This window comes from Sarcophilus harrisii, chromosome X (genome assembly GCF_902635505.1).
Source record: "Sarcophilus harrisii chromosome X, mSarHar1.11, whole genome shotgun sequence".
Lineage (NCBI taxonomy): Eukaryota > Metazoa > Chordata > Mammalia > Dasyuromorphia > Dasyuridae > Sarcophilus > Sarcophilus harrisii.
The window spans coordinates 5,318,710-5,380,928 of record NC_045432.1 but is presented as its reverse complement, the minus strand read 5'-3'; the positions used below and the strand labels follow the sequence as shown (position 1 = coordinate 5,380,928).

The 62,219-nt window shown below is 48.1% G+C and overlaps 3 protein-coding genes across 6 annotated transcripts; all 3 read right to left on the bottom strand.

Moving 5' to 3' along the window:
- Positions 1 to 10,859: 10,859 nt before the first annotated feature.
- On the bottom strand, positions 10,860 to 27,359 carry FAM50A (family with sequence similarity 50 member A). Of its 4 annotated transcripts, none has more exons than XM_031944734.1 (13): positions 27,189 to 27,358; positions 16,639 to 16,723; positions 16,381 to 16,480; positions 15,304 to 15,440; positions 14,565 to 14,641; positions 14,187 to 14,253; positions 13,819 to 13,880; positions 13,386 to 13,462; positions 12,966 to 13,020; positions 12,243 to 12,291; positions 11,991 to 12,079; positions 11,742 to 11,852; positions 10,860 to 11,249 (listed from the first exon to the last, which is right to left on the bottom strand). In XM_031944734.1, exons 1-13 carry the CDS (start codon positions 27,297 to 27,299, stop codon positions 11,241 to 11,243), a joined length of 1,029 nt encoding a protein of 342 aa, XP_031800594.1. In that variant the 5' UTR covers positions 27,300 to 27,358; the 3' UTR covers positions 10,860 to 11,240. The 4 variants fall into 4 exon arrangements, with proteins under 4 accessions (XP_031800594.1, XP_031800596.1, XP_031800593.1 ...); XM_031944736.1 differs by lacking the exons at positions 10,860 to 11,249; positions 27,189 to 27,358 and adding exons at positions 16,820 to 16,956; positions 17,858 to 17,960 and having other exon boundaries at positions 11,488 to 11,852; XM_031944733.1 differs by lacking the exon at positions 10,860 to 11,249 and having other exon boundaries at positions 11,488 to 11,852; positions 27,189 to 27,359.
- Positions 27,360 to 27,513: 154 nt separating this feature from the next.
- On the bottom strand, positions 27,514 to 36,268 carry GDI1 (GDP dissociation inhibitor 1). Its single transcript, XM_031944732.1, has 11 exons — positions 36,089 to 36,268; positions 34,615 to 34,722; positions 34,359 to 34,458; positions 34,082 to 34,216; positions 32,521 to 32,719; positions 32,233 to 32,364; positions 30,864 to 30,963; positions 29,975 to 30,146; positions 29,188 to 29,332; positions 28,919 to 28,973; positions 27,514 to 28,785 (listed from the first exon to the last, which is right to left on the bottom strand). Exons 1-11 carry the CDS (start codon positions 36,131 to 36,133, stop codon positions 28,633 to 28,635), a joined length of 1,344 nt encoding a protein of 447 aa, XP_031800592.1. The 5' UTR covers positions 36,134 to 36,268; the 3' UTR covers positions 27,514 to 28,632.
- Positions 36,269 to 38,747: 2,479 nt separating this feature from the next.
- On the bottom strand, positions 38,748 to 52,626 carry ATP6AP1 (ATPase H+ transporting accessory protein 1). The gene is made up of 10 exons (XM_003774653.4): positions 52,362 to 52,626; positions 51,898 to 52,024; positions 50,153 to 50,227; positions 49,338 to 49,531; positions 48,559 to 48,599; positions 47,923 to 48,008; positions 47,043 to 47,299; positions 41,149 to 41,196; positions 40,837 to 41,065; positions 38,748 to 39,651 (listed from the first exon to the last, which is right to left on the bottom strand). Exons 1-10 carry the CDS (start codon positions 52,526 to 52,528, stop codon positions 39,442 to 39,444), a joined length of 1,434 nt encoding a protein of 477 aa, XP_003774701.2. The 5' UTR covers positions 52,529 to 52,626; the 3' UTR covers positions 38,748 to 39,441.
- Between the last annotated feature and the right edge of the window lie 9,593 nt (positions 52,627 to 62,219).

The window sequence follows — 62,219 nt, the reverse complement described above, 5'->3', positions numbered from 1 at the left end:
CCACAAGGCTGGAGAGTCTGCAGATCCCTGCTCCCGGCCTGCCCCTGCCCCCCCAGCAGCCCCTGCTCCCGGCCTGCCCCTGCCCCCCCAGCAGCCCCTGCTCCCGGCCTGCCCCTGCCCCCCCAGCAGCCCCGGCCGCAAAGACCGGCTTTCTCCAAGCTGGCCCCCCCACTCTATGGAGGGAGTTGTAGCTCCGAGAATGCCTTGAAGGCCCAGCTGGAAAGGGAGGGAGACCATTGGGGGGAGGTTGGGACTTCGGGAAGGAGGGAGGGACCTTTATCTCTCCCCAACCCCCATGGCCCCGAGTTAGCCCTCGCTCCCTCCAGATTTCATAAACAGCTGAAACCCAACACCTCGGAGAGGCCTTTATGGGCTCCAGATGTGGCCCCGCTCCTGGCTCCGGCCCGGGAGGAGCCCAGCCATGTGCTGAGTGTGCAGAGAGGGGCAGGGCTCAGCCGAGGCCACAAGGGCATGAGGGAGGGAGCTGGGGCGGGGGCGCCGCAGACTGTGGTAAAGCTGGCAGCCTGGAAGGTGCCAGCGAGAAAGCGGGAGGACCTAGCAATCCAGGGAGGGGGAGGGATAAAGCAAGAGGGGGCGTTGCCCATGCTCCCGCCCGAGGGCGGCCAGGAAAGCCCAGCTGTTAGCAAGGCACTTCCCTTCTTCTTGCCTCAGTTTCCTCAACTGCCAAATGACCCTAATAGCCCCTGCTTCCCAGGTCACAGAGGATGAAAATGCTTGAATAAGCATCTGTTTTTTCTTCCCGTCCCCCACCATGTGACAAGATCAGCCAAGTTTTTCATCGGGGAAGGCCCGTGCCCTGCCACAACTCGCCCTGGCGCCCACAGAAGGCATCACTGCGTCCCTTCAGTAAGAGCAACTCTGAGTCCTCTGTAGGGATCCCAGGGCAGGGAAACCATCTCGACTTCGGCGTCTGACGGGGCTGTGTCAGGGAAGGAAGCGCCTACTATGTGCCAAGTGTTATGCTGAGCACCTTTAAGAAAACAAAGATTAGCTCATTAAATCCTCACAGCAACTCTGGGGGGTGGGTGCTATTTGACAGATGAGGAAACTGAGGCAAGCAGAGGTAAAGTGACTCGCTCAGGCTCACACAGCTAGTCGATGTCTGAGGCCACATTGGGGCAGGTCTGCCTCCATGGTAACTCCAGGCTCTTCCCTCTGTGCCGCCAGGCTGTGTCTTTGGGGGCAGAGAAGGGCCCAGAAGGAGCCCATGGGCAAGGAGGAGCTTGGTGGGAAGCTGCTCCTCGATTTCTTCTGGGGCCCGGCCTCTACCTGGCAGCTCCTTTCTGGGCTCCTCCTCCAAGATGGCTGTCAGAGTCCTCCTCAGGCGGCCGCCCGCCCAGCGGTTGAAGTCTCGGAAGGCTTGGGCAGGTCCTCTGAGCCAATGCAGAATCCCCAAGACGGGAAGAAGGCTGCCGCGGCCCTGTCTGGTCTCCCATTCTCCCTTCCCTGGGCCCCCCAGCTCCACGTGCTCCACCCGGCTCGCTCGCCTGACCCGGCGGGCCTCGGCCCTTGGTTTCTGGGGCTATGCCGGGGCCAGGGTTCGGCGGTGAGCCCCACGTGACTGAAATATGTGGCCCTTTCATTATAGGCTACGGCAGGGAGGGGTGACTGCGCGCAGCAAACGTGGCTGGAGAGGGAGGGAGAGTCAGGAAGCCGGCACCCACACGAGGGGAACCACCCTCCACACTCACCCCAAACCACCAGACTCGGGCCCTCCGATCCTGTAACTCCTCCCTGTCCCCCTTCCTCCCATCGACAGGCGGAAAAAACACTTGGAAGAGCTTTCAAATCCTCAAAAATCCATGCCGCCATTTCTGCGCACCCACCCTCGCCTGGAACTGCTCCCCGGCCTTGCCGGGGCGAGGGGCTGCCTGCCACATTTGGGGTCTGCCCAGAACTGATTCCTGCTGGGGGGACCCCTGCCCTGTCCGGCCGGGTGCTGGGGCCAGGGAGAGGGAGAGCCAGCACCCTCTGGACCAGTGGAGGAAGCGCGGGACAGCGCAGGAGGCCTTCCATCCCTCCCTCAGATCCCGGGTCATCCAAGAGAAGTCATTTATCCTCCCCAGCCTGTGTCTGCCAAAATGGGGATGACAACATCCTTTATCTGGGTCATCTTTGAGGTGTCAAGTACGCGCTGGAGCTTCGTGGCACCTGAGAAAAGCGGCTTCGAGGCGGGGAGAGGGCAAGGGCGGCTCTCTCCTGGAAGGGGCGAAGGTCATGTAGGGTGAGCTCTGTCCGTGCCCGGGGCCCAGGAGCCGCCCCAGAGGAAGCTGGCCAGCCGAGCTGGAAATAGCCTGAGGGAAGCAGTCCCAGCCTCCAATTTGGGGGCAGCCTGCGGTGGCTGGGGTGGGGGTGGGGGGCTGCAGCTGGGCAGCTGTTGGCAGGGCTTGGGGCCAAGGCTTCGAGCCCAGCCGCAGGCCTCCACACCCTCCCAGGCCTCCACACCCTCCCAGGCCTCCACACCCTCCGCTTCTCCCTCGTTGTGGCCGGCTTTCTGTTAGGAAAGGAGGAGGGAGTTCTCATGCTGAAGCCCCTTCCCCTCCTCTCGCCTTTGGACTCCACTCCCTCCCTAGACACACACAAACTAGAACTGGAGCTGCTGGGTCACGTGGTTTCCACTTAGAAACTCCATTTCCGGCCCCTTCCTGACTGGGAACGGGCCTTCCCAGAGCTCTGCGGTGCCCCCTGCCCAGATTTTCTCCCCAACTCTCCCCGATCTCAATGACATTTGTTCTGTTGCACCTCAAGGGAAAAGAGGGGCTCAGAAGGCCAGGGACTCACACCCTTTCTCCCTGAGACGGAGCTGGGCTAAAGGTCCCAGGTGTCCTGGCTAGAGGATTTCCACTACATCTTACTCATCTTACTGCCAGCCGTGCTCAGAGAGCTCCTCCCCCTCCCCCACCTTTTCCTCCTCTCCTTCCCCTCTCCCTTCTCCTCCTCCTCCCCCTTCTCCTCCCCTCCCCCACCTTCTCCTCCTCCCTCCCCCCCTTCCCTCTGTGCTTTCTCCTTCTCTCCCTGCCCCCTCCGCCTCCTCCTCCTTCCTTCTCCCCTCTTCCCTGCCACCTACAGCTTTCCCTCCCTCCCTCACATTTAGGGGCGGGGCCTGCACGTCCAATGGGAGAGCTCGCCAGGCACCTTTGGCGCTTGCCTGGCACCCAGTTCTCAGCTGCGGGTCCGAGAAGCTGGCACACGTCTGGCCAGTGCCCGTCTCTGCAGCTGAGCTGACCCGAGTTCCCGGGATGTCTGCCCCACCCCCCACTCAAAAGGTCAGGGGTGAAGTTTGTTCCTAAGAGCCTCGGAGGGGGCTGAAGCAGGTGCTTGGGGAAGGCTCGGAGCTGGGTCACACTGGGAGGAACCCAAAGGTGCCGGTACATCCTGGGCATCGCCGCTCTTGCTGCCGAGCTTCCGGACTCTGGAAGAGAGAGGCTGATGACTTGGGTCTCACAGAAATTTATTTCGGGTTCAAGACTAGATGTTGCCAGTGATGGCGCAACCCTCTGAACGGGAGGAACAACCTTTATTCGCCCTGTCCTAGCCAACTCCTCCGCTGGGCACCAGTGCAGTGGCCGGCTCCGGCCCGCCCTCTCTTGTTTCCGCACCGTCCTTCACGTCTGGCACGGGCTCGGCCCACTCACCTCCTGGAGGCCTTCCTTGGTTGTAGCATCCCAGGTGAGGTCTGCCCTTGAACTGCTGTAGAAGGGGGTTATGTACACTCACCTGCCCTTCCAGCTTAGCACACTGTGTCTGCTTTTGGAGCTGGGCTTCCCATCTTTCAGCCCCAGGGCCTAGTTTAAGGCCCACAGGTAAGCCTGCTGACCACTTAGCTCTTTGTGGCCAACTTTGTTTTTTCCTTTCTTTCTTTCATTTATTTGTTCGTTTATTTGTTCATTTATCAGGTTGACATATTTCCAAATGAGTCGTGTCGGGAGAGAAAGATCAGAACACAATGAAAAAACCACGAGACAAAAACACCAGAAGAAAACCCAAGTGAAGATAGTCAGCGTTGCTCCCCGGCAGTCTCCCCGGCTCTTTCTCCGGAGAGGACGGCCTTCTCCGTTTCAAGTCGTAGGCACTGGTGCGAATCCATCTTGAGATTGAAGATCTCAAGCAATGATCGCCCACCATCTTGCTGTTCTTGTGAACAGGCTTTCCTGATGTCGCCCGCTTCACCCGGCAGCACTTCCTGTTGGTCTTTCCAGTTTTTCTGAAATCAGCACGGTCATTTTTTTCTTGCAGTAAGCTTATTTTTAGTCCACATCGCTTTAAGAATTATGTGGGGACAGAAAAATCACAGCAAAAGGGGGAAACCCAAGGGTGAGATTAAAAAAACAAAAAAAGCAGAAAAAAGAAGTGAACCTAGCACGTGTTGATTTACATTCAATCCCTTATTCTTTTTCTGGCTGCAGCTGCATTTCTGTTCCAGTCTGTGGAGATGGCCTCGGATCCCCGAAGCTGAGAAGAGCCAAGCCTTTGGTGGCTGTCGGTCGCCCCTTTTGGCTGTCATCGTGCACGATGCGATCCCGGTTCTGCTCCTTTCGCTCAGCATCAGTTCGAGGAAATCTTTCCAGGCCTTTCCATAATAAGCTTGTTCATGGTTTTCACAGAGCACTCCTATTCCACGACCCGCATGTACGCGGCTTGTTCGGCCGGCCCCCAGCTGCCAGCCATCGGCTTTTTCCAGTTTCCTGCCGCCGCTAAGAGGCCTGTGGCTCTCAGTTTCTACGGGGCCCAGGTTGTGGGGCAGGAGCTGCTGCTGGAAAGGATGGATCCCACAGCCACTTGATAGGTTTTTGCCGACTCCAGCCACTACTTTAGAGAATTTCGGGGGGCCCTTTTCACGGTGCCCGGCTGCCCTCCCCCCAAACCTAGGAACTAGGCCAGCCTCGGCCTGCTGTCCCAGTTGAGGGGCCTTGGATTGCTCAAATGGCATTTTAGTGGTGGGGGGGTAGTATACACCCCCCCCTTCCCTGGGGGCTCTGAGGACAGACACAAAAGCCCCATTCAAGCCCTCAGCCTTGGGACTGGCGCTGTACATGCAGCCTCAGGGCTCTCGGGGCCTAAGGTCCTGCCGGGGACACTGCCCTGCACTTGGCTCTTTTCCCGCAGCAGCCCCTAAAGGCTCAAGCATCAGCAGGATATGGGGGGGGGGGCAGGTCTCAGCTTTTTCCCATCTCAGGCCTTTCTGAGCTCAATTTCCTGGCTCTGCTGTAAGTGGGGTGGCCTGAATCAAGGGGTCCGGGGTGCCAGGTCCCTGCCCGGAGGGGAGGGCAAGGGCAGCAGTGCCAACAGCGGCCACTTCAGCGTTCTGGAGACCGAAAGGCCCCCTTCTGCTGAGCCCATTACACAGAAAAGAGAAAAGCTCTCTGTCTTTTTGGCATATGTCACGGGACGGTGATGGGGGAGGAGGGGGTGACCCCGGGGGCCGGTGGGCACAGGCCCTCCTCCTCCCTCCTGCCCGAGCCCCTGCCCGCTGCTGCCCTTCTCTATCCAGGCTTGGGCTGCCTCTCCCCACCAACCCAGAGTGGGGGAATACAGGGCAAAGGGGCGAAGGGGGGATGGCAGAGGCAGGAACGCCGCCGCCAATAAGGTGGCAGAGACCAGGTCTCGGAGGCAGCCTCTGTCAGGGGCTGCTCCTGGGGCAGGGATCCCTGGCCCCCCGGGACACTGACATCATGGGACTCTTGGGCCAGCGGCCACTCCCCTCCCCCAGCCCAGGTCTGGCCCCAGCCCGCCTTATGGTCCTCAGGGGAAGAGGGGACTTCTCAGCCAGCTGGGGCTTCAGAAGAAAGGCTGGGAGCAGGAAGTGGGCCGCCCCCAGCCCCACCTCTCCCCCTCCGCCCACCCTCCCAAGGAGGCCGCTCTGGCCCCAGGCTCCTCATTTCACACACTTCTGGACTCTCACAAGCGACGGGCAGGTCAGACGGGAGACCCAGCCTGGGCCGGCCTGCTGGGGAGTGGCAGGGGCAGCCGGGGGCGGGGGGCTCTCTGAAGGCCCATTGTTCATGGGGGACCCCGGGGCCCTTGGGGCCAGCTCTGCGGAGAGGGGACAGCCTCGGGGCCCGGCCAGGGTGACAGAGGAGCCTTTTCCTGGCTGAGAAGGGTGATGGAGGGCCCCCCAAAGGGGGCAGCCTGGTCATTGGGGGGGGGGGAGTGTGTGTGTGTGTGTGTGTATGTGTGTGTGTGTGTGTGATGAGGAGACAGAGAGGCAGAGACACAGAGACACAAACAAGACAAAGACACAGACCACACATACACACAAAGATGAAGACAGAAAGAAGATAGACACACACTCAGAGACAGACACTCAAACCTCCAGAGAGACAGAGACTCACACTGAGAAACACAGAGAAAGACACAGACACATACTCAGAGACAGGTACAGACAGCCCCCAGAGACGGACAGAGACGTTATACACTGGAGAGAGAAAGAGACAGAGCCAGGCAGACTGAGAGCCGGACACAGAAAGAGAGGGCACGGAAACAAGTGGGCTGCCGAGCCCTTCTGTGACAGGCCCCCTTCCCAAGCTGTCTCCAAGGGGGTGAGTGGGAACGGAGGGAGAGAAAGCAGCTTTGCTCGTGTGTGGGCTGTGACAAACATGGAAGGGAAGGAAGGGCAAGGCCAGTCTCCAAGTGGCCCCATCAGCAGGCGGGCAGGCGGGCGGGTGTTCGGGAGTTAATGGCACAGGAGACTCGGGCCTCGGGACCGACAAGGCCGGGCAACACGGCTCCTCTCGGGCAGACTCCCGCCCCGGGCCAGCTGGGGCCCGGCCTTGTTCCGGTGTGGCCTCAGGGAGGAGGTGACTTTTGGGAAAGTGAGAAAGAACCACCTAGCACCACGGGGAGCCTTTTCTCACCTCCACCCTTTCCTTTCCCACTCCTTCTACCCTCAGACTCTGCAGGAACGCAGGTTCCTTCATGGTGATAATCACTCGCCATCCCCCCCCCCCCTTGTTCCTCCTCCTGCCCATGGCCATTTCCAGATTCTCCCTGCGTCCATCCCTCAGCCCCTGAAGAGGTCCATTGGAATCTCCCATTTTTCACCTTATCCTGCAAGACGCCCATTTCACATTCAGGAATGAATCTGTGTTTTCTCCTTTCGACTTTCCCTCTGCATCCTTCATCCTCCTGCCTCCCTTCGCTCTCTCCTCCTCTCCTCTTTCCCAAGTCATCGGACGGGCCCCGACTCCATCACAGCCCTCGTTCCCCAACTCAACCCCAACACCGTCCCTTTGGGGGCCCCAGCCTCCATCCTCTTGCTGATCGTAACTTGCCAAACCCTAACCTCGGATTATTCCCAGCACCTGCCACCCTAACTTATTTGTGGGCTGTTGGAAACAATGGTGACGGTGGCTCTTCTGAACCTTTCCATCCCTTCTCAAACCTCCCCAGTCCTCTGGGCTGAGTCTTGCCTCACTGCACACACACACACACACACACACACACACAGGCTAGTAGCAGCCAGCTCCCTCATCAGATGTCCCCCCCCCCATCTCTTCCTCGCCAAAGCAAGCAAGCCCAAGTGATCCCAGCCCATTCTCTCTTCTCAAGAAGTTAAGGGAATGAGCACTTACTATGTGCCAGGCACTGTGCTTGGCGCTTTTTACAAAGATTCCCTTATTCGATCCTCGCAACCATGGGAAGTGGGAACTATCGTTATTCCCATTTTACAGTGCAGAAAACTGGACCACGTTCTCCCCCTGGATCTTCCTCTTCAGAATTTGCTTCTCATCAGATCCCATGGGGTCAACGATCATCCTCACCAGATGATTTCCCAGCTCAGTCTCCTGAGCTCCAGTCTGGCATCACCAGTTACCTCGTGGGCATCTCCAAGCGCATTTCCCATTAGCATCTCCAAGTCAGCATATCCAAAACAGAGCTCGGTCTCTTTTTCCCCCAAACTGCGTCGTTTCCCAACTTTCCCATCTCTATTTAGGATACACCATCCTCCTCCTGGTCACCGTAATATTGAAATGGCATCAGTGACTCTATTTTACCTTTATCCACCACAAGATTACCCGCCCTCCCCAGTCACCCAACTTAAAGAATGCTAGAAAACAACTCTTCCTTTTCTCCGCCGTGTCTCCTAATCTCCTACTTCAGCAAGAAACCAGTTGTCTTCACCCCTTCATCTTGTTTTTCCTTCCTTGCAAACTGGATATTAATTTGGCCAATCCCATTCATGGGTCCTTGGCCGTGGAGAATCTCAGTTCGTTTGTTAGCAGTCGGCATGCACTGCTTAACTGCTGTCTGCATGATTCACGGTTCCTTTATTTCAATGTAATACCTAGACTTGCAAACTCAGCGGCATCCCGAGCTCTTCGCTGGGACTCATCCCACATGTCCAATCTGCCGCCATGTCTTGTCATTTCTGGGGCAGTCAGGCAGTTTTGCGCACAGAGGAGTGGGCTGGGAATCGGGAAGATTGTCTTCCTAACTTCCAATCCAACCTGAAACACTTCCTGGCCGTGTGGCCCATGGCAAGTCGTTTAACCCTGTTTGCTGGAATTTTTCATCTGTAAAGTGAAATGGAAATGGCACTCGAGCGTCTTTGTTAAGGAAATGCCAAATGGGGTCACAGAGTTGAACTTGACTGGACAACTCGTCATTTTGGCCTTCACCAAAGCTCTGAAGACATCTCCTCTCCTATGCCATCGCCACTATCCTGGTGTAGGCTGCCATCTGATCCCCAGCCTATCAATCTACTGCTCCAACTGTTGATTGTTTCTTTCCATTCCAGTCCAACATCCATTCAGCTGCCAAAGTGGTCCTCCTGAAGCGCAGGCCTGCTCCTCCCCCTCCCCTCAGTGGCTCCCCATCACGTCCAGGACCACTATAAACCCTCACCTCGGTTTTGCAAACACACAAACTAGTCCTCTGCTACCTTTCCAGTCTTTCGGCACTTGACCTCTGTCCCCAGGCTCCCAGCCAACTTCCTGCTCTCTCGCTAGCTGTAGCTTGGGCCTTCCCCAGCCTCCTTGAAGATAGCCCAGATCCTACCCTCCTGCAGTCCCCATCCCAACTGCTCAAGCCTTCCCCGAAGTTCCCTTTCTTACACAATCATCTACCTTGCTTGTACAGCGAGTTTGATGCTGTCTCCATTCAAACATGAGCTTTTGAGGGCAAGGACCGTGTTTTTGCTATTCTTCATATGGTATTTACAACACTGTACTTGAACAACACTTTCACTTGCTCAATGATGAAGAGAGCCATCCACACCCAGAGAGAGGACTGTGGGAACTGAGTGTGGAATGCAACAAAGCATTCTCGCTCTCTCTGTTGCTGCTTGCTTGCATTTTGGGTTTTTTTTAACTAGTTTGATTTTTCTTGTGTGACACAATAAACGCATAAATATGTATGCATATATTAGATTTAACATATATTTCTACCATGTTTGACATTAAAAAGCTTTGCTGATTGACTGTTTTAGGTACCCCGTGGTTTCCTTCCATCCAGTCATCTCATTTGTGTGTGTGTGTGTGTGTGTGTATCCCAAGGATGTTGAAGACAGAAAGGTCACATGGAATGGAAATATTATCATGCAGCAAGGAATGACAAATGTGAGGAATTTAGAGAATCATGAAAAGACTTGTGTTAACTGATGCAGTTAAGTATAAGCAGGAGAATGATCTACATAATGAACTACATGATGAAATCATTTGTCCTCGAAGAGGACCATGACATCAATGACATGCAAGTAAATGATTTAAGTGAGTGCCTCCCTTTCCCCTCCAGAGTCATCTGGCTCCAGTGGCTAGAGAGAGATCAGGATGACATTAAAGACCACCACAAAGAAGCTAACGCCAATCACTTTGGAACAAGGTCCGTCCTCTTTGACCTAATTGCCTCTTTAGATGCCCCAAGGAAGTCGAAGACAAACAAAGGTCCCACATTCACCAAAATCTCCACAGCAGCACTTTCTGTAGTAGCAAAGAACTGAATGGGAGTAGATACCCATTGACTGGGGAACAGTTGAACACAGTGCAGTGAATGAATGTGATGGAATATTATTATTGGACCATAAGAAAGGATGACGATGATTTCAAAGAAACACAAGAAAACTTACAAAGAGGCTGTAAACAGAACTGAAAAACCAATCAACAAAATATAACTGCAGAGAGCAAATGAAGCTGGATAGCCAAAGATTCCTCTTAGAATGAGCCAGCTGGGTTCCTAGGGAAGAGCTAAGAAGTGGGGAGCACTGCACTCTGACACAGCTGCTGATCTGGTCACTTGGACTAAACCTATGGGTTTCTGTTGGTTTTGTTTTCTTTTCTTTTTTAGAATATAAAGAATGGTTTTCTGGGTAAGAGAGGAAGGCTTATATAGTTAGAAATTAAGGAGTTTGACATACAAGACCTCCCATCTCTGGGCCTTTTCTCTGGCTGCCCATCTCTCCTGCTTCCTCATCCTCATCTCCTGTCTTCCTTCAAGTCCCATCTCCAATCCCACCTCCTCCAGGAAACTGTTCCTGCTCCCCCTTAATACTGACGCCTTCTGTCTGCTTGCCGATGTCCCATGTAGCCCATCTATGGCTAAAAAAAATCCTTATCTGCACGTTGTCTCTGCCATTAGGCTGTGGGCTCCTCAAGGGAGGCCACTGGTTTTTAACCCATCTTTGTATCCCAGTGCCTGGCACACAGTAGGGGCTTAATCAATGTTGGATTGAATGAATCTGTTACAAGGAAAAAATTAATGGCCAGTCCCAGTGGGATGATGGCAGAAGAATGAGCTGTATTCAGAAGTAACTAGAGTGAAAACACATTTTTTTAAATTAGAAAAAGCATTTGTGCTCCTTCTTTCCCTCAACTTTGTTCAACTCAGGGATCAGAATGTAAGAGTTCCAGTTCTCACACAAAAGTTTATTTACTCTGAAATAAGAAACGTACTAGTAACAAACAGTAAGTAACAGACTTAGAGAGTAGAAATTCAGGAATCAACTCTGTCACAGCTTCCCTAATCTGCGCCAGTTCCAGGATCTGCTTCCCAGATGGACCTAAAGGACCTGGAGACATTAGAAAACCAGTGGGGGGGGAAAAGAAACCAAACCGGTGGGAAGGGGGAAGTTCTATGAAAGGGAAAGGAGGGACAGGAAGAGCAGAGGGCAAGGAAAGCTGTGTAGAGACAGCTGTGAACATTCCGTGTCAGGCTTAACAAAGGAGGGTGAGTGGATGAGGATGGAGATGAGGTGACAGAGATTACGCACTATCTTTTACAGGTGCTCAAACGATCTTTGGGAGGTTTGTGGAGGGCAATGAAGCAGAGGGATGCGAGTCATAGGGGGGAGAGAGAGAGGGGAAAAAGGAGAAGGCGGGGGGGGGGGGGGAGAGAGAAAGAGAGACAGAAGAGACAGAGAATAAACGTATCATTAATATGGTTCAGACCTCAAGATTGTGACTTCTTTCCTTGTGAGGCTGTGGAGGATGAGTGCAGGGAGCTGGGAGCAATGTATAAGTATACATAGGGAAACAAGCCATCAGAAGGCTAGATGTAACTGTGGGTGGGGTTGAAAGGGTCCTGTGCTTAGTAGCTGCCCGGTGGACCGTGCCCAACACACCTCTCCCAGGTCCCCATATTACCCTTCAGGGTGGCAACAGCAGTCTGTTGAGTTCAGTTCAATGCTGAGCGGCCCACGGGGCGTCACCTGGCAGCTCCTACTTGCCCTCAAGGCCCAAATCTCCCCCCAACCCCTGCCCTCTTGCCCTAAACTTCTAGCTCCTCACCGTGTACTTGTTCCATTTCTTCTCTGGGTCATAGGGCTCCCAGCGGCTGGCTGGGAAAATATGTCTGTTCTTATCATACCAGCTTCTCAGCACCACCTTTCCTGCATGTGACTGAGGGGAAAAGGTGCCAGAGATCTCAAGCTGATTCCTCACTTAAGCCCCACCCTCTGCACAGTTCATCCATAGCTTTCAAGGAGATCTCCCACCCCACCCTCAAGTCCCAGCTACCAGACAACCCTGTCCACTCGCCTCATCCTTCTCCACTGTCCCATCATTGAGCAGCCGGACGTCATCATGCATATCAAAGTTAAAGAGTGGGCCTGATAGGGGACCAGCAGCTGGAAGTCAGATTTTTCCTGTATCAGTAAGGTGGCCAGTACCTACCACAGGCAGGAGCCATGGCTGTGGATGCAAAACTGACCCCCCCCCCCCCCCCCAGCAGCCTAGAGGCTCAGAGCGTCCAAAGGAGCCGGAGTTTACCACCCCTGTGGGCTCACTCACCACTCTTTCCTCTGGCTTTGGTGACAATGAAGTCATAGAAGCTGCGATGCTGGAGGTCAACAAGAAAACAGTGAGGGGTCATTGGAGCATCTGGCAGAGGTGGTGCCCGGAAACAGGTTCCAGCAGGATGCGAACGGTGACTGGTTCCTCATTACTTCCATGAATCAGTCCCATTATGCCCAGTCAGCATTCCCTACCCAGCATCCCCTGGTACATTCCCAAGGGAGGCAAGAGCTGCTAAGAAGCCATATGGTGTCAGGGCAAGGGCACTCAATTGGCTTTGGAAAACTCCTCCAGGGAAGGGGCCGTTCTTGTCTCTGCTGTATCCCCAGCCCAAAGCACGGGCCCGGCAGACAGCAGGGGCTTGATCGCTGTTTACCTACTGGTTGAGACCGGGCCCCCAGGCCTACTCCCGCTGCTAAGCTAGCTACGTGGCCTTGGACACACTACAAGCTTTCTATTTCTCATTTGTAAAGGACTGTGAGGATGCAGGGATACATTATTGAATAGAGAGAAAGTTGAGGAAAGTCAACCATGAAGGGCTAGACTGACGTGAGAGGCCATCAGGACCAATTTGGACATCCATCTAAGTCAAACCACAGCTTGCCTGGGACTGTCCCAGCCTGAGGCTCCCAGGCCCCCGGCCCCCCCCCCCCCCCCCCCCCCCGGCTATTTTCCATTTTTTGCCAAGGATCCCTTGGAGCCAGGAGAAGGAACACTAACGTGAGGAAGGATCAGATCCTCCTTGATGTACATGAGCTGCTCCACTCCTACTGACCTGGGGGGAAGTAGGGGAAGGAAGTTAGCAGCATGGCTGAGCCTTCCCCAGCCTCCTCCCTCCCCAAGTAGAGAAATCAGGCTAGCCAGAAAGTGGGGGCAGCCCCACCACATGTCCAGCTCCATCTCCCACCAGCCTTCCAGCCGACCCAGCCGGATCTGTCAAAAGTCGGTCACATCTTCCGGTTGGACAACAGAGGCAAGGCAGGGCCCTTGGCTCCAGAGGGCCCCTGCTAAAGCGCACACATTTCCTAGGAGAACAAGGGGAGCCAGGCTCTGGCCTGCTCTCGTGAGCGCATTAGCATCACTTAACAAGTAGGGAGACACAATCGGAGGTGCTGTCTCCTGGTCTGGGGCCCAACAGACCTCAGTTCACTAAAGTCTTTCCGCAGGATCACCAGAGCTTTCTGCAGGAATTGGTGTATCGAATTCCCCTTCTTCATCTACCAGAGGCAGCGCGGAGTCAAAACAATTGAGGAAGGAAAAAGGGACGCAGGAAGGAAGAGCTTGTCTGAGGGCGAGGGGGCAAAGGAGCGCGCGACGGTTCCCCCTTCTGCCCTGTGCTCTAGCTAGCGCCCAGGTGAGGGCCGGGCCCGCCCCTGGGCATCCCACGGGGCAGCCACCCATAGACAGCTTGGGCCTTTCCTAGCTCGAGCTGCATTTTACAACCCTCTCCTCTGCTCCTTGCTGAACACTAAGCAATCAGTCTCAAACCAGGGCCTTGCCTGAGGAACGGGACAGCTAAGGGCAGTAAATCTAAGCTCCCCCTTTGTTTCTCCCAGGTAGCAACCATCCCTACCATCACGGTTCTCCGGTGCCCAGAGCCATCCCAGTAACTAAACGTGATTTCAATTTCTTCACCTAGAAGTGGCAAAAATCATTCTTCTTGGCTCCAGACTTAGAAGTACCATGAAATATCTACATTTAGATATTTCGCACCCCCTCTAGTCACAACTGGAGAAAGGTGCCTTCCCATCTGGGCAGAATCCCCGAGGTTCTTTCAGGGAACCCAGACTACCACGTCGTACCCTCCGTGAAGACTAGGATGGCGACTCGCCCCCACCGCCCCCCCCCCCCCTCCCCACCCCCCCCCCCCTCCCTGAAGCTTAGTCCCACAGAGGCGGGCATGTATGGAATAATGTCTGTCTGGATAGTCTGACGCCTCACTCTTGATCTTCTCCTGCTTGGCCTCCCATTCCTGCCGAAGTTCCTCCCGGAGCCTGTTTTCCTCTTCCTGTGGGAGAAAATGGGAAAAGAGAACAGTGTATTAACAGATGTGGCCGCTATATGGCTTGCTTTAGCTAATTTTCATCACGAGGAAGGGTTCAATTAAGGGAGTGAGTGTGCAAGTGTGTGAGTGTAAAAATGGATGTAAAGACGGAAGTGATCAATAAAGTATACTTTAAAAAGAGGAAGAAAAGGGGGGCCTAGTGAGTAGCAATTCCTCCTACCTCAATATACCAAGGCTCTCCCACCACCAATACCCTAAAGCTAGGCAGGCTTCCCAACTCAAGAGGAACTCGGGCACAAAGGGGCTGGGTTTACCTCTCGGTCACGGTCCGGAAGAAAGCTTGTGTCCACGTCTGGGTTCTTCCCCAATTTTCTTTTCTTTAAAGGAATCGCTGTAGGGAAATAGATGTATATCACCAACATCTAGTGCCAGTCACTCCGATTCCCCCACCTGCCAGGACAATCTTTAAGCACCAACCAATATGCGTTGACAAAGACTCCGTGCTATTTATATAGATCTTCCTTACCATTTCGACTGTTACTCTTGGAAGGTAGGAACCACGTCTGCTCTCGTTCATACATACATTGCCTATGGCATACAATCACACAATAACAGCCATCCACCACCTAGGTCCAACATGATCTTCCAGCCTGACCTTCCCAGTGCTCTCCTATACATGTGGGTCAAACGGTTCACATCTTAAGCAGGTTCTGCCGTTTTTGCTCCTGGCCCCAGGAAAGCCCTCCCCACGTTTTCTGGCTAACTAAATCCTAGCACTCTTTTAAGATCCAGTTCAATGTCACTTCAACTGCAAAATCACACGCTATGTGTTTGGTGATTCGTCACACTGCTTTGTCTTAATCATTCCAACTTTTGCAAAGCTAGCTCATTTCTCACAGGGATGTCCGCTCAGACTCACGGCTCCAAGAGAGCAAGGTCTACGTTCGGAAATGGGCTTCGATCTGATCTGCTCGACTTTGGAGCCTGCTTCCCTTCCCTCTCTCAGCAAGTACTTACTCAGCCGTCCCTCTCTGGGCATTTCCCTGTTCTTACTTTCTTGTAGCGGGTCACCATCCTTATCGCCCTCTTCTTTCTGAAATTCCTCGTCGTCATCCAAGGAGAAGGACAGGCTAGAGATCTTCTGCTTGTCTTCCTTCTTGCATTTCTTTTCTCGCAGTTTCTCTAGCTTTCTAGAAGGGTATCCAATAAGCTTTAGCCAGTGGCCCCCGTGTTAGTCCTGCCCTCCGCCCACCTCTCCCAGGCCTGCTAGCAGCTCCTCTGTATGGTTCCACCCGTACCGCCAGCAACGTCTCCTAAGGGAGCTATCTGGGGTGGAGTCAGGGAATCCCTGGGCAGCTCTTCGCATTTCACTGTAATAAGGGATGCCGTGGGGGCCAGAGGGGCATAAGGAGCTAGCGTTGCAAATGTATGATCTGTTTACAACTCAAGGTAGAATGTACTCGTAAGAGAGAAGAATGGTTAACAGGTATACTATGAATATAAAGAAACTAAATATCAAAAAGTTGATTTTTCAAGGCCTACGGTATATAACTACAGCTTTATAAGCTTGTGCCAAAGGTAAAAATCTAATTTTTATCATATTGGCTCAGCCAACTCATGAGCAATGAATGTTTTCCCAACTATTTAGAGTTGACTTTACCTGTGGGAAATGTGTTTTGTAATTCTGTTCAAAGAGTTCCTAGCTTTGTCCTGGCAAGTGTTTTATATCGTCTCCACTTAGTTTAAATGGAATTTATCTTTCCATCTCTCGCTGCTGGTCTTTGCTGGGGATATCTAGAAATGCTAATGATTTGTGTGGGTTCATTTCCTATCTTGTAACTTTGTTTAAATTACTTTTTCAACTAATCTATTTTATTTGATTCTCCAGAGTTCTCCAAGTATGTCTTCATGTCATCTGCAAAGAATAATGGTTTGTTTTTCCTCATTGCCGACTCTAATTCTTTCCAAGGAAGGAAAACTGTCTCCCTTAGAGAGAAAGCTCACTGTCCCTCAGAATCCTGGGCAGCCCAATGCTGCCCCCATCCTGCCTCAGTGGGCATCTGGGGGAACTTTCTCTGCCTCCCTCTTACCTACTCCCCTAGCCCACATGAGGAAGACCAGGATACCCACAGGTAAAATTTTTTGGACTGTTCCTTTTTGACCAGCTGCTTTTCCCGCTCCTTCACCAGCTCTTCCTGCTTGGCCTTCATGTCATTCAGGGTTACAAGACCTGGCGGATGAAGGACACTGGTAAGGACAGAGCTGAGGCGATGGGCAATGGCCTTATGGTACATAAAATGAATAATTTTATGTTGTGAAAGCAAGTGAAAGCAAGATTAGAAAGACAGCAGAAAACCCATTAGGATTCCAGGCACATGTCCTACTCACCCACAGTGCTGGATCTGAGTTCAGCCTCTACTGCGTCATAATGGATTGAGAACTTCTTGTCAATGTTTGCCTTCATGATATTCTCCTGTAAGGAAAGCAGAGGCCGTCAGAAAGACGACCAAACTCACAAACTGGCAGAAGGACTAATGGAATCAAGACAGTGAAGGGCTCTCATTTCAACCTTGCCACTGGCTTGCTTGGGAATTCTGGACAAGTCCTTTTCCCTCTAAGGAGTTCAGTTTCTTGACTTGCAAAACGGGGCATCGGCCCCTCCGATTTCTTCCTGCCCCCGATTCCAGCCTCTGACTCTCCTTGTTCCTGCGTCGGGAAAATGTCCACCAGAACTTCCCACAGAACAAGAACCCCTTTCCTCCCTGTGAGGGATGGGTGGGATCTGCAGAGGCTCCAATCCCAATTGGAGCCTCTGACCTGCCCAACCTGTGCCCGACAGCCCCAAATGCCACCTCTCGAAGCCTTTTGTGTCCTTCCTCCTTCCTACATATGCATTCCAGTAAAGTCAAGTCAGGAAGAGGGAAGGGGTGGTAGAGATCAAAGGCAGCTGCCTAGTTCTGTCGATTCTATCTCCCAAATCCACCTTCTTCCCTCTCAGCCAGGCAATACTCCCGAGTTCAGGCCCTTGGCTTAATCTCAAAAGCCTTTTGTACATAGGTGTCCTTTTTCTTCTTATTTTACAAAAATCTTTTTGGGCTATGGACCTAGTAGTGATATTGCTGAGCCAAAAGGTATGCGATTTTATAACTCTTTGAGCAGAGTTTAAATTGCTCTCCGGAACGGATGGATCGGTTCACTGTTCCACCAACACTGCATTGATGTCCCAATTTTTACACAACCCCTCCAACATTTGCCATTTTCCTTTTCTAGTATATTGGCCAATCTGAGAGGTGTGGATACTTTAGAGTTGTCTTCATATGTTTTTTTCTAATAGGAATGATTTAGAGCATTTTTAACATATGCTAAAGCTTCTTCTAAAAAGTGCCTATTCATAACCTTTGCCCATTTATCAATTGGGGAATGACTTGAATTCTTATAAATTTGGCTCAGTTCTCAATATATTTGAGGGAAAAAGGCTTTTAACAGAAACTCGCTGTAAAATTGTTTTCCTCCAGTTTTCTGCTTTCTTTCTAATCTTGGTTTCACTGATTGAGCTTGTGCACAAACCTTTTAATTCAATGTAACCAAAATTATTCATTTTACGTACCATAATGCTCTTTATCTCGTTGAGTCATAAATTCTTCCCTTATGCCCATCAGTGTGGTATATGAATATTATGGAATATTATTGTTCGGTAAGAAATGATCAGCAGGATGATTTCAGAAAGGCCTGGAGAGACTTACAGGAACTGATGCTGAGTGAAATGAGCAAGACCAGGAGATCATTATATACTTCAACAACAATACTGTATGAGAATGTATTCTGATGGACGCGGCCCTCTTCAGCAATGAGATGAACCAAATCAGTTCCAATAGAGCTGTAATGAACTGAACCGGCTAACTCTGGAAAATGACTACAAACCACTACAGAGAATTCCCAATCCCTCTATTTTTATCCGCCTGCATTTTTGATTTCCTTCACAGGCTGATTGTACACTATTTCAAAGTCTGATTCTTTCCGTGCAGCAAAATAACCGTTTGGACATGTATACTTATTTCGTATTTAATTTATACTTTAACATATTTAACATGTATTGGTCAATCTGCCATCTGGGGGAGGGGGTGGGGAGGAAGGAGGGGAAAAAGTGGAACAAAAAGTTTGGCAATTGTCAATGCTGTAAAATTACCCATGCATATAACGTGTACATAAAAAGCTATTAAAAAAAATAAGATGATAAATTCTTCCCTTAACCATAGATCTGACAGGTAAACTATTCCTTGGCTCTCCCAATCTGCCTATGGTATCTTTGTCTAAATCATGTACCCGTTTTGACCTCATCTTAGTATACTATGTAAAACCTACTTTTGATCATACTGCTTTCTAGTTTTCCCAGTTTTTGTCAAATAGAGTTCTTGTCCCAGGAGCTGGGTTCTTTGGGTTTATCAAACACTAGATGACCATAATCAGTCACCACTGTGTATCTAATCTATCCCCATCTCTTGGCCAGCACCAGATTGTTTTGATGGTTATCAGTTTGAGATCTGGTATGACTAGGCCACCTTCCTTCACTTCCTCCCCCCACATTGCTTGCCTTGATATTCTTGACCTTATGTTGTTTTAGGTTAATTTTGGTATCATTCTTCTAGCTTTATAAAATCATTTTTTTGATAGTGTCATTGGTACGGCACTAAATAAGTAAAGTGATTTTGGTAAAAATGGAATTTTTATTATATTGGCTCAGCCGACCCATGAGCAATGAATGTTTTCCCAATTATTTAGAGTTGACTTTACCTGTGGGAAATGTGTTTTGAAATTCTGTTCAGAGAGTTCCTAGCTTGGGCCTGGCAAGTATTTTATACTGTCTCCACTTAGTTTAAATGGAATTTATCTTTCCATCTCTCGCTGCTGGTCTTTGCTGGGGATATCTAGAAATGCTAATGATTTGTGTGGGTTCATTTCCTATCTTGTAACTTTAAGTTAATTTTTCAACTAGTCTGTTTTACTTGATTCTCCAGAGTTCTCCAAGTATATCTTCATGTCATCTGCAAAGAGTAATAGTCTGTTTTTCCTCATTGCCTACTCTAATCCTTTCAGTTTCTTTTCCTTCTTTCACTGCTAAAGCAAGCATTTCTAGTAGTATGCTGTGGTGATAATGAGTCAACCTAGCTTCACCCCTGACAGAGGGTCCTATTTTAACCATTGTTTTTAATGGTATATAAACAGTGATGATCCAAAGGTGTGTCCATCATCTCTGCCTATTTTGATCTATCAAAAAGAAACCAAAGAACTTGTTGCCTTTCATCTGAAGATCTAGATCTCTGGGTAACACCATGGGTAAAGTTTAAGCCTTTAGCCTGTCTAAAAGATTCCTTAATCGGAATATGAGAGATGGACACATCAGCAGGAATCACAAAGCTTTCATGCCTACTGCACTGAGCATGACTTCTTACTGCAGTCAGCTTGGACAAAGCCAAACACAAAAGGAAAGGGTCTGGGGTGCCCTGACAATCTAGCCAATGGCATCAGCTTCATGCCATCCAACCCAAACAATGAGCCAGGATGCAGGAAGAGGTGATCAGCATTACACAAAGATTCTATTGGGTAAGTCAGCCTCTATCCATACCAGCAATGGCCCTAGCATGGGGGGCAATTCAGTCATAGAGCCCGACACCCTTGGCTCCCTGACTGAAATGCTGGATGACATAAATGAGGTTGCCACGTGGACACCATTTTACCGGGTCCAAATGTATATCCTTATTGCTTGATGGGGGGGGAGGGAGAAAAGAAGAAGAGGATACTCACCACAAAATCCCAAATGAAAATCAGGAGATTTCAGCAATGTCTGAGAAAAATACCTATTTTTACCTTGGAATCTCCATGGGGTTTCACACTGCAAATTCTGCCAAGGAGGTGGTTACTAACAGGGCCTTGTGGTCAAATCAAACTGGCTTCTTGGCAGAAAGTAGAAACAATAGCTACTTTCATGCTCCTTGTGTCTCATTTCATCTTAAGAATGGTATGGAGCCCAAGAATGAACTCAAACTTTTGGAGAGAAAAAATTTTTTTAATGACGAGAGCTAACTACACCTCCCCCAAAGAGTTAGTATTGATCCCTGTATCTCATCTATTAAATGGGGGGGGGAGGGGAATTAATCCGATATCACTAGTTGTAGCAGTGACATCAGTAAGCTTGGTCATGGAGTGAAGCTTCTGACATTAGGTGATCTGGGCCAATCGTCTCACTGTTCTCTAAGTGACATGGTTAAGGAACAGGATTCGGGTCTGATCCTTGACCAGGAGAGCTGGCCTTTCATATATATCATGTCCCCGTTTTGACTTTATCTTGGTATATTTCATATAAAATGGCTCTATGGAAAGAGGATTTGAACAGGAGAGGGCCTAGTGACATTCAACTGGTACCAGATTTCTGTTGATTATCAACTAAAATCTCAACTGAATAAAGAAATGGCTAACTGACTTGGAGAACAATCTGAAATATGCACTTTACTTCCAATAGCATCTAATCAGCAAGCCTGATCCCCTGATCAGGTGTATTCTATGACCTCAATGGCTATGGCCTCCAACTTTTTGGGGAGGGATCTTTTATCTTATTATCAAAGTGGCGATTCATTCACAGAGCCAGACTGAACTGTGTTTCATTGAATGGGTTAGGAGATTTGCTTTTGGTGTAGGACTCCTCCGTACACCCTCTAGCACCGTGGCCTTCAACTGAGGGGGTTATTACCTGGTGGCAAAATGCTACTCCAAATGACTCATCTAAGCTCTTGGAGTGCCAGAAAAAACTGAGACTTGGTTGGGGTCATTCAACAAGCTGTAGGATCGGGAGAGCTCTTAAGACCAGACTTAGACAATAAGAATGGTACCATCACTATCATCATTATCACATCCTTTGAAAATTGATCCTCTGTCTTTCAAATAGCCAGAGCTGGCAAGTCTGAGAAACATCATGAGTCTGTCAGCCTCTGGTTTAGGAAGGGGACCTGCCGGTGAGGGCCCTAGGATCCCATTAATGACATTGTAGTATTTAAATTAAAAAGTCATCCCAGGTAGGCTAGCCTGATGGGAGGGGAGCAAATGGGTCAGGGCCACAAACACTGAATAGAGAATAGGAATTAGGCAGTACTCCAAAATGAGCTCTGGGGAAGAATATTGGGAGAAGCAATGGAGTTATCAATTTGCATACAATGCATCATAATGTTTCTCTGTAATCTATTTTCAAATGGCATTGTACAGTATAATGTTCGCTTTGATAGCTTTTCGACAGCATTTTAAATATTACCAATAGGTAATAATTTATCCCTCTAAAAGGTAAGATGCGATCCAAAGTAGCCGCCAGTCTGTTCTGAACAAAAGAAAAATATCTGTTGCAGAATCTCACTGGTGGGCCACAGCAGCCCAAGGCCATCTAATCCGAGACTGATTTGATGACAGGCAAGCGTTATCCTGCCTTCACTTTTGAGATCCCTCAAATGCTGAAGTCAGAGGCAGAGAAATGGGACTGGGAAACATCACACACGAGAAGAAGTGTACTGGGAAAGTGTAGTTTTCAAAGCCAATCTGCAGTCAGGTTCAACAGCCCCAGCTCCATTTGAGGTAGGAATTTACCCCTTACATGAAGCCTAAATGCATCTCTTTACAAATCCCACCAAGTGCTCCCAATAGAACAAGTGGAATTCCTCTTACTTTGTGCACTCCATACCACTAGCCCCTCAAGTCTTTTCCAGGTTACACAGGTTCAGTTCTTTCAACAACCAGTACTTTCTCACCATCCTAACCCCCCGACAGTTTCTTAGCTATCAGCTTTGCCTCAAAGAAGGCCACGGTTTGGGAGTACTTAACAAGACACCCTGGGAGTCCATTAACCAGACAAGGGAGTGAGTGCAAATCCCCGTGATCCATCATGACTAGTCAGCTTAACAGTCCTCTCTGGCTATTTTCCTTGCCAAGTATAATACCTCCAATCCTGGGTACGCTTAGAACCTTTCTCCTTCCTACCTCTTCCTGTGGAAACTGGAATCAAATCAACATTTTCATTGCTATGAGAAAGGGCATATGAATCACCTCCCCTAGGCTTCCAATTACCTTCTTATGAGTCCCAAGTCAAAACAACCTTGCTTGGATGCATTGTTCTCTTGAGCCCTAGCTTCCTCTTTTTAAAAAAAAATAGTCACAAAAGACTTTATTAATGACAAAACAGATGGACCAAATTCTGAGAGAGTCTAGCAATTAGAAAAAGTTGGGGAGAGCTTTATGTATTGAAAATGTAGGGTTTCACTGCAGGCTAATAGTCTACAAGGTTGTAAAATGGAAGAGAGATAAGGAAGGACCCAGGGTATCTTATAGCAAGGTATGGTTATTTAAAAAAAAAAAAAAATACTCTAAGAAGTCAAGATGTAGCTTTTTTCAAAAAGGCAAATAAGTCAGGATGGGCCTTTTCAGGAGACAAACATGGAACAAATGAGTGCTTTAGCGTACAGCTTCCTGAACTGGTTTGCTAACCCAGTCTTATAAAACATAGGGGGGTTCCATGATTTATCATCAGTAAATCTTTGATTTGCATACTGATTTTATATACCGATATACCCAGAATCTGTAAAAACTACTTGGGCAAAAAAGGGTTACCAGGGGGAAAAAAAATTAAGAAGCCCTGCTATAGAAAGGAAGCTTCTTGAGGGTGGAGACTATCTGACTCTTTACTATCTACTCCCAAATTAATTCCTTAAGGGCAGGAACTGTTTCTCTTAGTCCTTACATTCCTAGACCAGCATGTTGCCCATACTTTTAAACCCTTTTGGGAAATAGATTGTGTGGGGGAATGCCTAGGGCACTGTTTTTGGACCTCATGGTCACCCACCGAGGATGTCTTGATTACATGTACATACACAATACTGATGGAACATAGCTTCTAGGGGAGGCAGCAGTGGGGAGGTCCCGCTGACCTGGGGGTGCTTTGGTTCTAACACTCTGTCAATGATTCTAAAGGCTTCTGGCCTTAGAATCAGTGATCCCAAGGTCCCCCCGACTTTAGAGTACTATTGTTCTGGCAATCTGTCTGTCAATGATTGCAAAAGTCTTCTGGCCTAGGAATAGAATAATATTTCTTCCCTTAGACTCTAGGGAATATATATTAGGTATACTGAGACTCTCTGACCCTAAAGTGCTGTTGTTCTGACAATCTGTCAATGATTTTTAAAGTCTTCTGGCCCCAGGATAGGTGGCAAAGGTTCTCCGGGGACTTTGCCGAAAATTGCAAGAATTTCCAAGTCTGGGCGTCCCCAGTCAAGGAAAACTTGCTGAACTTGGGGCTCAAGATGACTCAGACAAGCCTGCTCCCAGTTGCTTGGGATGTCCCAGCTATGGGGTTGAGGGAGGAAAAAAAATGGGCGGCTTACCTTGACTAGGAAGGAATCAAACTAGAGGAGGCCAGACTCTCCCTGACCCGGGTCATCAAATGTTGAGATTGAGAAGGGACCCCAAAAGGTTGGGGGGTCGCAGGCTGGTGTCAAAGTTTATTGTAATTGTAACTCCAAGTGAAGCGGGTTATGTTCCAAAAGGATTTAGCAAAGGGCCAGGAGCAAGAAGATACATTTATAGGAAAAAGACAGAAAGATGAAGTGTTTCACTGATGTGCTGATTTTATGAACTAGAGGTAGAACTGAGGAGGGGTTGCAGGAATTTGGTTGTCACGGACCAGCAGATCTAGGACTATCCTGGGGCCAGAGACTTTATGACTAGTAAGTTTGGCAATTAATCATTTTAAGATTGCAAGAAAAATTCCTGAAACATTAGGGATAATTCCAGAATTTCCCCCCATTCTGAAAAAAAAGAAAAAGAAAAAACAACCTAGGTAAATAGCAATTTTTTGCTAACCTTTCCTTGACTCCTATCTTGTGCAGAGTCCCTTTGGGACTCTGCTCCTTTGGAAAAGCACCCAGAAGGTATTAAGGGACCCTCTCCACTCCACTCCCCAGAGTCCTGATTCTGTCTCAGTTGGGGGCATTGCTACCAAGATCAATATAGCCCAAACCCCTCTGCTAACTCCTCTCATCTCAGCTGAGATTGAGAAAAGAGAATGTTAAAGAACTATCCCTAATGTTTCAGCATGGCAGTGTGAGGTGAGAAAGCCAGTCAGCCTCTATATTTGGCAAGCCCCCATTCTGTTTGAGTTGTGGATATGTATTAGCTCTGTAGTTTATGGCAAATTATTTTTAACTCGGCCCAGTTTTCTGATTTGTAAAGAGAAATAACGATTGTTGTTGTGAAGATGACATGACTGCAAAAGTGCTTAGCATAAAACATGCTATATGAAACTCATTTGCTTTATTGGATAGAATTGCTTCATATTTGTTAACTTTACAGGTTTTCTAGATGTGACCTACAATGTGAAGGATGAGGTAAATGATTTCTATGTGTGTTTAAAGTAATTTGGAAATGTTATTTGAGATGAGAGTAAAATCATTTTTAAGGGAGCTCTAATGGAAACCCACCAAAGAGACATGTCAATTGGAATCTATTTGCACTGCTAGCCTTACCAGAAAATTTAAGTCTGGGAACTTTAGGAAAACAGAAAAGCAGTTTGCTCCTACTTTAAAGACTGGCAACAAAGAGTCTGCTTTTGAGTTATCTAGAGTCAGACTTCTGAAGGCCAGGTCAGTAAAAACTGGCCCCTTAACCCTTTTCCTGGCCCACAAAACAGAAGTGGCTTGTGTGAATTAGGAAATAACCAAATGGCAGTTCAGTTTGTCTGGAACATTTCATTAGAATTTAGGGAACCTCATGAACTAAAGTTAAGTCCATTTTAAAATCGGTTCTATCTCAGTTTGAAGAATTGTTTTGTTTTCTCCCTAAAACAAAAGGGAAACTAATTTAAGAGACTTTTTAGCTATTAGGAAAATTCTAAAATTCCAAAAACTGTTATTTGGAGTTATTGTCACGTTCAGGCCAAAATTAGTAATTATGGCGTGTGGAACAAGTGAAAGCCTTATCAGTATGAGGTATGCAACACCTTCCCCCCTTCACAGAGTGGGGGGAGATCAAACAGCACAGTCCATGAAAATACCAAGAACAGTTGGGGTGGCCAACAGCAAGCTCAGCCTCTTCCCTGGGGTCTCTCTCAACTCCCCTTAATCTGTAAGCTTGCTGGGGTTTTTTTTGTTTGTTTGTTTGTTTGAAACCATCAGGATAAGCAAGGTTATCAGCTCTGAGAAATGAGCCTGTTCAGGATTTATGGTTCCTAAAAAAGGAATGTGTTTACTCAGAATCTATAAGCTTGTTTAATGATTTATCCTTGTACCAGGATAAGTTTAAACATATAAAACATGTTAAACAAAATCTGCTACGTGTGTGTGTGTCCTGGTAAACTTTTAAAAATAATGGCTCTAGCCCCAAACTGGGATTAGCAGAATTTGCTATTAGAGATAAAAATCTCTTGGGACTATAACTGATATACTTTTGAGTTTTGAATTTGATTGCCTAATGGATCATGAAGTTGGTAACCCACCCTTGGAGGGTTGCCTTCCTGAAATGTTTAGGCTGAGTTCTTATCTGAGCAAGAGCTGGGAGGCTCAGGACTCCTATGACAGAGCATATATCTACCACGCTGTATCGGATTTTCTCCTTTGCCAACTCCTTTTGGTACTCAGCTGCTTCGATTAACATTACAATAAACTTTGCCCCTTGACTTGGATTTGGGTTCAGGCTTGCAAATTCTTTTTTAAAAATTCTTTTTCCTGAGGCACTTGGAGTGAAGTGACTTGCCCAGGGTCACACACTAGGAAGTGTTAAGTGTCTGAGGCCAGATTTGGACTCGGGTTTCCTGAATTCGGGGTTGGTGCTCTAGCCACTGCGCCACCCAACTGCCCCACCTTCAAATTCTTTAGAGACACCTCAGGGTCAACAGAGGTCTGTGACCCCCCCCCCACCTTTGGGGTGTCTTCTGAACCTCAACAATACGATACAGCACGGGAGGTATATGCTCTACAAAGGATGTTTTCCTAGTTCTGGCATTAAGGGTATCTCCAAATACAGTAGAAATAGAATATTAGTCAAATCACGACACAAAGGGAGAGCGGGGAGAATGAAAACCAGCGCCCCAAAGCGCCAAGGGTTACTTCCAGACACCCAGACTCCGTTCCCTGGAGGGGACGCCTGAACATCCGGGAGCTTCTCCCGACTACCAGGAGAGGAAGGGCCCATACAGCCCCAGAAATGCAGCGCCCTAATCCCAGCCCAGTGGACAAGTCCTTGGACAACCAAGCAGAATAATCACGGGACCAGGGGGAAAAACTCCATGAGCCAAGGGAGAGGCTAAAAAGGACGGGCACTTTAGGTTTACAGCTATTCCAGAGGAGCCCGGCAGAGCTCTCTGCTGCCACCTGGCGGCCACGCGTGCCGGCTCAGGGCAATCAAAGGGCAAAGTGCAATCGAAGCCGGGGTGGGGTCGGGGTGGGTGGGGAGGGCCGGGGTGGGGTGGGGAGGGCCGGGGTGGGGTGGGGGGGAGGGGCCGGGGGGGGGTGGGGGGTGGGGCCGGGCCCTCTTCAGGCTTCCAACACCACGAGCCAACACGATCTCATCCCAAAGACCCTTTCACTTGGTTCGGCCCCACAAGCAGCGACGGTTCCAACTCTGGTTGGCGTTCGGCACTTGCCGTAGCACGGAAGAGAGCAGGGTTACGTTCGGCACTCATAACGCGTCCTTAAGCCCGGGCCCGGGCGCGCGACGGGAGAAGGGAGCCGCGAAGCGATGGCCGCACTCAGTCAACAGGTCTCCCTTCTCCAGAAGGTGGCTCACGTCACGCATGCGCAAACCCAGCGCTCCGCTGCGCTTCCGCCTCCGAAGGCTTCGCAGAGCGGCCAGCGCGCGTGCGCTGGGACTGGGCACCTCCCTTCCCCGTGTTTCCCTCCCCTCCTCCCCCTCACCTCAGCGATCCGTTTTTTCATCTGCTCAATTTGTTCCCGCAGCTTCTCCCGCTTCTTCAGTAGCTGCATGGCGCGGGCCGCCTCACTGGCAGTACCCTTGTAGTCGGCCATGCTAGCAGACGCTCTGCGGCCTTCTGGGCTGGGCAGCCAGCGGAAAGAGCCGATTCGATTTCCGTGGGCGGTGGCCTAAAGGCCCGCGATGACGTCACAAAGATGGCTGCCCCGCATCACGTGAACGGCGGGAGCGTAGGACGTGACGAAACTCGGGCGAGGCCCTCCCTTTCCGCCCTCCCTCCCTCCCACAATAACGGTAGCAAACCTCGGGAACTTTTCAACAGGCTTTATTGGGAACTTATTTCTCCTGTCCGATACACAGTAAGCGGGAGTCACACACAGTCACTTGTCGACATTTGGTCCCGCCCCCCACTGGCTGTGGGGGGTGGGGGGGAGGGCGGGGGAGGGGGCAGGCCGTGGCAGGAGTTTGGTCCCTTTCCCCACCTTTTTGTAAACTTTCCCTCAGAAAACCTCTCCGAAGTCCTGGCTGGCTGGCGGCCCCCCCCCGCGGCACGTGATCACGGCCGGGGCGGGGGCGGGGAAGGGGCTCCATCTCCCACCTACAAGGGGCAGAGTAATACAGCACGGACAGGACGGGGCGGGGCGGGGAACTACCTTTCTTCTTCCTTCTCCTGCACCCTGGGGCGGGGCGGGGCGGGGGTGAAGAGGGGGAATCACTACGGAAAGTAATTATTAATAAGTTAAAATAAATTAAGGGAGAAAGGGCTGGAAATACAGCAGCAACTTGATGTCCCATCCCTCCCAACCCCCTTGTATTCCAGCCCAGCACAGTCAAGACAAAGGATCACTGATTAGCTGTTAGAGGCGGCGAGTTTAGGCGTGTTCATGGGAGAAGAGAAGCACAAGGAAAGACACCTGAGACACGGGAGGGAAAAGTCTGCTTCCATCTTTCATTCTCTAACCCCCCCCCCCCCTCCTCCCCAAAGAAAAAGCACCATAGAGGCCAGGAGTTTGGGGAGGGGGGAGGGGGGGAGTGACCCTAGGGATAAAGCAGAGCACAGAAACCATGACACGTGAGAGGGGGGAGAGAGAGAGAGAAGCAACAAATCCTGGAGAAAACGGGAGAGATCTCCCAGACTCCCCAGGGTAGGGGCAGGGAGAAGAAAGGTACCCGGATCGCCAATCTTTCACTGCTAGACTAGGGTTTGGTCAACAAATGGAATGAATTCGAAGGGGTCCTAATAGGAAGGTGCAGAGGAGGGAGTAAGAGGGCAAGCAGGGGCATGTTGCTGACTTAGGTGGCCATCCAAACCTTCCCCTTGAGCCCCAAAGTAGAAAAAAAAATAGAAAGGGAGAAAAGGAAACTTGGTGCTGAGGGAGGCAGGAGAAGGTGGTGAGGGCCCTAAGGGGAGGGAATTACTTCCTGCCATCACTGCTCATCCTCTCCGAAGACATCATTCTGTTTGCGCTTCATGTTTTCAAAGTCAAAGTCTGTCCCAGCCATGCGCTTGTAAATATCTTTGATGTCATTGCAGGTTGTCTCAAAGTGAGTGGTGGCATCGTAAGAACAGGAACAGAATACCTAGAGGTAGCCATACTCAGAGGATAAGAGAAGCCCCATCATCCCAGCATTATACCCTCCCCACCTTGTCATCAGTCTGGGACTGGATAATCCCAACCTCCCTAAGGGGAGAAGCAATCTGGCAGGTGATTACCTGGCTTTCCAGTCCATTGTCGGTTGGTTCATACAAGTCACTGATGGCCACAAACCTAAGGAGCGGAGGAGGGAGGGTTCATCTGAGGGCTCCTTTTCTCCCCAGTCAAGGTATTTCTAGGACTCCTCACATTCTCCCCCCCCCCCAATCCTATTTCCCTGGTCCCTCACACTCTGACACAGTCTAGGTTACAAGAAAGGAGACAAAAGACTTGGTAAAACAGAGACCTGCTCCCTTGGTACCTCCCATCAGTCACCCCAGCCTCTCACTTTTGGTCGATGGGCTCCAACAGCTCCAGCGCTGGCTCGATCTCCTTCTCGGGCTCGCCCGTTTCCACCGTGGTGCTGACAATAGCAATGTACTTTCCCTGGGCGGCCACGTTATGGGCATAGGAGATCATGCACACATAGATGTCTTAGAGAAAAAAAGTGAGTCAATAGGAATCAGTCCTCTTACTCTCCATTGACAGTGACTTAGAATTTTACAACCCTTTCTGTAGGATACAATAAGGTAGAAGATTAGCTACAAGGGGAGTTAAGTCATGGATAACCCAGAAAGCAATCTTGAGTGATCGTGTCAGGCATTTTGGCCTGTAATCAGATGTATTATGTAAAACTCATATTTAGGGGGCAGCTAGGTGGTACAGTGAATAGAGCACCAGCCCTGAAGTCAGAGGACCTTAGTTCAAATCTGGCCTCAGACACTTAACACTTCCTAGCTGTGTGACCCTGGGCAAGGCACTTAACCCCAATTGCCTCAGGAAAAAAAACAAACACCAAACACCCCCCCCCCCTCATTTAAACATATATTCCCTGGCAGCCAGAGTTCCAACTGTTGGGATTCAACCAGTCCATATGTATTCAATTGATAACCAATAGTTGACTGTCCCTATCTGTTACATGAGTTTGGTAAGGCTGAGTATCTCCCCCGTGAGGCAGGTGAAAGATCCCTGGTCCGATGGGGGGGGGGGGGGGGGGGATCAGATCCAAAGAAAGTATGAGGGATCCAGCTACAAGGAAACAGCTACAAATGCTCACTCATGCCAGCACCACCCACCTGATTTCCTGTTGACCTGATTCTGGGGAATGATAATTTGGCAGGAGTTGGCATCATTGGTGTTCTTGATGGGGTGGCTGAGGATACAGATGACTCGGATGACCTGGCCAGCCTTTCGAACCCGGTCAGGGATGTAGCTGGGATCACAGATCAGCTGCTTACAACGAGCCACCTGGGAAAGAGGGAACAGCAGCACCCTGACCCGTTGAACTGGGTCTCCAGCAGTAGATAGCTACCTTCACTGAGTTGTTCCCATACTCGACTACATTTGATCATAGCAAAAAACTGAGAAGCGATCCATATTCAACTACATTTTTCTCATAGGCCAAGGACTTGATGCAGCCAGATTATATGGGGGTAAGTAGCATCATTAAGCCATAGAAGCAGCAAACCTATGCTTTTGAGCTCAATCGTCAACTCTAGCCCTAACAGATTAAGAAAACTAGTTGTTGACAAGAGAAATGGTAAACCCTTGGATCAAAATGCACATGTGAAGACGGATACCATCTGTTCTCTAGCCTAAATGATCAATTGTACGTTTTCACAAAAACAGTTGGAGGAGAATTAGAAACTCCATGTGGGCAGGTAACTTGATATCCTGGTTTATTCTTATTGGCCCGGGCTCAGTTCAGTAGCTTCCTTATCTCTCCCCAATCAGTCAGAACCTAGAACTGTTGTCATGAAAACCAAAGAAACCTGCTGTCCCAAGGGGAAAAAAAACTGAAATCAGCTTTGGACCCAAGACTAAGTGAAGCTGAATGTACCATACACAACCTCTAGAACCTCAGTCTCTGGATGTACCTACCACCCATCATTTCAAACTCGTCAAAACCACTTTTGGCCTTTTGACTACAATGGGAGAGATCTCTAGAAGAATAGTTTAGCTTACCTCCCCTTCTGACTTCACCCCTACCACCTTTCCATTCTCCATGATGATGTCATCCACAGGCTTGTTCAGCATGTATGTCCCACCATAGATGGCGCTCAATCTGAGGTGGGAAGGGGTTACCATGGTGAGAAATTCTCACCCCCTTAGGCTGGTCCAGAAGACTTGAGTTGTCAGTCTAAGGGTGTGACTTAGATTTAACCACATCATCACTTTAGTGCTCATGTTCCCCAACTAATATCGGAAAAAAATCAATAACGCCCATTCTGGTTTTGGGGAGTAGTTATGCTTTTGAGTTTTGTTTTGTTTTTTAACAGGACTATATTTTCATGAGGCCGTGTTAACTTCTCCCACACCCATTCACGTGAACAAAATTCTGAATTGTAAACCATGAAATGTGAAGAACCCTCAAAGTAGCATTGAAGCAAAGCTTTGGGTATTCAAATCCTAGACTGCTACAGGCCTTGATGATTGTGACATGTGTATCTAATATAGTCCCCTGATCCATCACTCTATTTCTTAGCCAGTACCAAATGGGTTTTGATTACTGCTGCTTTACAATAGTTTTAGGTTTCCAACTGCTAAGCCACCCGCCTATATTTTTTTTTTTCATTAATTCCCTCGATATTCTTGATCTTTTGTTCTTCCAGGTCAATTTTGTTATTTTTCCTAGTTCTATAAAATAATGTTTTGGCAGTCTGATTGGTATAGCACTGAACAAGTAGACCAATTTAGGCAGAACTGTCATTTTTCATTATATTAGCTCAGCCTAGCCACAAACATTTGATGTATTTCCAATTGTTTAGATCTGATTTTGTTTGTGTGAGAAGTGTTTTGTAATTGTGTTCAAATAGGTTCTGGAGCTTGTCTCGGCAAGTAGACCCCCCACGTATTTTATTTTGTCTACAAAAATTCTAAATGAAATTTCTCTTCCCATCTCTTGCTGATGGGCTTTGTCAGTAATACATGGAAATGCTGATGATTTGTGTGGGTTTATTTTATATCCTGCAACTCTGCTAAAGCTGTGAATTGTTTCCAGTAGGTTTTTGGATGATTTTCTAGGATTCTCTAAGTATATCATTATATCATCTGCACCGGGTGATCATTTTATTTCCTCATTGCAAGGTTTTGGATATTGAGAACAGAGCCAAAAGATAGCAATAAAACATCATCCTAGGCTCAGGGATGATAACCTTGGCTGGGTAATCACTATACTGCCATACTTTGTTAAGCCTCAGGTTTCTCCAGCTGGAAAATTGCCTGATAACAATAAAAAGAACAATAGCAAAATTGGAGAATTCCCTTCACATGTCTATCGTTACCTCCCCCCCCCCACCCCCCAACCTCTGTTTGAATTCTCCTTCCCCCTCACCTTGCAAATCCCTGGGGTAGTTCACCCAGGCCGTAGAGAGGATATAAGTATGGGCTCTTCCCATACCGAGCCAGAGACTCGCTGTAGAGTTTGATGCGGTTGATGGTCTCAAGACAGGGCTGGTCCAAGTAGCTAAAAATGGGAAGCAAAGAAGGAAAAGAGGAAGTTTAATAAACAAAAAAGTTGTGGGGCAGTGCTAGAACATGGCCAGTTTAAAGGAAAGGCCCTTGAACTACTATCATTCAAGGTCAAGCAAGGGGCTAGGAGGAAAATGGAGGAATGTCTTACTCGTCAGTTCGGTAGAGTGCCAGAGCGTGGCCAGTGAAGTCAATAACATCTTGGCCCAAATCAAATTTTTTATACACATCGCGCATGGTTGTGGTCTGAGGATCAACACCCTCAAAGCTCTTGGGGTCGTTCTCATCGAAGTTTGCCACAAACACCAGGAACTTTCTAAATCGGCGTTTCTCAAACATGCCCATCAAGTCTAAGAGAGAAAAGGAATTTTTTTTTTTTTACCAACCCATTTCCTTCCCCTAGAGATGAGTAGGGGGCAGAAACTACAAATGAACTCAAGATAAAAAGACAAAACAGTAGACTAGGTCTACTCTTGTTCTAGTCACTGTATGACTTCTGGGCCTCAGTTTCCTAATTTACAGATCCTACCCTTTCCCACTACCATGGGAATTAGTGTACTCAACACTGGAGGGAACTCTAATGTTAGGCAGAACTGAAGATTACGGTTGAGTACTTTCAACACACTTTGTTCTTCTGTGACAAACTGCCTCCCAAGGCTACCGAGTCCCTGCTTTGACTCTTTGATGTAGAGCCAGAATCTTGAATTGATCATCAAATCAACTCTAACTCTAATCCTCATCAGGTCCTCCGGAAGCCTCATCCCCTTGGAATCGCCCTTCACATTAGACCTGCGGCCCCCTCTCTGAAATTACTTTTCCGTTTGTGTTTCGGTTCGGGGCACTATTATCTTTCCAGTCTTCAAAATCAATGTTATCCCCAACTCTACATCCCCATCACCCTAACAAGGTCAGTGACTTGCCTAATCTTTGTTTCTACCTCCAAAACATCTCTCACACCTAGGCTCTCATTGTCTCATCTTGCACTATCTGGACTATGGTTCCCTAAGCAGTTTCTTAGCTACAATTATCTCAACCAGGGTCTGACCGTATCACTTCCCTACTCAAAACTGTGATGGCTGTCTAAAAGTTTGGCTTTAAATTCCCACCTGAAAAAAAAAAAGAAAAAAAAATTCCCACCTGGCCTGGCCTCAACCTACCTTACCTCATCAATTAACTAACAAGGCTGAGAACTCCAAACTGGTCTCTTCACTGCCACATCTTCTAAACCTGAGCCTTTACACATTATGTGCATGAAACCTTTCCTGATCTCCCCAATTAATAATGATCTCCCCAGTCCTCCTCCCTAAAAATTCCCTCATATTTGTTTTATATACATTTATATAAGTACACATTTTCCTCTCTGCCAGAATTTCAGCTCCATAAGGGCAGAAATGGTTTCATTTGCCTTTTCAACTTTTCTTCCATGCTTAATACAAAATAGGTAGTTTATAAATGCTTGTTGAATTCAACTGACACGGCTTGCCTAACCTCTTTGGAAAGCATGCACATTGAAACATAAGTTTTGTCAATGGGCAAGCTCTGCCTACCTGTACACACCTGTGAACCCCGGTATAGCCTTTTCCCCAGTGTCCCAGACAAGTCACTTTCCCCCCATCTGTATCATGAGACCAATCGGTCTTAGAGCTCTCTGGGATATGACATTCTCCCCTTCAGCCCTGACAGCTGAGACGAAAAGGGGTAGAGACACTTACTGGAGGCCAAGGCCTCAGTCTCAGTAGATGGCACCTTGTAGATCTTGCCCCCCTTGTAGACAAAGCTTCCTTCTACGACTTTAAAGTCTAGGTAACGAGTCACTTCTGTGTACAGCAACATCTTCACCAACTGGCCTGTAGTAGGATGGGAAGAGGAGAAGAGACATCTCCATAAGTATGACCCTTCCCCACTCACTTATTTGTCCCTGATCCTCCTCAAATTCATTCTCCCCATCCTACCTACATCATTTACCACCAGCCACATCCTCCCACTCACCATTGGCCATGAGGAATTTGGGGATCAAGTCAACATTCCAGTCTCGGCCTCTGCCCAAGCTTTCGGGAGGCCCTTCGGGTAGGTCAAACCGTTTGAACAACTGCAGGCAGCAGAGAAGAGAAAAAGGGAGGATTCAATGTCAACCTCACCTCCGAGACCGTCCCATAGGAACTTTAAAGAGCTGATCGGACTGTGGAAGTCGGCCTATAAAGAGGTGGGCAATGGAGTCTGGGAAAAACAGAGCAAGTCACCTCACCTCTTCCAGGGGTGTGATGGAGGAGCTTTCACCCCCATAGTAAGGATTCCGATCCATGTGCAACACCTTCTTCCCATTCACAGACATGATGCCAGAGAGAATACACTCCTGGGGAGACCGACAAGGAAAGGGAAAAAAGAATTGTGAATTTGCTCTCTCCCAAGACCGGCATAGAATTCTTTGCATGCCTATTCTTTTACCTTGGGGGGGGAGGAGGAGGGAGAAGGAGGAGCAGCAGTAGAAAGCCCCTCCCCTTCCCCCAACCAGACACACAAAAGGTTGGAGAGGTAGGTTTCCATCCCCATACGGTCTTCATGGCGCAGCTTTTAGGGGCCGGCCATTTGGGCTCCTAGGGGATGAGAAGCCGCGGAGAAACGGCCCCCGCCCTTCACCTGTCCCTGCCATCCGATTTCAGGAAGTAATCAGAATGTCGACAAACAGCTACCACAGGTGCAATCGGAAGCAGAGAAAGGCTATTTTACAAGGGCCCTATCCTAGGCCTCTTCCCAGTCCTGAGGGACAGGGAGAACTCCATTTCTCAGGCTCAGGTACTTCCCACAAGAGCAGGCTAATGGATGTAGAAGAGGCAAAGCAACCCTGCCCTCGGGCCACCATCTTGGAGGCGATTACATTTAGAGCTTCGAGGTACTAATTTTACAGATGAGTAAACTAATGAATCAAAAAGAGAGATTAAAATGACTACCCAGGGTCCACACGGCTATTACATGTCTGATGGTCTCAAGCTACATCCAGTATGCATCCATTACAGGGGTAATGAGCACACCCCGTCTGTCCTGTCTCATCCCCCTCCCCCTCCCCCATCGAGAGGAAGGGAAAGTGGGTGGAATCACTTCAGTCCCCTTCCCTGTAGCAGGATAACGGGTTAGAAGCTTCCAACCACTACTGTCAGAGGGTTTGATTCCCTTATCATCAATACCTCAGAGTTGTGGTGATGAGATCCAGCTACTGTGCTCTCGGGGGTAGGGCTGGGGCCACCACGCCAAGAAAATGGGGGGAAGGCTGAGGAAGGGACTAGCCGTGAACCTTAGGGGTTGGCCCTGGGAGGGTGTGAGGTAAAGTCGTCCTGGCTTGGGGGATACGGAAAGAGAGACTCGAGACTTTGAGGAAGGCATATAGGGGATCCCGGGACATACAGCGCGGAAGAAAGGTCATGATGTGAATGGGTTGGAAGGGTGGGGAGAGGTTCCACTTTCAGGGGGCTCGTCTCGTGGGCGGGGGGGGGGGAGAAAGGGCCTAATTTTCTTTCGGGAGGGGCCAGTCTTTGGATCCGGGAGAAGAGAGTCTGGTCTTTGGGGGGTAGGGAGAGGCTCTTTTTTGGGGAGGGGGGAAGAAAGGAGGGGCCTCGGAGCTTGAGAGGGAGCGGGGGCGGGGTGCTGCATTCCCATCGGGTCTCCTCGGAGGTGCGGCGCCCGTCCCAGTGTCGATCCCGGCCTCTCAGCGGCCCCCGACTCACCGTAAGGCCCGTGCCCAACACGATCACATCGTACTCCTCGTCCATGACTCCGCTCGGCCGGGCTCAGCTGGGCTTTGCTTTTCGGCTTCGCCGTCGCTCCCGCCCCTGCTACCGCTCCCGCCGCCGCTGCCGCTGAAATGGACCAAAGATGGCGGGCTCAGCACCGCCTTTCCACCAGTTCCCTCCGCCGTCCCAAAGAGTCCCGGCTCTTCCGCGCTCGCGACCCCGCCCTGTGGCCCCGCGGACCACGCCTGACTCCAGACTCGGCCGGCGGGCTTCCAGGATGCTCGGGCCAGGGGCTACGAGACACCTGCTCCCGCTCTGGGCATGTCTTCATTTCGGGGGAGGGGGAGGGGAGGGGCGAGAGGTCCGGGGACCCGTGAAGAGACCAAGAGAGGGATTCATCCGCGCCCCTTCCCGCATCTTCCCGCATCTTCCAACCCACAGGGATGCTGTGGGGAGGGGCTGTTCTCTGGAGGGGGAATCTGAACGGAGGAACTGTTATGGGGATAGCGAGGCTGAGGGGCGCTTTGGACGAAGAGACCCCCCCCCAGCAGGCTGTCGAGTAGGGCCAACGAAAGCGCCCCAGTCCCCACCACCGCCAGCAAATAGGGGGCGCGGGGGGGGGGGTTCCTGGGCGCAGGTGCCAGAGAGGGGGAGGGAGGATGCTCAAGGCCTGGGTGGGGCATGTTCACAGAATCCTCAGCTCTCTGCAGGAGAGGTTACAGCCGCTATCCTCAGCACCCCACACCCTCCATGACTCAGCTTTGTCTTTTCCCATCCCGTCCCCCCCAAATCTCTCAGGGACAAATCTAGTCTAGGCCGGGACTGCAGAGCAACCAGCCCAAGGTAGCCTGGGAGGGCTTCCTTCCTCTGTGGCCAGCTTCCTTAACACCCCCGGGCCTCATCTGTCACCCCACCAATGAATGAACTATTTGCCTTCTCTTCCCAAGACTGGGAGAGATGACGTTTGGACCATAATTGATTCAGCCCACAGATTCTCCATCTTTGTATCATGAACCCCTTCTCAGAATCATGTTTTTTAAATGCACAAAGCATCGCAAAGGAAACCGATTCTAGCCTATGATTTTTTTTAAATCCCACCCCATTTTAAAGGGTTCCCCAAATGTTATCAGTGGCCCCAGGTTGAGAACCCAGGTTTTGGCCCTGCTCCCATAATTCAGTGGGCAGCCAGGTGATGCAGTAGGCTTTCCAAATACTGGGCTTGGAATGGGAAGACATCAAATCCAGCCTCAGACAACAAGCTTTGTGACTCTGGGCAGGTCACTTAACCTTATTTGCATCAGTTCCTCATCCGTGACACGAATTGGAGAAGGAAATGACAAACCACTCCAAGAACTGTGTCAGGAAAACCCCAGATGGGAAGCAATTAAACCGGGAAAACATTTTTACAGTCAAGGGTTCTGATAAAGGCCTCATCTAAATATATAGAGAATTGACTCAAATTTGTAAGAATTCAAGCCATTCCCCAATCGATAAATGGGCAACGGACATGAACAGACCATTTTCAGATGATGAAATTAAATCCATTTCTAGTCCCATGAAAAGGTGCTCTGAATCACTATTAACCAGAGAAATGCAAATGAAGACAACTCTGAGATAGCACTACACACTTCTCCGATTGGCAAAGATGACAGGAAAAGATAAGGATGAATGTTGGAGGGGATGCGGGAAAACTGGGACACTGAGGCATTATTGGTGGAGTGTGAACTGATTCAACCATTCTAGAGAGCAATTTGGAACTATGCCTAAAGGGCTATCAAACCGTACATACCCTTTGACCCAGCAGTGTTACTACTGGGCTTATATCCCAAAGAGATCTTAAACGAGGGAAAGGGACCCACGTGTGCAAGGATGTCTGTGGCAGCCCTCTCTGTAGTGGCCAGAAACTGGAAACTGAGTGGATGCCCATCAGTGGGAGAATGGCTGAATAAATTGTGGTATATGAGTATTATGGAATATGATTGTTCTGTAAGAAATGACCAGCAGGATGAATACAGAGAGACCTGGAAAGACTTACAGGAACTGATGCTGAGTGAAATGAGCAGGACCAGGCGATCATTCTATACTTCAACAACAATACTATATGATGACCAATTCTGATGGATATGGATGGCTCTTCTCAGATGATTCAGGCCAGTTCCAATGGTTTTGTGATGAAGAGAGCCATCTGCCCCCAAAGGACGGACTGTGGGAAGTGAGTGTGGACCACAATAGAGTGTTTTCATTCTTTTTTTTTTTAAATCTGCTTTCTTTTTGTTTTCTTTCTCATTTTTTCCCCTTTTTGATCCAATTTTTCTTGTGCAGCATGACAATTGTGGAAATATGTATAAAGGAATGGCACGTGTTTAACATATATTGGATTACTGGCCGTCTGGGGGAGGGGGTGGGAGAAGGGAGGGAAAAAATTAAAACACAAGGTTTTGTGAGGGTGCATGTTGAAAATTATCCATGTATTTATTTTGAAAATCAAAAACTTTAATTAAAAAAAGAAAGAAAACCCCAAATGGGATCACGATGAGTCAAATAGGACTGAATCACCACCACCCATGACATACTGGTGAAGTCCCCGTCAATCCCTAAAACAAAGAATCTCTCTCCTCTCGAAGCAAAGCCACACAATACAAATGGACAGTACTATCATGGAAGCTTTAGAATTTTATTTCAATTTTTTAATCACATCCAACTTTAGCATCACCGAAAAATTAAAAACAGGAAGCAAACAAGACAAATGACCAAGTTTCAAGTCGGAACCCCCTCCCCACCTTCTAATCTCAGGGCTACATTTTATTTAATTCCCAGAATACATTTCACACAATAAAGTAGCTAGACCCGAGGGCAGAGATCTAGGGAAAATAAATAAGGTTAGACAGCCAGCAGGAAGAAAGTGGTCCCAGCTACTCCTTTCCCCTTTGAAATTAGCGATTTCTATATAGGGAATGAATGTATACACCTTGTTGGACCAGGGGGACAAGGGGTGGCTGCTGCCTTCCGCCTTCTGCACCACAGAGATGAGCCTCCCAACAGGAACGTGCTGCCTCGAGCTATCTCTCGGAGGCAGAGCTAAACTCCAGCCTCCTGGCTTTCACTGGGGCTATTTGTCAGAGGCTTGCAGTGCTTTTTGATACCACAGACAGGGTAGGGGAAGAAACGACAAGCTCTGGGTTAATGGGGGGGTGGAAGCAAGAGGAAACGGGTATACGGAGGCCTAGCTACCGAGGAAGCACAAATGAGTGGTAGTAGCTTGGCAGCCCTTCCAAAGACAGGAGGCAAAGTCACATGAATCTACCTCCAACTCTTCTGGTCCCCCTCCCCGCGTGGGATTGGGAGGGTCACTCCATCAGGGGCACTGAGAGAGTGCTGCCCTTGTGGTCATCAAATCGATCCATGGTTTTGAGGTTGAGGATCATGTGCAGCCCGTAGGTGAAGGTGAAAAGCATGAAGATGGAGGAGACCAGCCCCATCCAGATGCCAGGGGAGAAGAAGCCAGCGCAGTCGCTGGCATAGGAGAAGTTTCCGCCTGATAAGTTGAAGGCCTGAATCTTGAAGGGAAGAAAGAAAATGGAGGTGAGAAACTCAACCGCTGGCCATGGCCCAGGGCTACAGCATCCAAAGGGAACTGGGGGAACTCAGGGTCTTCTCTGGAGTAGGTACTGTGAAGTTTGTGGCCAACATGATGGGGGGGGGGGGGGGGGGGGGAGAGAAGGTGAACGGCGCTAAGGACCAGAGAGGTTTTATCTCCGAGTATCTTAACGGAGACATTTGTGGCATTCCCCACTTATGTAAAAGACAGAGTGTGGTCCGGAAGGAGGGGGTGAATCCTCCTTGCTCTCAGCCAAATTCTGTGCTGCTGTGCTCATCATTTACCAATCTCTCTCCTTTGGAGGTTCTCCACAAAGATATTCCACCCTACTCCACTCCCCCCCTTCTTGCCCAAGTTCAGTCTTTCTCGCTACCCCAACCTCTGACCATGTTCATCTTCACCCAACTTCATCTCCTGTGATAACACGCTCGTTATCTCCTGTGACAGCCTACTCCACACACACCCACGGTCATAGCCTTGATGTCATAGCGAATGCTCTACTTCTATGACCCAGGACTCAAATTCCTGTCTCTAGTCCTCTTTTTATACCTTCCACCTTCTCCTTTTATCTATTCTTCACCTCACTTCAATTGCAGTCCTTCCACTCCTGCTTGCGTCACCATCTACTTCTGCTCTCACTTTCCACCCTCAGTCATTCAGCTTAACATCCTTAAATCTCTGGGCCCTCCTTGTCCTGTTGCTACATATGGCTTTCCAAATTCCAATCCTGGGCACCACCCTTCCAGCCCAGCCCCTATCTGCTCCCGCCATCCCAAGAATGTGGGGTTTACTTTATTTTGATGTTCTCTAGTTTCAACTGGGCCCTCGCTACTGAACAGCAATCCTTTTAGTCTTCCTCAACGGACTCACTTTCACCATCCTTCCCACCTTCCAGCCCTTAGCACGGGACCTCATGCATCATTTTAAGAAGAAAATTGATGCCATCTGTAAGCTTCCTTCCACTCCTTAATCCACACTGCAAATCCCCTTCTCCCCTCCCCAATCTCCTTCTCCTTGTTTCAGTTTGTGATGAGAAGATGGCCCTTTTCACCAATCCTTCTGCTTGTGTCCCTGATCCTTTCCCCTCTAGCTTTTCCTCCCGAGCCCTAAAACTGGACTGCCCCAGCTGGGTCCCTCATCCTACCTGGAAATTCTGGAAATTCACCCGCCAGGCAGAGGAAGGAGAGGACATCAGGAGCCCATCCTTTGAGCGGTCAGTGCTGACAGACTGGCAGTGGAAGGAATAGATACTAGGTGCTGTGATATGTGAGGAATTGAAGACAACAAATGAGTTGTTGGTGTGGATCTCTAGTCGATCCATGGTGAACCAGCTTCGGGCTGAAACGGGGTAGAAATGATTTCTCAGGATGAACCTGGGAGAGAAAGTCAGATGATGAGGGGAGATTGGCCAAAGCTTTCTACCTCCCCCCCTCCCCCCCCCACTCTCAGCACTTACTTGAATGTCAGATATGGACCGAAGAGGTTCTCATATGTCAGAACAAGCCTGGGAAACAGGAAAGGAAGGGCTGCTTAGCTTTACCGGCCTTAGCCATCAAAGAGTACCTCTAGCACCAAAGCATTCAGTACCACTGAGACTGAAGGGCTTTGAACAGTTCTTAACTTCGGGGCAGGGATTCAGTCAAGCAAGTTGAGAACGGAGCCGGGGCTCGGACCGGGCTTCAAAACTCTCAAGCCGTAGCTCTAAACCCACCGGCCATCATGGGATCTTGTTCCAAGAAAACCCTGTGGACATTACTACCACCCCAATAAAGCTCCAAAAATAGGACCAATGACTAAAAAAAGGGCAAAGCCATGTGCTTCCTCCATGTGGGGTAAACGGAAAGAAAGCACAGAAGCAGCGTGGACCGAGAGGAGGAGACAGAGCTAGGGCACCGTTTGGGAAGCAAAGCACCAGGGATCAAGAAGGGCTCTTGCCACCAGCACAAACGTCATCTGGGTTGGGCCTCTTCGGATCGCAGCAAGGAACAAAGGTTACTCTGGGTTCAGAGGAGCCACCAAGGCCCAAACCTAAGCCGTGCCGTCAAGAGACCAACAAAAGCCAAGAATTCCAGAAGGTGGGTCCCATCTCAGCCCCCCCTTCCCCTCCCAGGACAAAGTGGGGCCTGTTCACAATATCTGAGAAGTGGAGGGGGCACGGTCTGACCCAAGCACAAAAGCCCAATCCAAAAACTGGGGTGGATGAAAATCTTGACCACAGTGAAGAAGTATACACTGAGACGGTTGCCAAGAGGTAAACCTACAAGAATTAACTTCTCAAATCCAATGGAGCCTCAGAAAAAAATGTCCTGGCCACAATAATAAGAGCATTTATCAAAGTGCTTTACAAATATCTCATTGAGTGCTATCACTATCCCCATTTTACAGATGAGGAAATTGGGGGGGGAGGGGGGGAGGAAGGTCAGATCAAAGTTAAGGGACTTGCCCTGGATCACACAGCTAGTATATCTGGGCAGATTTGAATTCAGGTCTTCTTGACTTTCAGTCCATCGTCCCCTGTGCCAGGGGTAGCTACCTAAAATTCTATGTCAAGGAGAAAGGCTGGAGGCCTTTCCAACGAGACCAAAGTGAAGGCAGAGGCGTCTGTTAACTCAGTGACAGGAAAATTACCTAGAACCACAAGACAAGAAAAGGAAGTTTGAGAGATGAAGCAAAGGCAAAGAGAAAACTAAATGATCACTTTTTGCAGATGAAGGAAAGTCACCTAAAAAGAGGCTAAAATAATTCCAGCAAAGTTGAACAGAAAATAAACCCACAAAAGTCGTCAGCATTTCTGTCAATTACCAATAAAATCCTGCAGGAAGAAAAAGAGAAATTCTTCTAAAATTATTAATAATGAAAGTGAATCTCTAGAGAAACAACGGCAAAAGGGAGAGAGGATGGACAGAGCTCAAATTCTCCTGCAAAGTGTCAATTCTCAAAATTAACCTCAACTCTCAGGTACCCGGAGCACAGAGGCAAATAACCACATTCACACTGCTGGAATGGACCCAAGGCTTCAAGGCCTCATGATCTGCCAAGACCTGCTGGCCAAGCCAGCAATCTGGCAGGAATTAGGGTTACAACACTACCTCAAGCCACAAGCCAAACTTCAAGTGGATGCACAAAGAGACATACAAGGTTGTGTCAAACAGCTTGGAGGGGTAGGAACTACCCTTAGTAGTTCTGGGCACTTTTATGACCAATCAGCAGAGGCTCACAGGGTTAAGCTGGACAACTCTGAAGACATAAAAAAGAGCCACTCTCCAATACACGAACAGGTCATTTTCTTTAAAAAAAAATTTTTTTTAATGAACAAGTATCTATTTATTCTAAGTCACCCTCTCCCCAAAAAGGGAAAACCCAAGTCTTATAACAAGTAAGTGCAGTCCACCAAACCACTTTTGCCACTGGTGCATCCCTGACTCCAGCTTCAGAAGCTGGGTACCACGTGCCATCATTAGTAGCCCGGAGCAGTAGAGACCATTGCCATGATCAGCTTCTAAGATTGTTGGTCTTGACGATGTTAATCTATGGGCAAGTCCTATACGCTAGTTTCTCTGAAGTCCAGCCTTTCTCACGGCACAATGAGTTCACTGGTTTGTCTGAGAAATCCCAGAATCCCTGCTTTAAAAGGGTTCCGAGACTGCCTGGGCCAAGCCATCTGAACCTGAGCAAGAAGCCACACTATGACACAGCTGAGAGGCGAACACGAGGTCTTTGCTTCCAGACCCCCACTACTTTATTAACAAACCACTTGGCCACCTCTCTGGTGGTTCATGCCACTTCTTGGTTGGTTAGTAACTGGTGGTAAACACTGTTGAAGGAAACCTAAATTTGCCTCCCTGACTTCTCCCCCCTGCTCCTGCTCCTCTGGAACCAAGCAGGAGAGGTCAAATCCTCCTCCTCGATCAGCCTTCACATATTCTAAGCCACAGGTCCTAGCCTCTGAAGCCCTTTCAGTGCTGTCTCCTTTGGGCATACATGCCAGCTTCCCCAAACGGGCCCGGAGCTGCCCACCATCTTCCAGATGGGCTCCGCTAGAGCCGGGCCCGAGTCTGCCCTGCTTCTCTGAACGCAGTTTATCATGCACGCACCAGCTTTCCTCGCTGCCGCGGTCCACCAAGAGCTGTTAACCCCCCCCACAAAGGCCTCTCTTCCAATTTCCCAGTGAAAAACAAAACAAAATAATGACCTACGATGGCTCACAGCCAAGATGGTTTCTTTACCAACACTCTGTATTTGTGTGCTGTGAAATGATTAGCAGCCTCAGAAGGAAAAAGGAAATGAATTAGAGGATTAATGAAATCGAGGGCTTCTAAGTATTCCTGATGAGAGGATCAGGGCTGCAAAGATACTCTGAAGCTCAAACTCAGGAATTACAAGAAAACTCAAAGATAAACGTATGCATGAACAACGATGGAGGGCAGCTGGGGGCACCAGGCCTGGAGTCAGGAAGACCCGAGTTTGAATACAGCCTCAGACACTGACTAGCCATGTGACTCTGAGCAAGTCACTTCATCCGTCTGCCTCAGTTTCCTCATCCATGAAAATGGGACTAATAATAGTGCCTACATCCTAGGGTGGTTGTGAGGATTTTTATAAAGTACTTAGTACAGTACCTGGACACAGTAAATCTACATAAATGTTAATCATCATACATAAATCTTAACAATTATTATTACATTCAAAGATGGGGAGATGATACATGTGTCTCCTCTGAACCATCACCATCATCATCATCATCTGGTGTCACAGGACAAAGCCTGGGAGAGGTTCTGGTAGATCTTGATGGACTGAATGAAGGGGAAGAACACACTGAAGAGAAAGGGAAAGGTAGGTTAGGGGAACTGATCTCACATAGTCAGGGCGTATGTGGCAGGCACTAGAGGGAGGCCCACAGCTCAATCTCTCAGTCGAACCGGTCAGACATTAGACACACACGGAATTGGGTAAGAAGAGGCCAAGGGAAGAAAGCGGATGAGAGAAGCAGAGGGCAGTTTAAAGAAGTTGGTCCCAACAAAACAAACTCTAGGGAGTTCAGTAAATGCCACGATAGAGACAAATACCTTCAAAATAACTAGCCCCTCTGGTCAGCGTAAAGCCCGAGCCTAATCCAGAAGGCTCCAGATGTGGGGAAGGCCTCAGTTTGGAACCTTTAGCTTTCAATTGGAGGGGAGTGGGTAGGTGAGAAGGTAGATTCTCGCCCAGTTTAAAAAATGATTAGCCACCATTAATGGACATGGCCACCTGATCTCCATTTGGAGAGCTCTTTCTAGGGGAAGAGGTCGACCAAGAAAGGAGACATAAGTCCGCTCATGACCCCAGGGGTCAAATATCTAAAATTGGGGTAACAAACACTAAGAATTATAGATCCTACCCCAAGGGCACAAATCTGACCTCATGGGTAGAATGGAAATTGGGTGGGATGAAACCCATGTCTTGGCCATTACTCTTAAGACCTTATTCCAAAGAAACAGAATAGGGACAAGCGGGGTTGGAGTTGAAGGGAGAATATCAAGGAAATTCAAGAATCAGGGGAGGAAGAATGTCAAAGGAGGAAGAAAGTGATTTTGTGGTTAGAATGTAGTAGTGACTCCTGGATCAAGAGAGGGAGGGAGACGAGCAGGTTGGAAAAGAGATGAGAAGCTAAGCCCAGAGGCTCGACAGAGCAAGAGGGGCCTCCAGTCAGCCAGTCGTCGGCCAAAGGCCGAGCGGTCAAGGAGTTTCCCGAACAATGATTTCATTCTTCAGAAGGTAGAGAAACCAACCTTGGATAAAGGAGGGATCGACCTCTGATGTGGGAGAAGCACCGAGAACCTTGAGGGGAGCTGGCCACTCGAGCCTGCGGTTGATGACAGAAGGAAAAGAAAACTTCCCACAGTCTGTCATGGAACCTGGGCTTTGGGAAAGTGTATTTCAATGGGTTTAGAGGAAAGAAAAGGGTCAGCCCAGCAGTGACAGGAGGCTCCCTTCTGAAATTTTGAAGATGAAAAAGAGGCAAGTAATTCCCAATGAAGATGAAGAATGGGATTTCCCTGAAGAAACCAATGCGGATGAACAGAGAACCCAAGTTAGTTGGGTTAAGTTAGAACTGAAATCTTCAGGTCAAAGGAGACGAATATAAGGGTGCGTCACGGTCCTGTGAAAAGAGCGTCAGGACGAATGGAAGCTGGTGATGAAAACTCATGACGACAGAGGGACTTGTTTTAGTAACATCAAGAGAAAAAAGAAAGGAGAGGATCTTTGGTCTGGGGGATGGGGCACTGAATTCTTTTTTTCTGGAAAGGAGAACTTGACTCTGGGGGAGTAAACAACAAAAATGGTTCAGAAGCTGGCACCCAAGGGAAGAGAGCATTTAGTTGCCCATGATGAATTAAAGTTGCTAGCTTTGCAGAAAAAGGTATCACGGACAAACACCAAACAAAAGAAGGAAGAAACCCAGAGGAAGCAGTTTTTCTGAAGAAGCCCGGAGACTTTGGCAGCCAGCAAGGCCATACGCGTCGAGCCAGTAGCACACGCCGTGGTAGCCCCCAAAAGCATGCGAGATCCTTGGATGGCTGCAATTGAGGCCGGGCTATCAGAAAAGGGGAAGAGAGAATCCCTCAGGGTGGGGGCTGAGCTAGAAGTTGCCCAAGGTTCTTAATTCTGATTGGCTAGAGAGGGGCCGGGAGGGCCACCAGGAGGTCCCTTGGGCTGATGACATCTGAGGAGGGCTTGAAGGGTCAGAACATGTTAAGCCTGGAAAAGAGAGGACTTAGGGAGGGGACACACAGAAACAGTATTCCAGTTGTGTGAAGGAAGGACTTGGCCTTTGGGGATGGGGGAGAGAGGAGAAGGAAAGACTTTTTCTAAGAGACCAATGCAGGCTCTATTTCAGGAAAAACTAGCCAACAGTTATTGCAAAGTGGAAAGGCCTTCATGTACTCGGGGATCTTCGAGGGCCTAATAGGGCACATCACAGTGAGGAGTCCTTCCTCCAACTCTCAGGTCCTGGGATTCATTTACTTTTCATTATCTTGTTTGGGAAATAGATTCCCCCACCTTACAATCGGGTGGCTCCCCGAGAGAGGGGTTCTGCCCGACAGGCTCTGTCCTCACGTGTCCCAAAGCTCGCTAGCTAGGGACACAGAAACGGTCTCTTCTCCCTGCCTCCCCCTCCCCTGGGCCCCACCGACTCGTCCCCTTCCCCCCTACAAGGGGCGGGGGAGTTAATTCCAGAGCCAGGCCTGGGACTCTTAACTTCCAACTAACTCGACCTTCTTTCCCTTCCCTTCTGCTGCTGCCGTCACTGTTCGAGGCCTGTGCCTGTGATGCTACCCCTCCCAGAGCTCTTCATCCTAGCCCCCTTACTGGGCAAAGGAGCTGTTCCAGCTGGAGCCCGTCAGGTTGAGCATCGAGGTTCCAAAGGTGAGGTGAGTCAGGTCATGTGACTCACTGTCATAGGTCACAGTGAAGTTCCTGGCCCAGAAGAGGATACGGGGCTCCGTATCGTTGTAGCTCACTGGTGGCAGGAGAGGCGCTGAGGGCGACAGAGGCTTTAAACCCTCATCTTCCCCAAGGAGGTGCCGCCCCAGACCCCCGGACACCAGTGACGCGTCCCGAACCACCTGCAAACGACACGTCTTGTTTGAGAGAGCCAATAGCAGGCACGATGATCCACTTATTGCAGCCCAGAAGCTCACCAGATCCGTCAGCGCAATGCCCCCACCGAGGCCCCCTTCTGACCCATGTTCTGCTCTGATGCCTCTTTCTGGCTCCCAACCTTCCTGAAGCCATCTCCCATCATCTGTCCCCACCTTTCTACACCTCGAGACGTGGCCCAGGCCCTCTACAATGCTTTCAACTCGGCTTCCTCACTGCTCTCCCCAGTTTCAGTCTCACCCTTCTCTAAGCTACCAAACTCACCTTCCCAAGAACAATATTCTGATCCTGTCACCCCTAGGCCCTCAAAACCTTCCATGGCTGCCCACTGCTTAGAGGATAAAGGCCCTCTACAATCCAGCCCCAACTTGCCCGATTTCCCACTGCTCTTGTCCTTATCCTTGAAGTTCCAACCAAACCGGACTTAATCTTACATGCTCCTGACAAAATGAAATCCCGGGACTCTGATGCCTGACCCCTCCTAAATGCCTCCATTTCTCCACATGCTGGGCGGCCAGCTTACTTAGGCTCGTGGCCCAGGGGTCTAAGCCCTTTCCCCATCTCTACCAAAGTAGACCCTGTGGCTTACCCGGGAAGGCCTAACTGCCGTCAGTATGGCTGTGTAGGGTACACCTTCGGCCTTAAGTGTGCTCATCACCTGCCCGATAATCTCATCTTTTGGGGGGGAAGGGGGGCGGGGAGAGAAGGGTAAGAGAGATAAAGAAAGGGCTAATTAGAGCACACCAGCAACTCTCCGCCCCCAGACTTCCCAGAAATTTGAGGTAGGGGTTCAGAGGGACCCGCTGCTTATGGGAGTAGGTTGCTTGCCAGAGCCTTCTCCCACACTGACCCGATACCCATGACAGACAGTCCCTTAGACTGCTGGGAGAGTGGCCCCATAACCCAAGCCATTGGAATTATGTTGGGGCACGTGGAGGGGCATCTCACCGGCCCCTAGATTTTGAATTGAAGGGACTTCAGAGAACACTGAATCCAGTTCCCTCATTCTGCAGAGCAAATTCAGGCCCAGATAAGGAGTCATTTGCCTAACACCACAAAGGCAAGCAGAACAGGGTTTCAAACCCAGGTCGCCAAGACTACCAGCCCAGCCCATTTCCAGATGCCAGCACTCTGCCATTGGCAGGCAGGCTGCAGGAAGACTGCCCGGAGAAGCCAGAAGAGTTCCTGGTACGCTATGTGGAGGGTTTCTTGTACCCCAACTCACCATTGCCTGTGAGTACTTCTTTGGGCGCCATCAAGCCAGAACTGTCGGGAACAAAGAAAGAGACCTCCCTTACTTTCCAGTCCCTGCCCAGAGCAAGAATCTGAACTGAAAGGACTTTGCAGAGAGTCAGAGGGCCTGGGTTCCCTGGGTGAGTGCCTTTATGTCAGTGGCCAGAGACAAATCCCCAGACATCCTGGGAAATGGTGCTTCAGGTTTCCTTACAAACCACCAGCTTGTAATTCAAGGCCTTCTTTCCCACCGGCTGGCTCGGTTTCCCTGTTCCAGCTTCATTTCCCATACTCCAACACTAGCAAGGGCTTCACTGGTTTCACACCAGGTAAAATCCTATCTCTGCCTCCCGTTCTTCCCCTACAAATCCCCACTTCCTCAAGGTTTCTTTGAGAAAAGTATTCTAGGAGCCCTAAAACCCACCGTCTGTGGAAACATACCTTATATTGGAGGGATGACTGGGTGGAGAAAGCAAAGGGAGACATATTCATAAAAGAAGGTAGAGCTAATAAAAGAGATGGATACAAGTTGGAGAACTTTGCTGGAGACCCATTCAAGACAAAGCTCCGCTCTTCGGTGAGGTCTGTTTGTAGCACATGCACTTAATGGGCTCCAAACAGCCCACCTGACCCTCGGCACAGACCCTGGAGAGTGGGAACTTGGCCTCCACTGTCCTCTCAGCAGTTTTCAGCAAAGATCTCAATCACAAACCCAGGCTGAGGCCCTGCAGAGAGCTCCCTGTGTCCCAGAAAGGCCGGGCTGGCAAGTACCTGGTGGTATATGGCAGTCTCAGCAGGAGCAGAGCAGGCAGGGTGTCGTTGAGCTTCAGCTCCCTCAGGGTGACTTGGTCTACATGTAGGGGACTAGCTCCCAACTTGTCCTTCAGGTAAGAGGTCAAAGTACTGGCTGCATACCAGTCCACTGACGGCAGGATCAAGGAAGACGGAGCCAATTCCAGAGCATTCTGAGGATTGAAAAGTCAGGCAAGAGAGGGACAACTCCTCTTCCCTAGGTCACTCGTCTAGTTCCCCTTTAAAACCCAAGCTCTTCATCTTTTCTCCTACTGTCTCCATTTACATCATCCAACAGTTCTTTGTGAATTTCAGAGCGCTCTATTTGTCTCACTAGATGTTCTTACTTGGAGCATTTCCAGCCCAGCTCCTAGAGCACTGTAGTCCAGGTCAAAAGCCACCCCATAGGCCAGACACAACAGGCCCAAATCCTAGAGCAGGGGACCTCAAACTTCTTAAATAGGGGGCCACTTCACTGTCCCTCAGACTGTCGGAGGAATAGGAAAATGTAGGACTGTAGTAAAAACAGAAGCTTTGTTTTGTGGGCCTTTAAATAGAGAAACTTCCTAGCCCTGGGGGAGGGGGATAATTGTCCTCAGCTGCCGCATCTGGCCTGTGGGCTGTAGTTTGAGGACCCCTGTTCTAGAGTCTTCCCTTTCCCCCAAATCCCAGTCAACCAAGTAGCCATTAACACCAGCTTCGGGGCGTGTCCTTGGGGGCTGGAAGATAAGGAATAAGCCCTTGATATCAAGTGAACAAAGGAACCTAAGCAGGGGGAAGGGATGGTGACTTACCTCCAGGTTAGAGAAAGCACTATCTTGCTTATTGCCAAACACGCCACCATATGCAGTGAAATCCTCAATACTTAGCTAAAAGAGAGGCAGAGAAAGAAGCCTCTTCAGACTTGTGGGTAGGGCGACATTTTCCCAAAGGGCAATGGGGTGGAGGACCTGAGGGGAGAACTGATGGAGTCTGCCATCTTCACACAGGGGGAGAGATGACAGCACCATGTGGTGTTCTTGGGCATAGTCATTCCTTTGGCTTCCTTCAAGACAGGATCAAGCCAAAGATCGGGGGAAGATCAGGCAGTGATCCAGTCAGCAGACCAGGAAGAAATTAAGAGCAAAAAGAGCTGTGGCAACCATCAAGTGTCATTCAGTAAAGCATGTGACTAGCCAAGGGGAAGATGGAGGAGGAGAGAGAGGAAGAACACCAAAGAGGAAGAAGCCAGAGGTGACTGGAATTCCCCAGTGCTGTCACTGAACTTTGGGTTCCGAGCTTGGAATGAAAGGATCATCTGAAGTACATCTAGTTGTGCCCCCAGGGAGCTCTTCTTTGGAGCTCGGAACATGCTAGGGCCTATTCAGGCTACTCAGCACTTGGAGACAAATGCAGAAGGTAAAGAAGGGCTTCTTTTGAGAGTATGGGGAGTGCCCTCCTAGGAGAAAGTTCTAACAGGTGAGGAGTCAGTGTCATTCACCTAGTGCCAGGCGCCGTACTGGCAGGACAAACTAAGGCAGGCGATTCTCATCCTCAAGTAGCTCGCATTCTCTTTCCAAGGGAAAGGGAACTTGCTCCACAGAAGCAAATACAGGGGAGTGGATGTTGGTTGCAATTGCCTCTAGATGTGTCTGCGAGACCCACCTCCAAGCTCCCCACACCTCCCTTCAGCGTACTCTTCCAGGTTAATCAGATTCTTCCCATCAAACTTCATCCTACCCTACCCCTGATTACTGGAAGGGAGCTAGGTGCTTCCAACAGGCAAAGGCAAGATTCCTGGCCTGACAAACACCTTGGACAAAGGAACGTAGTGCTATCAGCTGATGGGATATCACAGATGGATTGAAATGGAGGGGACTAACCTGGGACGGATCTGCAAAGATAGGCTGGATCCAGGCAGGGAATGGCTTTAAATGCCAAGGGGTTTTTAGATTAATTTAGAAACAATAAGGTATGATCAGATCTCTGCTTTATGAACACCCTTTTAATCTGGCAGTGGGGTGGGGTTTGGTCTGGAGAAGGCAGAGTCTGCAGGCACCAAACCCATCCAGTCTGGCCTGCTCCAGTTTGTTTTTCAGGTAAGTCCCGGAGCTGACTTACCACCTCACTTAGCTAGTGTTTGGTATACAAACCCACCCAGCTTCTCCCTTCCCCTAATTTGCTTGAGAACATTAATCCCCCAGTGCCCAGAGCTGAGTTACCACCTCACTTAGCTAGTGTTTGGTACACAAGGCCACCCAGCTTCTCCCTTCCCCTAAATTAGCCGAGAACACTAATGACAGTCCTCTCCGGCTACCTCTCCATGCCTCCTATGCCCGTCTCACACAGTACTTTTGCAATTTGTCCTGGGTTCCGGGCAGGAAACCCCTGGGCTCCCGCACCTCTGCCACAGCAGCAGCTTGCTCTAGAAGAGGCAGGGCAGTACTTAAACAGCAAAGGCCTGAAATCCAAAGGTTCTGCCTCCCGAAAGCTGCTGCAATCCGCCCATTCGGTGCCCTTTCCCACTGGGAGTGGGCTGCCGGGACGGGATCTCGCTTACCTTTTCCTGCAGGAAGAGCAGCACGTTTCGTGGTCCTTTCTCCAGGGCGGGGTCTAGGTAGGAGGAAAGCTGGATGTCCGTAGTGATATGACCTTCATGGGCATTTTCAAGCGGAGCCCACAAATCCCTGTCACAAGGAAGAGGGACAAGGCAGCATCGAGGGTTAGGGCGGGGGAACAGGGCACGAGCCTCTCGCTCGCCCGCGAGACCCCGTTTTAACAGGACGGGAGCCCTCTCCCCGAGAGTCTGCTCCTGCCTTAGGAAGATCAGGACAAGGAACAAGAACCTGGAAGCCAGAGCCCGCCCGGGCCCCGGGGGCAGTCGGGCCGTGGGATCGGCCCGGGAACGCCCGGGGGAGGGGCGGGGGGACTCAGCCCCGGGCGCCGGTTCCCGGCTCCCTTCCGCTCCCTTTGGTCCCCCGGGCCCCCAGTCCTCCCCACCCTCGGCTCCCCCGCCCCGCTCACCGAGAGCTCGACCAGAGCACCAGCGGCACCTGCTGCTCCGCGGCCGCCGGCGGGGAGGCGGCCAGCGCCGCGAACAGCGACAAGGGCAGCAGCAGCAGAGGCGAGCGGGCCATGGCCGAGGCGCCGGCCGTCCGTCTGGACGCAGAAGCTCGGGGTCCCGTCGCCATGATAGCACAGCACCTTGGCAGGGCCCGGCCGCTCAGGTGACTTTCACGGCCTGTCAGTCCGGGCTGACCCCGCCCCCACCGTGCCGCCCCATTGGTCGGCTCCTTCTCCCCTCCCACGGACGCAGGCTTTTCAGGGTCTGCCCATCGCTCGTCTTCGGGCCGCTTCTATTGGCTCAGTCCCGTTCCGCGACCCCGCCCCCGCGGCCGGGGCTCTCTCTGGCTACCGCAGACTCTCCCGGAAGCCCCGTGACCAACGACTGTTATCCGGTCTAGGCCGGCAGGGGAAGCTCTAAAGCAGAAGTCGGCCAAAGGGAAAAGGGAAGTGAAGGCGGCGCTCGGGTCAGAGTCACGTGCTCCCGCTGCACTTTCCCAGTGTCCTTTGCTCGATCCTCTTCCGGGTTATGCCGACGAACTGCGGCTGGCTCGGAGAGCCCAGGCCCGAGCCCTCCTTTTGTCCATCCGCTGTGTCTGTGTGTGCAAGGCAGAGCAAGAATGGCTTATAAAGCCTGTCTGTATTTGGGTTCGAGGCGGATCTCTACTGAGAGTCCGGCCGGCCCGGCGCTAAAGAAACAATAAAGGATTGCCAAACTGCAGACACCTTGGCTGGCCTGAATTTTCTTACCTGGGCTATGTCAGAAGGGGGGTCTCAGAAGGGAAGGGAGAGAGACCGAGAGACAAACTCTTCCTGTAGCGTTCCAGCCTCTGCTCCCGTAAATATCGTTGTTCTAGAGGAAATCCCTGTGGGTTCTAGACAAACTTCACTCCCACTCACCATCCCCTGACGGCGAAGGCGGGCCCCAGATGCACTTCCAGCGAATGCAGACAGATAGCAGACAAATAAGCGAGAAAGACAGACATCGCTGCCAATACACACTGTCACTGTGAGGCTCCCAGATCTCGCCCCGGAGGAGTTTCCCCCAAAGATTCTACTGCAGCGAGCTAGACACGGGGACACGACTGAGAACCCCAGCTCCTCCCCATAGGCTTCTCCCCATAGGCTTCTCCCCATAGGCTTCTCCCCAGTCTTTCCCCTTTTAGGAACTTGGGAATCACTTCTCTCTTGCCTCTCTTCGTGTGTGACCATTCACGTTAATCTTTCTCTTTGCAAAAAGGCATTTTTATTTACGAGAAGAGTCACGGACAAAATGAGGAGACGCCAGCAGTGGCAACTATGAAACGGATTTGGGAGGGCCTGCAATCAGCAAAGAAAGGGGTTTTTACATCAACCGTGGAAAGAACAAGTTCCCTAGTGGAACTCACACTTTACCAAGAGAAAGAGAATCCGCCGTGAAGCGGAAGCGTGTCCTTAACTGGAAGGCTAAGTCCAGAGGGGCGTTTAGCAGCCTAAAAGAATGAATTAGAATGAGAAAGACTCCAAAAGGCATGGGGGAGGGGGAGTGAGAGGAAAGAGACCATGAAGCAGAACGCCTCGGTAGGCTAACACAAAAGGGATCCGGCTAAGATGCCATAGGCAGATTTGTTTGGGGATTTTTTTTATTCACAGCAAACTCAAAAAATGGTTATTTATTTATTTATTTATCGTTTTCATCAGAAAAATTAATACAATCCAATTTAGCACACACAGATCTGTGAATGTGTATTTCCGTTAACCTCCTCACTTTGGCTCACCTTAATTACACAATACTTTTGGAAAAGTGTTTTAAGTATCTTCGTTGACCATGATTAAATATTTTTTAAGAGAGAACTGAAACACTTAAATTAGCTAGGGAAAGTAGCTAATTCAAAATCTTTACTTACAACACAACATAGCTAACATAAAATACATCTTAGCCTCGACCATAACATACAGATTTCTCAAATCGGCATTTAAGTCTTCTCCACGTTTTCTTTCAATGCTTCTTTCCCATCAGACCCTTAAAATCACCTTACACAGTCACCCAACTGATCTACTAGGAGCATAGGAAGATTTAACCTCAGGGCTTTGAAAGCATAACTTAGCTTTTGTTTTGGTTCAGTAATGTTGGGTTATCTAAGACTTTCACAGGGGTGGGAATGTAAGGTTGAGCCAATTCCCATCTGGGCCCTTCCCTGCTTGCCTCAGGGAGTAACCTTATCAGTACTTCAGGCTTTCTCTGCTAACCCCACCTAGTGACCTAGTATCTCATCATTACTGCATAAATACAAATATGAGTGCTTTGAACTAACAGAGGTGATTTTGTTGGTCCCAGATAACCAACCACTGGTACCACTGGATTTGAAATAAAACAAATGCACATGTTGTAGGACATCATCTGGGAGGCTGTGACAGTGACAAAACGCCTAAACCACATTCAGGACATGACCTGTACATTAGGAGAATCACATCCATATCCATAGTCCCCAGCAAGAAGTCAAAAGTAGCAAGGGTGACTAACAACATAACTCTAACTAGCTGCAATAAGAAAACTATATATATATATAAATAGTAGACTTAGATGCAAAAACTTTAAAAAGGAGCATAGAGCTGAACAATTAAAAGTAGCATCGAGCTGGAACATTGTTCCGGCATGAACGTAACAAAAAACATAGCCAAATGAATTTCACAACAGAGTAAGAAACTAGCATACTCAAATATTCACACATGTAATAATAAACATGCGATTGTATGCATAGCTTATTTCATATGGACACTCTCTAGCATTGCCACCTGGATATGTATGTGACGATCTTCAGATTTACCTCTTATGAGCATAACTCAGCCTAGTAAGTCGTCTAAAAGACCCAGTTCTCTTGTCACTGAATGATCTCTCTGCTTCCAAAACGATAGTTAGTATGGGCCAATCATCAGGGTGATTATAGATTTTTATGTTTACACCTGGGCAATAACTCTTTCAACTGCCAAAGCAAGACAGTATACCAAATGTTTTTAGCTCCTATCTTTTCTAGAGATTGCTCCATGTGTGTCCGTGCTAATTTAAGAAAACTATTTTTAGGTTCAAACTATATTCCTGATTGCTATCCTTTAATGACAAAGAAGGGCCTCAAGATCCATATCCAAGGCTTGGTCCTCTTCTCAGATGCAGGTCGGCAGTCAAACAGCAAATCACAAATAAAATACATTTATCCAAGTTAGCAGCAAAACAGAAATCAGAGAAAGTATAGGAGACTAAATGGCAGACAATACAGAGGGAATGAGCCTTCCTTTAGGAGTGAAATAGCTCAGTTCAGCTCAACATCCTGTAAGGTGTGGTCTATGGGAAAAAATTCCCTGAAGTCTCTCATGTAGCCAGCTGGGGCTAGACAAATTGCTTTCTTCCTCAAATGTCAGCTTCTTCCTAGTTTTTCTTTATAGACTTGAAGAGAGATTGAAATTGTGCATATCATTGCTTTGGAAGCCAGAAGAGCCCAGATCTCTCTTCCCTCTTTCACTAACTCTCTCCTCTACAGGTGTTGGGTATTGAGTAATCATTTTCTACTAGTGAAGATAGAGTGCCATCCAAGTGGCCCTTTGAGCCTAGGATTGCAGTATTGCACTTAATGATTTTATCAGCTCCCATGGAACCGTCTTATCAGTTGAGTGGAAGATGGATTGAGATTGGGAGAGACTTGGAGCAGGCAGACATACCAGCAAGACTATTGTAATAGTCCAGGTGTAAAGTCAGGAGGCCCTGTACCAGAGTGGGAACAGTGTCATAGGACACTATACGGGTGAAATAGACAGGCCTGGCACCATATTGGATGGGGGAGGGGGGACGGTGAGAGAGAGTGAGAGTCCAGGATGACTCCAACGCAAGGAGCCCCGAGATGAACCATTCAAGTTTATCTCTCATTGTCCTACCTTAGATTTATGTTGATTTATTTTATATATGCAACTTGGCTGAAGTTCTTGCTTCAACAAATTGAGATAAAATGTTTTCTTCTAAAGCTGAGTGCTTTAAGATGGAATGACCAAAAGGGGGAAAAAAAGTTTCGTCACAATTCTCTAGATAAAAGCCTCGATTCAACTTGAGACTTTATTACATGGAATTTAAAATATATCATTTAGCAACATCATTACTACTTGGACTTTTTCACTATTTTTCACTGGGATAACCAGCAGACATTTCAAGGTTACTAATATGATTAAAGTTATCACAAGATTCCAATTTCTCAAAAATAGATATTAAACATTTTTAATATATAATTGGGAAATATTTAGTGAAATGAAAAATCTTTAAAATTATCAAGAGAAGTTTAAAGTTTATTGCTTTATCCAATGAAACATTTTAAAGCCAATCGGTTATTTCAGGTATTTCCCAATTCTCAAGTGGAAACAATCTAATCTTTGCTTTCCTCAAAGAAGTTTACTGCTCAAATTAAACCAAAGGGTTAGCAGGGATAGAAAAGATATGTGTGTGAGTATGTGTGTATGTGTATGTATATGTATATATTTACAAATGTATATATAAATATTTCCTTTCTTCACCATAAACTGCTTGGGATGGTGTGTGTGTGTGTGGGGGGGAAGATGAAAGGGAGGAAAAAAGAATAAAATTAAAAATGTGCACAGCAGAGAACAAAAGAACAATTTACAAAGTAAAGAAAAGATGGACACTCATGAATATCATTTCTTCTAATAATATATATACTTTCTTAAACTGGGATTTGTTATATATTTTGAACCCTGCTTGCCGTTCTGCTGGACACATGATGATGTTCTCTTGTTTTATTTTGTTTTGTATTCCTTTTCTGTTTTTCTTATTCTGTTTCTTTAAATAAATAAAATAAATTTGAAAAAAGGCTTACTGCTTCATCAAAAATAAAAATTCAAAATTCTAGATCTTTGTCATATTAGATCTTTCTCCTACTTCCCTGGAAGATGTAGATATGTTTGTATAAGCAGATCATCTGGAAATGATGTGCTAACTCTACAATCCAAATCGTATCCAGGAATATATAACAAGTAAACCAATGAGCAAGGAGGTAGTAGGTCCAAGAAGTAATGCTTTCTAGACACCAAGATTAGGAAAGTGATATAAGTAGTGGTCACAAAGCCAGAAAAAGGGGGGGAATCCCAAAGCCACTGGATCATTTATATTTAACGATTCAGAGATAATTTGCTGACTGCCACAAAGGTCCATTATAAAATATTTGCAGTTCTCTCACAAAGAAAGCTGCTATGGAAGGAGAGACATGGTTGTAAAATCATCAAATTCCCACAGGCCTAAGTCTAATATCATAGACTGCCTTATTATAGGCATACCAGGAGAACTCCTTTAGCTCTGTTTGATTTCAGTATCATCACCAATGCTTTTGGGAAAGCTGATCAGAAAGAGAATTCCACATTTTTCACAGGGGGTCCACAGTACAGTAAGGAAACTGTAAAAGGCTCCTGCCATTACCTTCTTTTTTTAAATTTTTTAAAATTTTATTTATTTATTTATTTTATTTAATAGCCTTTTATTTACAGGTTATATGTATGGGTAACTTTACAGCATTAACAATTGCCAAACCTCTTGTTCCAATTTTTCACCTCTTACCCCCCACCCCCTCCCCTAGATGGCAGGATGACCAGTAGATGTTAAATACATTAAAATATAAATTAGATACACAATAAGTCTACACGACCAAAACGTTGTTTTGCTGTAGAAAAAGAATCAGACTCTGAAATGTTGTACAATTAGCTAGTGAAGGAAATCAAAAATGCAGGTGGGCATAAATAGAGGGATTGGGAATTCAATGTCGTGGTTTTTAGTCATCTCCCAGAGTTCTTTGGACGTAGCTGGTTCAGTTCATTACTGCTCCATTGGAAATGATTTGGTTGATCTCGTTGCTGAGGATGCCTGCCATTACCTTCATAAAGCTATCTTCTCCACTTTACCAAGTACTTAAACCCACGTGTCTCATCATTTCCTTTCAACAGCTCTTGGTATTTTCCCTTTAATGCTGGATAACTTCAATCAGCTTAATAATTTGAGTAATTATGTTTGGATTCAAACTCAGAGCAAGTCTAAGAACAACTCCCCAAATGTTTCACCTTACATAGCAACTTTCCCTTTTTCATAACTTGGAAACTGCAGAGTGTAAATATTTCCCAAGGTGACGGCAATATCTGTGAGCGCACGATGAATAACGATTAGTCAAGTCCTTTAGCGTTAGTATCGAATAAGAAAATACAACATTTCCAGAAGCTTTTAGTTTTCTGATTTAGCACCTCCTAAAGCAAATTCAGTCATTAGAAATTAAGAAAATAATGTTTTTGGAGTTTTGTATATAAACTCAAGGTTTCATTCAAAATCCAAAGAAACTGGTTGCCGTGTTGCCTGGATCTCCCAATAGACTGCATAGGAACTCCTGGGACAAAAGGGAATCTTTTAAACTTTGGTCTGCTTGGTCTGGTCCAAAACTGACTCCGACATAATGCTGATATATTGAGTTGCATTTTATCCATTGAGATTCCATAGATTTCATAATAACCATGTAGATTATTTTTCTATCATACAAGTAAACTTTAAGCAACAGCCTCTTAAGCTGTGAGAGTTTGTAAGGGAGGTTTCAGTTCCTTGGGAAGCTAAACTAAAGCTCTCGAAATTCTCTCTAATCTCTGGGAGAGAATTTCCAAGACTCATTTACAGACCCCTCCCAGGAGCTTCTTTCGCAGAGCCGGTAAGGGTTTATGATCTTAATAAGAGTGCAGAAACTTAGGGGGTCTGGCAAAGTCTCACTCAGCTTCGCAATGATGACGATTTTCCAAGTGCCTAAGTCAATTGTGACAAACCAGAACACAACCATTTTAAATACTTACTATAGTCCTGAACCAAAAGGGCATTTTGCCTTGTTAAAATCACAGTATTCAGATCAAAAAGAGGAGCTGAGCTCCCAAGTCAGCATTTGTAAATAAATCATACTCTCACAACTCAACAGCATTTCTGTACAAAGCTAGAACCTCACAAATGCAATAAATACTAACAGAATTTTTTATAGTGACTCAGGGATTTAAAACATGCAATGGAAACCGGACTTCTTATTGCCAGTCAGATGATATCAATCCAATTGAATGCATCTTCAGGGAAGCCACATAAATCATTTCATTCATATATCAATTTGGAACATGCTATACTAGTTGCATCCACTGACCAGTAGGGAAAGGGAAAGGAATAAGCATTTATATAGTACCTACTGTGTGTCAGGCTCTGTGCTAAGTGCTTTATAAATCTCATCTCATTTGCTAACAAACACCCTGAAAAGTTGGTGCTATATCCCCATTTTCTAGATGAGGAACACAGGCAGAGTTTTATAGAGTTTTTGCTAAAAGCAAATGATTACAAGAGTGGCACAAGTAGTTACCAGTCAGAGCACATAGCAACCATGCTGTGAATTCAAGCTCAACATGAGTTCACATTTTAAAAAGCTCAATTTAAAACACTGAGACATAATTCCAGCTCGTTTTCCACATTAATAAGAATATCAAAATTGATATTATAAAGCTTAGGAATCACGAGAAATCTCCAAACTAACTTTAAGCATCTTCCAAGAGAGCAAGCACTGCTCCAAATGAAACTCACAGGTGTGGAAATCTTTCTTTGTCTTCCTGAGATCTAAAATTCAGACCTTCTGTAAAACTCCACTAATACCCAGGCTTTTCATTTGGCCAAACCAGACATTTTGATCATTGCTAAATTGCTAAATAAAATTGCTATTGTCCCATATCTTTCTGCCCTTTGGGGAAATCAAGCTTTTACTTCATATTACCCTCTAAGTGAGTTTCATGTCCACATTGTATCAATGTAAATACTTTTCCAGCTTCCTTTGACTTTCTTTTTTTTTTTTTTTTTTCCTTTTAGAGGAAAAATATTTCCTACTGAGTTTTATTATGTTTAAACATAGCAATGTTCAGGATTCAGAAAAATAACCTGTAAACAATATTGGGGTTTTTGACAAAAAAGAAAAATTACATCAGAGAGACAAGAGAAATAATTTTTTACATTTAGAAATGTTTTTATAATAGGCTTTCATAATTTTTAAAATGGGTTTTTATATTAAAATTAATATAATAATCCCTTAATTGGGAAGAGAACATTTTTATATCAGAAAGATAACCAAAGGGTAGAATCAGGGGGAATCCTTCCACAAGTAAAGCATGTTAAGTTACTTTCGGAAGCCTTAACTCTCTTTTGATTTCTTATCTCAGCCATGTAAAAAAACTTCCCTTTAGTACTAAATCATTCCATGAATCAGGTTTCAGTCAAGTGAGGTTGGTATTAAAAGGAGACAGTCAGTCAAATATCCAGGAGAGCCCCAAATAATAACATTTAACAAAAGGAAATAAAAATTACTCATAACAGTTTTAAATTGCCCATAACAGTCTATAGACTTTGTATCTCTCTCTACATGGATTTTATACCATATTTTCCTTTCCTTCTACTTTCTTGATCTCTCATATCTTTATTTCACTGTCATGTCTCAAGGCAACTATAGAACTAGTTTTAGTACACAATCGAAATTTATTACAAAAACCTTTTGTCTTTTGCTTTTTCTTGAACTTCAGGATTTAGAGACAAAAATCAAAACCACCTCAAAAAAGCTAAAAATAGTAATTATGTTAGAAAGATGAGGTGCAAAGGAAAAATAGACGTTGGATGGAGAGGAGGGCTTGTCGTTCTGGAAACCAATATTCACATGGGAAATGGACTTAAATAAGACAACACTGACTTCTGAGTCCAATTTACCAGGAAGACTCACTAGAGCCTGAGAAATTCCTCCCAAAAAATGTTGATCAGAAAATGTTTATGGCAGTCCCTAAACCAGACCAGAAAAAAAAACAAAACTGTTGGTAGTCACGATGTAACTGTCATTTGCCTCTTTTTCTTATCCTCAGTGCTTGGCGAATTGTTGGAACATAATTGTTGCTTAATAATTTTTAAAAATTCAGTTGTATTAAAAAGTACAAGCAGGCAGATAGTAAGAGATCTCTAAAGAAAAAGAATGTCTGACCTCCTCCTAAAACAGTATTGAGGCTTGTGCCAAATATACATTCTTATAATCTAACTAGACCAGAGTGAAAAAAGGAAGTCCTCGTAGTTAACCACAGACTACTCACAGCAGAGCTTCGTGGCAGTTTTTTTTTTAAAGCCAGATCAAGACCATATTAACCAGAATCAGAGCAGAGTCACATGGGGACCAAGTAAAATTTAACCAGAAATCTGGAGCAGGACTATAGATAGTGGCCGGATAATACAGTGATAAAGGCTAAACAGTTAAGTCTCTCACTTGTTAGCCTGTGGGAAAGTGAGATAAAAGGCAAAATCCCTCCTGTTAAGATCCTTGAGTTTCTCCGTCAAACCACTGCTTTAGCCTCCTGAATCACAGTGCCATATTCATGCGGGCATCTGGTTGGCTACCAGAGAGAGTACTCCAGAATTCAATAGCTTTTGGTGAATAGATTATTTAAGTGCAAGAGACACACTGGCAATACAGAACAGTACATCACAGCGCACAGACTACACAGACCCATTTCCTCTCTGTGATTTCCTAGAAATGACAGCCATCCTTGGGGTTCATTCGATTTTTTCCCCCAGAAGCTTCCCCAGACTGGAGGGCTTCTGAGATTGGAGGAGCAGGTTTTCTAAGCCCTCACTGTCTGTTGTACATAGAAACAATGGAATGGAGATAATGGAGTGTCAGCACCCAGAGAGAGGACTTTCTGTGGGAACTGAGTGTGGATCACAACATGGTATTTTCATTCTTTTTGTTGTCGTTTGTTTGCATTTTG

What these genes read in the sequence shown, in the direction of transcription:
- FAM50A (XM_031944733.1), bottom strand. Translation starts at nt 27,299, where the DNA reads ATGGCCGACTACAAGGGTACTGCCAGTGAGGCGGCCCGCGCCATGCAG. An exon ending in AGGATCTGATCCTTCCTCAC is followed by an intron (nt 12,292 to 12,965) that starts GTTAGTGTTCCT and finishes GTTGACCTCCAG; the next exon opens with CATCGCAGCTTCTATGACTT. An exon ending in GGACAGTGGAGAAGGATGAG is followed by an intron (nt 11,853 to 11,990) that starts GCGAGTGGACAG and finishes TTTTCCCCTCAG; the next exon opens with TCACATGCAGGAAAGGTGGT.
- GDI1 (XM_031944732.1), bottom strand. Translation starts at nt 36,133, where the DNA reads ATGGACGAGGAGTACGATGTGATCGTGTTGGGCACGGGCCTTACG. An exon ending in CTACCCCAGGGATTTGCAAG is followed by an intron (nt 30,964 to 32,232) that starts GTGAGGGGGAAG and finishes TTCCCACCTCAG; the next exon opens with ATTGAGCGCCATCTATGGTG. An exon ending in TCAGGTCAACAGGAAATCAG is followed by an intron (nt 29,333 to 29,974) that starts GTGGGTGGTGCT and finishes TTTTTCTCTAAG; the next exon opens with ACATCTATGTGTGCATGATC.
- ATP6AP1 (XM_003774653.4), bottom strand. Translation starts at nt 52,528, where the DNA reads ATGGCGACGGGACCCCGAGCTTCTGCGTCCAGACGGACGGCCGGCGCC. An exon ending in CGGCAGTTAGGCCTTCCCGG is followed by an intron (nt 47,300 to 47,922) that starts GTAAGCCACAGG and finishes TGTCGTTTGCAG; the next exon opens with GTGGTTCGGGACGCGTCACT. An exon ending in TGAATTTCCAGAATTTCCAG is followed by an intron (nt 39,652 to 40,836) that starts GTAGGATGAGGG and finishes CTTCCCTTCAAG; the next exon opens with ATTCAGGCCTTCAACTTATC.